The sequence below is a fragment of the Cryptomeria japonica genome, chromosome 4, assembly GCF_030272615.1.
Source record: "Cryptomeria japonica chromosome 4, Sugi_1.0, whole genome shotgun sequence".
Classification (NCBI taxonomy): Eukaryota; Viridiplantae; Streptophyta; class Pinopsida; order Cupressales; family Cupressaceae; genus Cryptomeria; species Cryptomeria japonica.
The window spans coordinates 176,264,763-176,336,851 of record NC_081408.1 but is presented as its reverse complement, the minus strand read 5'-3'; the positions used below and the strand labels follow the sequence as shown (position 1 = coordinate 176,336,851).

Below are 72,089 nucleotides of genomic sequence, written 5' to 3'. Positions count from 1 at the left end.
TCACTCATGGACAGTGATGCCCTCTCTACTGCTCTCACCGATGCCAGGACAAAGTATAAATCCATTTTTGACCAGCTGCCTCCACCGAATGGTAACTAAGTTTTGATGTTTGTCAAAAAGGGGGAGTATATAGTGTATATAAGATAATTTTGACAGGGTGAGCAGTGGCAACCAAGCAGTGAACCGAGTAGTGAATACAGAATATTGATCACATCGCATGCATAATAAGAGTTTTGTATAGTATTGTGTAAGGGAAAAAGCGAGACTAGTTCAATGTACCCTAATCCTACCTTTTGACACACATTGCGGAATACGAAAGAGCTTAGAGATATCGCACAATTGGATACTTCTTTTGGTGAAAGAGAGAGCCACGGGATATCTATTAGGATTTCTATTCCCTTGTTGAAATTGTAAGATTAAGTAATGTAAGTTCAAACCCTAATCCCAAAATGCAAGTATGAACTAATAACAAGATTGCAGAATTGAGACTAAGCAATCAATAGCTGTAAGTACGAGGATGAAATGAGAATGCAGATATGTACCCGGAGTCAAAATCGGACTGAAAATGTTCGGAATGGGGGCGCGGGCGCCACTGTCCTGAAAAATGCACCGGAAACCACTGTTCTGCACCCTGAAACACTGTCTGGAAACTGTCGGAAAGCTGTCTGTCCGGAGGACCAGGGCGCCTAGTGCCTCTGTCCCAGGGACCAGGGCGCCCAGCGCCCCTGTCCTGGCAGGACCAGGGCGCCCAGCGCCCCTGTCCCAGTCTTCTGATTTGCAACTTCACACAGGGTTCTGTCTCAGCCTTCTCTCTCCGGATCTGTATCCCGCGGCATCGTCCGAATCCCGAAACCTGCAATAATATCTGAAAAAGGGGGGAAGGGCGGCTATATAGGGTTTTGCCTTAGTCAAACCCCCGCTTCGGTGATTTCCACCTCCACGAATAGCCAAGTTGTTTTGTAAAATGTATTGTGTGTGCAGACCTAGTGTGTGTGCAAGGTCCAAAATGCAAGAAAGCAAACTAGAGCAACCTAGAAAGTAAACCCTAATTGCTTGTAAATGATAATGCAAATGCCCTAAATCAAGATGCAATGTGATCTAAAGCATGAATAAATGATGTATCAAAGCTTATGCAAAGACATGAAAACAATACGAAATCATACCCAACCCTCAAGGGAGGAGTACAAGCCAATCTTCAGTCGGTAATCTCCTATTGTTCTTCAATGTCTTCCAAGCCCTAAGTGGATGAATGAATTTGATAGATGCTTGATAGAATGATGTTGAATGTTGTTGAAGTCCTCAAAGATCTGCTCTTTCGCTGCCTATGAAGTTCCTGGAAACCAAAAATCGGATCCCTTCAAATGAGGAAAGAGAGCTTTTATGTATGAAACCCTAGGTCGTAAATTCGTATTTTGGCCGACCTAGAGATTGAATATCCTGCCAATTTCTTGGGGTTAAGCTTTATTTTATTATTGGATCGTGCTCCCAAAATTTCGGGAAAAATGTCCAGGACCATGTGCACGGGCGCCATGGTCTCGACAACTTTTCACCAAATTTTCAGGGCCGTCGAATATGATGATTTTAGAGAGAATCCCGAAGTTACAGCTGATTTAGAGATGTTTTGACCCCGAAACCAAGCCCCCAAGTTCGAAATAGGACTTAATTAGGGTTTTTGATTAAGTGGTGTATTGGAGAAATAAAATGCGAAGGGCGCGCTTTAGTGAAAGGGCCCAACTTTATGACGTAGAGAATGATGAAATAAGACCTTAGACCTAATTAATTTGATTAATTAAGTGCTTAAGGAGAAATGCAATGCAAAATGCAAAATGCACTAAGGCGGGTGCTAAACTAGGTGTGAAATTGTACCACCCTAGCGAGTGCGTACAATTTACGACGCTACATTTAGCCCCCACTTTAGCGGTTATATGAGTACTACGTGCATATGCAAGCTAAAGTACAGAAAAGTAAACATTATTTGAAAAAGGATATATCCATAAGTCGTCGGACGAAGCCCCCAGCGGTATCTACAGTACACAGTTAGGAACTGCACCCTACAAAACAAACGTTAGATCACAAAATCACCTAATGCTTACTAGGGAAAGTGATGAAATCTGTGAGTAGCTATATGCCCCCCCCTATTTCGACTTGCTTATTTAGGGAGGTGAAACAGGGTAGCATGTTTACTTGCGACAAATTGTGTAATAGAGTATTGATGAGGGGTGTTCACTAAATAGGCTTCATCAGAGCACTTTTTGGAACATCCCGAGAGTAGGAGAAGGAAAATACGATTCCAACGCAACAAACGGCTTGAAAATCGCATCTCCCAAACCCAAGTTATGATAAAATGAATGATAGGGGAAAAATTAGGGTTTCGAGAAGTAAGAATAAACAAACGAGAGTATATACCTCGAAAGTGACACTTGTATTCATCACTTTGTCGATTTCAGGATACTATTCAGTGCAGTGGAGCCCACCTAGCCATCACCATGCCTTCACGACGACCAGAGCGTCCCACGAGGATCGAGATCCTTCGCCAGGCCGTGATCGACGACGAGCCACTGGACGAGGTGAGTTGACTGAACGTTTGACTTTTAATTTTTCGCATGTTTGACTTTTCCGTGATCGAATGCAGACCTTGAACGCCGACTGGGGCCCACCTAGGGCGCCCTGGTCCCTAAGGGGCGCCCTGGTCCCCCTAGGGCGCCATGGTCCCTGACAGGGGCGCCATGGTCCCTGCAGGGTGCCATGGTCCCCATCAGGGCGCCATGGTCCCCATCAAGGCACCATGGTCCCCAATCAGGGCCTGGCAAGGGGTTACAAGGCGAGCATACAATGTACGACAGTTTGCATTTGCGATTTCGATGATTGAGTACTGATTATGGTCATGTTTTCGTGTTGCAGGGTCTCCCGTACATGAGAGAGCATACAGCGGGACATATTCTTCGCACTTTGCGAGATCAAATTCCACGGCTGACTTAGTCAGAGAGAGACACCTTATTGATAGTGGGATTGTGGTACATGATTCTTATGTCGGCCATTCGATTTCATCCTACGATGCTGATGGCACTGATGGAGAGATGGGATCCTGACACATGTACCTTTCACCTTCCGGTAGGAGAGCTGACGGTCACACTCGAGGATGTGTACCGTATACTACGTCTTCCTATCAGAGGAGCGACAGTTACATACGCGACCGATCGATGAGCGGAGGATCATCAGAGAGAGCAGATGTACTGCATAGGGAGAGTCATGCCGAGCGAGACTAGAGGTCGCATCATGGTCAGCTGGCTCTTACATCCTACAGGGGAGGTACCACTTCTGAGATGCCTTATGATAGCCATCATAGCACTAGTCGTCTGCCCTAATGGGCAAGGGACACACATGCATGGGGGCCTCACATGGTGTATCAGAGCGATGGAGAGACATAGGAGAGTGTATGCGTGGGGTCGGAGTATGCTTGCACATCTCTATCATGACCTTGAGGAGTATGTATTCGGACAGGGTTGTAGTTTGATGACATGCACACTTCTGCAGGTGTGGATCTTAGAGCACTTCACATGCACCAGGCCCGTCGGCTTTCCACTGAGTATAGCGAGCGAGTGACCTAGGGTGTTCGCTTATCCACTTACCAACGAGTGGAGATTTGGAGATTTGTTGTATTGGAGAGTGACTATTGATAGATTGACAGCCGAGGTGACAGTGTGGAAACCTTACCTACGGATGCACAGATGGGATAGTATGGAGAGACAGTTAGCATGTCTACAGAGGAACCGCCTACTGCGAGGACGATATGCACACATCATAGTCCCTTTCTACTTTGACTGAGTACGGAGGCAGTTCGGACTAGAGCAGTGTGTTCCAGCCGATGTGCCCATCTATACTCGACACTCACGGGTCCTTCCCAGACCTGGAGCAGTAGCGAGACCAACGGTGGATGATATCGAGACAACAGACTTAGAGGGATCAGATCAGAATGTAGTCACTGATTATTCTGCAGAGCCTGGAGCACAGCGTAGATATGTTTCATGGTTCATGAGATCATATCCGGGTCCTATCTTTCCACCAGATCATCCGACAGGCTATCCAGGCCCATGGAGACATGGAGACCGAGACGAGGACGAGGGATCCAGGTCAGAGGAGCCAGAGGAGGGAGAGGGTCATGAGGAGGCAGGAGATCCTGATCCACCTACAGGCGATCAGCCCAGTGACGAGGAGGAGGAGGAGGAGGAGGATGCAGATAGAGAGGAGGACGAGGAGGATGCAGGTGATGATGCGGATGAGGACGAGGAGGATGAGGAGGATGATAGAGATGATGAGGAGGAGTCAGATGCAGCTCCCCACCATTCAGGAGACGATACCATAGCTCTGGATCCACCTCTTATTCCCCAACAGGGGGAACAGGAGGCGATACGGAGACCTGTCACTAGTACCATCCAGCCTACACCCATCGTGGATAGAGTATGCGAGCGAGGGGAGCCTAGCGGTTCCCAATCACAGATGCTACCATATCATGATCCCTACTGGCATGAGGGAGATCCAGGTATAGTAGGTTTATATTGATTGATTAATGTTTTGGTGATATAGAATGGTACTAACAAAAATCTGTTCTACTACCATAGCTAATGTGCAGGAATGGCGTTCCTTGATTCAGCAGGCAATGACAGACATCTCCATGATAGCACAGATCCCTAGTTCCTCATAGATTGCCTACAGGCCTCAGGGGAACGCGGGTCGGCATGAGGATTTGTTTTTCCCATTCCGATTACAGGTAGATATATGGAGGGAGAGAGAGAGAGAGTCCTATCAGAGGACCTCCAGCAGGCGTGGCAGAGAGAGAGAGTCTTATCAGAGGATCTCCATCAGGCGCGATAGAGAGAGAGAGTCCTATCAGAGGACCTCCAGCAGGTGCGGCGAGATCTAGTAGCGGCCCAGACCGAGGCTACCACCTATCGTGCGATCCTTATGGATAGGGATCGTAGGAGTTCCTCTCGGAGTCACTCACGATCTGTATCGCGCTACACACCCATGGGTCCACCTTCACGACCAGATCAGGAGGGAGCATCCAGTCGACACTCTCCAGCCACTAGCCCTAGGGATAGGAGATGATTGTATGATGTAGGAGAGAGGTCACATTTTGGATATACAGTGACCTATGTTTGTATACGATTCACACATATATATATATACATGCTTCTCATTTGTCTCAAATGTGTTATCTTTAATGCCTAAAACAATGTATATTTTGTTTTGATTAAATCTAATACATTTGGTAAATGTACATGTATGTTCAGAATTTAATTTCCATGTGATTGATTTCTCAATGCTCCATGATTAAATTGATACATGCGTGACTTAATTAAAATATTTAATCAAGTGCTACATTGATGATGAGGAAGAAATATGCATTAAGTCTAAGAATCATATAACTAATGTGATTTAATCTTGAACTTAAACACAACATGATACAATTCTACTTAACACATAAAGACACTGTATAATATGCTAGCATAATGAAAATGTAAATCTTTTACAATTTACATAAATGAATTCAAGACAATCTATAAAGTAAGAAGAAATGCTTGTCAGGAACGAAGCAATATAGATTAAACATCATAACATTTAATTCTATTTTTCTTTAATTAAGAAACACTAACATATTATCCAATGTTGAAGAATTGAAAAGAAGATAGATAAGAAATAAAGAATTAAGCATAATATCTACGCAAGTGCATAGCATTGATAGGTTCTTTAAGAGGTGTACCGTCTATATCCGCTATTTTGTAAGCACCTGATCCATAATCCTCAATGACGATATATGGTCCAAGCCAATTAGGACTAAATTTTCCCTTTTCGGCCGGCAAGGCATTCACATTGCGCTGATTCTCATAAAGGACTAAATCACCTACTGAGAAGGAATGTTGAATGACCTTATCATTATAGCTTCGCTGTAGAGTTTTGTGATACGCTTGAATATGCTCAAGAGAATTTATACGCTGTTCATCAAGCATCTCAAGCTGTTGAAGTCGTTGTTCTCTATAAGAGTCATCATCTACTATACCTTTAAGAGAAACCCTAAGTGATGGAATTTCTAACTCTAAGGGCATAATAGCGTCAGCACCATAAACAAGATTATAAGGAGTAGTTCCCGTAGCAACTCGTACACTCATTCGGTAGGCCCAAAGAGCATAAATTAGCTGGTTACTCCAATCCTTACCATGCTTATTTACGATTTTACGAAGAATTTGCTCAATTATCTTATTGGATGATTCGGCTTGACCATTTGACTGAGGATAGTACGGTGTAGAAAATCGATGTTTGATATGATACTTCTCAAGGAATTTCTTCACGTCCTTGTTCTTAAACGATGTTCCATTATCTGAGATAATAGTGGAAGGTATCCCAAATCGAGAAATAATGTTTTCTAGAAGAAATTGACAAATCACTTCAGCAGTAGTAGAGCGAAGGGGAATAGCCTCTACCCACTTTGTAAAGTAATCTGTTGCGGTTATAATGAAGGTGTGTCCTTGAGATGAAGGAGGAGAGATTTTTCCAATAAGATCCAAACCCCATGCGGAGAAGGGCCAAGAAGCTACTTGAGAGCGGAGTTCTTGGGCAGGAGCATGAATCAGGTTATTGTGTTGTTGACATTGATGACATTTCTTAACAAATGAAAAGGAATCCTTCTGCATAGTTTGCCAATAGTATCCTATACGAAGCAACCTATGAACCAGGGATTTTCCCCCAAAGTGCCCCCCATAGGCACCTGAATGTGCCTCTTCAAGGGCAATAGGGATTTCCGACTTGTTAAGACAATGAAGGAGAAGACCATCATAACCCCTTCGATAAAGGACATTAGAAAGGATGATATATCTAGCAGACAGCTTGCGGATTCTAGCCCTAGTGTTCCTATTAGCAAAATCAGGGAACGTACCATCAATCAAATATCTTACAATATGCGAGAACCATTCATCTGAGTCTACAAAGTCACAACATGTTACCAAGCTAGAATCATCTTCAATAGCTGGAGAAATAAGATTGTGAATAATGAAGTTAAGATCGACCATAGGGTCCTCTAAAGATACTAAAGAAGCCACACATGCCATTGAATCCACATGTCGATTATCTTTTCGAGGAATAGGTTCCATGGTATAAGAATCGAAATTTTGTAATAAAGAGATAGCAAGGTCTTTATATTGTGATAATTTGTCTTGTTTTGCTTGATATATTCCTGTTACTTGTCTTATAATCAATTGCGAATCTCCATAGATATGTATATGTTTTATATTAAGAGCGAGGGCTGCTTTTATTCCCGCTATAAGAGCCTTATACTCAGCAATGTTATTAGTACACAGGAAATTTAGACGATATGATAAAGGAATAGGTTTCTTTGTAGGAGAAACTAGGACAACACCTGCCCCCGATCCCGTACGACACTTAGAGCCATCAAAGTATAATTCCCAAGTTTCATCTTTCTCTATGGAAAGAATGAAGTCATCAGGAAAGGATTCAGGGTTAGGGAATGAAAAAGATGAAGGGGCCTCAACTAAGTGATCGGTCAACGCTTGTCCTTTAATTGCTCTTTGTGAAAAACATTTAAGGTCAAATTCAGTTAACATCATAACCCACTTAGCGAGACGTCCTGATAAATCAGTTTTAGAGAAAAGATGCTTCAAAGGATCAAACTTAACCATGACGTGGACTTCTAAATTTAAAAGATAATGTCTCAATTTCTGAGTTGCAAACACCACGGCCAAATATTGTCTTTCTATCACAAAATATCAGGTCTCATAATCGAGTAAGGTACGACTTATGTAATAAACCGGACCTTCCTTGCCATCTTTATCATGTTGTGCTAACAATGCTGCGAGAGCATGAGAAGAAGCAGCTATATATAAAAGAAAGGGTTTAGAAGGTTCGGCAGGTTGAAGAATAGGAGGACTAGCCAAATACACTTTTAAATCTTCAAATGCTTGCTGACAATCTTCATTCCATTGAAAAGTGATATCCTTTTTAAGAAGTTGAGTAAAAGGAAAGGTGCGATCCGCAAGTTGAGACACAAACTGACGAATAGCTTGAATCTTTCCTTGTAAGCTTTTAAGTTGAGAGACATTTCGAGGAGGTGGCATGTTAACGATAGCATCTATTTTCTTAGTGTCCACCTCAATCCCACGATGCGAAACTATAAATCCTAATAGTTTTCCACTATCCACACCAAAAACACATTTTCGGGGATTCAAGCGCATGTGATATTTACGAATTCTTTCAAAGATTTGACGAAGGAATTTAATATGATCCGTGCGAAGAAAGGATTTAGCTAAGATATCATCAACGTAATCCTCTAAAATCTTATGCATATAATCATGAAAGATAAGGGTCATCGCTCGTTGATAAGTTGCACCGGCGTTTTTAAGTCCAAAAGGCATCATTATCCAACAAAACGTACCCCAAGGAGTGGTGAAAGCGGTTTTAAATTGATCTTGAGGGTTAATGAAAATTTGATTGTAGCCTGAAAAACCATCCATGAAGGATAACAAGGCATGTCCTGCCGTAGAGTCAACTATCATGTCAATGTTTGGAAGAGGGAAATCATCTTTTAAAGAAGCTTTATTTAAATCCCGAAAGTCAGTACACATTCTTATTTTGTTATCTGGTTTAGCCACAGCGACAATGTTTGAAATCCATGGGGAATAGTCAATAGGGCGGATAAATCCAGCCTCCAATAATTTTTCAATCTCAGCCTTAACAAGCAGAGCCACCTTAGGATTCATTTTTCGAATCTTTTGTTTCACGGGCTTAGCATCAGGAACTAAGACAATATTATGTGTAACAATCTTAGGATCTATACCGGGCATGTCAGAATATGTCCAAGCGAAGATCTCAGGGAATTCATGCAATAGTTCTTCATACTGTTTATGTTCCTCTTCATCCAAACATTTTCCAATTTTAATGACTTTTTCTTTGTTGCAAGGATCCATCTTAACATCAGTGGTGTCACTTATGAGAAGATTACTTTGTTGAGGAGTATCCTTTAACTGAGGGAATTCTTTCACAATCTTATCATTATCAATCTCTTTTCTGAAATAAGCTTCAGTGTTCAAACAATAAGGGAGTCCCCTATTGTGATGATAACGAGGAAGAGTGTCATAGGCTCCCAAGAACTCAGCTAAAGCATCGTCGGTAGGGAAGATATCCAGAGCACAATCACCCGAGGATTCCTCATCAATATACTCAGGGTGTTGTATTGATAAAGATGTAGAGATAGCATTAACACTAATGCATGGTCTTTTAGAGGCTTTAGTACGTCTGCAGGGATTATAGCCAAGTCCAAAGGCATAATGTTGAAAATTAGTCTCTAGAGGAACTCTAATCCCTTGTTCATTAGCACCACAACCTTTTCCATGATACCCATGTTTAGCAAAAATGCGAAAACCACGACCATAACGATCAGCCATTTCAGGAAGAGAAGGTGGTTTTTCATAAGACAAAGAATCAAACTCTTCATAGTTATAGATCTGAGAAGAGGAAGTTTGAGAAGCGGCCACAAAATTATTACTCATAGCTTCAGGCAAGGTTGATTGATTTTTAGCTTCTTCTTTCTTTTCAACTTTGTGATTTTCAGCTTCTTCCTTCTTTTCAACTTTGTGATTTTCAGCTTCTTCCTTCTTTTCAACTTTGTGATTTTCAGCTTCTTCCTTCTTTTTAACTTTAAGTTCTCTAGAAGGAATCTTATATTCACCCACAAAGGTAGGGTTAAAATCAAGAGATCCCCAATCATCTTCTGCGAGAACCTTCTCAGGATCAAAATCCTTTTTATGTGTAGTTTCAAGTCGAGAAGGATTTTCTTCAGGAGTTCCAGATTCATCCAAAGGATTTTGATCATCAGAAAGCGAAGACTCATCGATAGGTTTCTTGTTTAAAGAGTCATCACTAGATGAGGATGGCTTAGAAGAATCTCCTTTAGAATTAGATGTTTGTAGACAAGCTTGAAAATTAGTATCTCCTATCAAAGTATATGTCTTATTGTTATAAATGAATTTAACTTGTCTATGCAATGTAGAGGGGACAGCTTGCATGCTATGAATCCAAGGCCTCCCTAATAACAAGTTGTATGTTAAATTTCCTGGCATAACATGGATAGGAGTAGGCAAAGTAACAGGTCCCACTGTGAGAGGTAAGGTGATGATACCCAATCAAGTCTTAGCCACATTGTCAAAGCCACGAATAGAATGAGAGTCAGGCTCCATAAGAGATGTATCCACATTCATCTTATGCAATAGATTGATGCTACACACATTAAGGCCAGAGCCATTATCTACTAGTGTTTGTCTTATAGCAGTGTCTTTCATGACAACCACAATCATCAAGGGATCATATTGTTGTTGGACTTCACTAGTAGGCAACTCATCTTGCGTAAACACAATTTGAGGTTTAGGATTCATCACAAAGTTAACAAAAGATGCTATATTACTAGATGTATTCGGTGGAGGAACATTCAAATCTTTCAAGGCATCTTGTAACATTCCATGATGAGCGAAAGAAGTTTGAATCAAATCCCAAAGGGATATTTTGGCAGGGGTAGTTTTAAGTTGTTCTATGAGATCATATTCCTTACCCATAACTTGCGAAATACGGGGAGCTTGAGGAAGAATTGGTTGAGGATTAGGAAGGGACACTGGAATAACAGGAGGAGGATTAGGTTGCTTATTATTTCTGGTATGATAAGTATGGGCAACCGCATGATAACTCTCTCTAGTTATTTGTTTAGCATAATTGTAAGGACTTATAGGTTTTCTTCCTTGTACGGTGATGATTGGTTTATTCGGAGTACTAAAGGAATCATGATCATACCTCCCTTGGACAGTAAGGAGAGGAGTCTTAGGAATTTGAAAGGTGGGAGAAGGATAAGCACCTTGGACTTCAAAGAGAGGCTTGTTATATTCATTCAAATTTATCATGTTAACCAATTTAGAGGTCTTGTTTTTGTTTATAGGTTTTGACAAAGCCACAAAGTCATCAAGAGCATCATCCAACAAAGCATGATCATATCGGTTAAAAGGTTTGTCTTTTGGTTCAAAAGGAGACATCTCCTCATAGAGGGGATTATTGAAAACAACCATGTTACTAGATTCAGGGGAAGAGTGGATAGGAATGTATCCTTGAGAGGAATCATTCGACTTATCTTTCTCATCACACCTAAATGGCATAGTAACAAGGTTTATGAGTTTTTGGTAAAATGAAGGTTTGGCATTCTTAGGGTTTAAAAACTCATCTAAAGCTTCATCTAATTCATCTTGGCTATACTCATAATAATCATCAAAAGCATGAACATTTTGCAAATAAAAATCTGACATTTTGAAAAGATTGCATAAAATTTAAACACACAATGCAAAGAAACACAAATTTTTTTTTTCTTTTTCTCTTTTTAATGAAATGAAATGAAAACACACTAAATCTAGATCTAGATCTAACACATGCAATGCAAGAGGAAGCAATGATAGAGTTCACATCGGGTTCACCAAAATGTGTAAGGGAAAAAGCGAGACTAGGTCAATGTACCTTAATCCTACCTTTTGACACACATTGCGGAATACGAAAGAGCCTAGAGATATCGCACAATTGGCTACTTCTTTTGGTGAAAGAGAGAGCCACGGGATATCTATTAGGATTTCTATTCCCTTGTTGAAATTGTAAGATTAAGTAATGTAAGTTCAAACCCTGATCCCAAAATGCAAGTATGAACTAATAACAAGATTGCAGAATTGAGACTAAGCAATGAATAGCTGTAAGTATGAGGATGAAATGAGAATGCAAATATGTACCCAAAGTCAAATCGGACTGAAAATGTTCAGGACGGGGGCGCGGGCACCACTGTCCTGAAAACTGCACTGGAAACCACTGTTCTGCACCCTGAAACACTGTCTGGAAACTATCGGAAAGCTGTCTGTTCGGAGGACCAGGGCACCTAGCGCCTCTGTCCCAGGGACCAGGGTGCCCAGCGCCCCTGTCCTGGCAGGACCAGGGCGCCCAGCGCCCCTGTCCCAGTCTTCTGATCTGCAACTTCACACAGGGTTCTGTCTCAGCCTTCTCTCTCCGGATCTGTATCCCGCGGCGTCGTCTGAATCCCGAAACCTACAATAATATCTGAAAAAGGGGGGAAGGGCGGCTATATAGGGTTTTGCCTTAGTCAAACCCTTGCTTCAGTGATTTCCACCTCCACGAATAGCCAAGTTGTTTTGTAAAATGTATTGTGTGTGCAGACCTAGTGTGTGTGCAAGGTCCAAAATGCAAGAAAGCAAACTAGAGCAACCTAGAAAGTAAACCCTAATTGCTTGTAAATGATAATGAAAATGCCCTAAATCAAGATGCAATGTGATCTAAAGCATGAATAAATGATGTATCAAAGCTTATGCAAAGACATGAAAACAATACGAAATCATACCCAACCCTCAAGGGAGGAGTACAAGCCAATCTTCAGTCGGTAATCTCCTATTGTTCTTCAATGTCTTCCAAGCCCTAAGTGGATGAATGAATTTGATAGATGCTTGATAGAATGATGTTGAATGTTGTTGAAGTCCTCAAAGATCTGCTCTTTCGCTGCCTATGAAGTTCCTGGAAACCAAAAATCGGATCCCTTCAAATGAGGAAAGAGAGCTTTTATGTATGAAACCCTAGGTCGTAAATTCGTATTTTGGCCGACCTAGAGATTGAATATCCTGCCAATTTCTTGGGGTTAAGCTTTATTTTATGATTGGATCGTGCTCCCAAAATTTCGGGAAAAATGTCCGGGACCATGTGCACGGGCGCCATGGTCCCGACAACTTTTCACCAAATTTTCAGGGCCGTCGGATATGATGATTTTAGAGAGGATCCCGAAGTTACAGGTGATTTCGAGATGTTTAGACCCCGAAACCAAGCCCCCAAGTTCGAAATAGGACTTAATTAGGGTTTTTGATTAAGTGGTGTATTGGAGAAATAAAATGCGAAGGGCGCGCTTTAGTGAAAGGGCCCAACTTTATGACGTAGAGAATGATGAAATAAGACCTTAGACCTAATTAATTTGATTAATTAAGTGCTTAAGGAGAAATGCAATGCAAAATGCAAAATGCACTAAGGCGGGTGCTAAACTAGGTGTGAAATTGTACCACCCTAGCGAGTGCGTACAATTTACGACGCTACAAGTATATTGATAAGGGGAGTATATCTAAGTATACTATTTATTGACAAATGTATATACTGTCAGTTTAGTCAAATTTTGTAAGTATATAGATTTTTGAGTTATGACTTTGAAAGAAGTTTTGTCAAACATCTCAACTAATGTCAAAAGGGGAGATTGTTACTATTTACTAAGTTGCCATTAGTTTTAGGTTCAAAGTCATTCTATATACTCTAGTCAGTTGCTACTATCGAAATATTCAGTCGGTAAGCACAGAGCAGTCGGTTATAGAAGAAAGTAGTCACAGAGCTTAGTATACACCGAGCTATCTACCGAGTATCACTAATGTGTCTACCGAGCAGCAAAAATGATATACCAAGTGAACACACACCGAGTGAAATGTGTTACCAGATTCATTGAACCTAGACACATATGGTAAACGTGTTACAAGATCAAGGAACAGGGAATCATTATTACTTAGGAAATTGTACCTTAAAGATTTTGTATGATCTTGAGGTCATCTATCCAATGAAATATTTTGTATGGTTATTCATTCGATGAATCATGTTTGTAAGATTGAAGCATGAACAGATCACCGACATAAGAGATCTATTTATACAACATGAATTGAGGATCAGATATATAGGTGTATGAAGCAAGACATGTGAAATAGAAAAAGAAGCATTGAGTATTGTGACTATTAGAGACATAGAGGTCACCGAGAAGGATTTCAGAGAACAATCAAGGAACGAACTAAACAGAAGGGTTTACCGAGTTACTTTATGGATTACCGAGGTATGCTATAAGCAAGGTAATCACATTTTGAGCACATAGAATCTGCTATAACATTTCAGATGTGAAGTTGCAGATATTTGTAATATTGTGTTGTAATATTTTGAGTTGTAAGAGAAACCTTTAATAGGGTAAAAGACTCTAACAAAGTCTATAAATTGTAAATCCTTTAACCAGGTGTAACATTTAGAATAAGTGTTGTAAAATCCTTTAGCAAGGTAGATCTAAAGATCTTGATACTCCTAACAAGGTAAGCTATCAGAAATAGCTGAACATGTAGCTCTAACCGAGCAACCTTTATTATTGCAGTAGTGAAGTTGTGGGTGCCATCCCCACCGTAGTTTTTCTCTCTAACCAAGAGTTTCTGCGTAACCAAAATATATGTGTTATGGAGTGAATCATGTATGATTGTTATTTATTTGTTTTAGCAGTTTTTGGTTTATGCTTAACAATAAAGTTATTGTTGAAGAAAAGTTTTGAAGTACTGATTCACCCCTCCCCTCTCAGTACATTAGCTATCCATATTGGGCCTAACACATGTTATGGTGACTACAGTGATTATGAAAACATAATCAATGACATTTCAACACAAGGATCTCATAAATTGTTTAGTCTCAATAATCTTGCCTGTTGTCAACTATATCTTAGCATTGTTGCTTGATCAAGAGGCATTCTAACTACTTCTACACTTAAAATTAATTAATTTATATTGCTAACGAGTGTTTGTCCTACATGAACATAGCCTACAAATAATTATAATTAATTATTTTATGATTTATGTTCAAAATTTTAGATCATTTAGTGATTTATCCTCTTAGTATTTCCAAGTTTTAATTTGTTTGGATTCTAAAAAGTGTTTTTCACCTTCATGGAGGCATGTAGAAATGGTAGAAGTGATTCCAAGTCATAGTCCATATGTTTAGAAATGTGGTGGGTTTGGTTTTTCTAACTATTCTAGGGACTCTCAATTATGCTAAAGCAATGAAAGAGTTCAAATACTTTCTTCCTTACTTGGTTTTGAGCTCAAAATATGATCTCAAACTACAATGGTAGTTTTGCTTAGTTTTCAAAGTTAATTTATTTTTCTAGTTTTTTAAATTATTCACATTCATGATGTTTTTTAACAACAATAGTTTCAAGAATAACATTTCATTATAGCCATTTTGGCATGATTCAAGGCTCTATACACTGAATTTTTTCACACAACATTTGATGATGCTCTTGTATGCTCAATGCTTTCTTGAATCTACATTATCCCAAATTAATTCCAAGTCATTGATATTATATTTGCACTCCTTCTCTAGATGCCCCAAACACATGGAATGCAATAAGCAAGAAAGTGTTGGTGCAAGCCTACATATAAGCAAATGGTAAAACATGTCCATAATACTAAGAAAAGTTACACTTATGTAATCTTTCACTAAGTCTATTACTGGCAATTTTATTCTCCTTCTTCCCTCCCCCAATTCTTCACATTCTTGTTCACTTTCCTCTTCTTCCTCTTTCCTCATACTCTTGCTCCTTCCTCATGCAACCTCACTTCAGTGCCTCTAAATCCCAACACAATACTAGACCTTTGTAGGCAATGTGTTGGCTCTATCTTTGAAGGCAACATTCTTTCCATTTATGGACCTGCCAATTGCAACAATACACAAAACAAAATCGAGATATTGCATGTGGACCTCATAGACTGCAAAGGCCAAATGACGATCACAATGAATTTTAGAAATAACTTGGTAGACACCTTCTTGCCATGCCTCACCATTGGATCAAGCCTCTGCATAACAAATTTACAATTAAAAACAAACCACAGTACAAAAGGGGTGATGTGGATTGTTGCATTACTCTAAATACAAAGAGTACCTTTGAAACTATAACATCTATTTGCACTGAACACAAACTAACACTTTATTTCACCATCTCACAATGAATAAAAGTTGACTACAATTACTATGTTGGCTCATTCACTATGAAAATCTCACTGATTACAATATTTATGCCTCATTGACAAACATACTTCAATACCTCACTTGATTATACATAAAATCCTCTTCATATCAAATATTTAAATATAGAGTTCAATCTTTGTTTTCTATACAATTCATATATCTCCTCTCAAATGTGTAACTAGAATCAAATACATCAAAGCCTACATAAAAATTTACAATCACACTCAAATACCAACATAGCATCAACATTTTATGATCAAGATAGTAACAACATCAAAACCATTTCTAGTCACAACCTTCTTCAAAAATTGCTTCAAGACCTTAATCCCTGCATTAAAATTTGTTAAAAATATGCATCAAACCTTTCAATCACAATTTGAAATCAGGCTCAATATGCCAATGACTGCATTAAAGAGCAATGATATTGATCTACCATCTCTATGGAAGATTTTTTACAGTAAATCTTAATTCATTGTCATTGTTTTTATTTCAAATTGTTATATATCTTTTCTACACTGAAAAACTCGATCGTCAGCCATGAGAATGATTGTCAAAGCCTTCTATATCTTGTGATCATGACAAACTCCTCATGTGCTTGGTTCTTAGACTATTATAAATTGTTTTACCTATCAAAAACTACATGGATTGTTGTAAGACAACATATATGTTCATTGAACACAATGTGAAGACTTATTAACTCTGTTTTGAACAACAAAACTGATCATCAAAAACTCTTAACAACTTGTGTTTTATACCATTTTTAAACAACAAAAAATAGAGCTTCCACATGTCTAAAAATAATAACATGTTTTTTCCAAAAGAAATATCTAAAACCCTTGTCTAGGGTTTAAGGTATAATAGAGGAAACACGTTGTATTGAAATAATCCTAAAACCTTTGCATATGGTTTAAGACCTAGCACCAACAAAAGGATATATTGGATCACTTAGCATTCTTATTATGAGGAGAATCACTTTGATGATGGTGATCTAATTTTTTTATTCCTTGATACAAGACTTAGTCTTCAACTCAAGATTTATATTTTGAATGTATTAAAGGCATATTGACATACCAATATTGTCTTGATCATACAAATGCTAAGTCATAAAACTTTGTCATTGACAACCTATCACAAGAACAACCATTGCATTTGGGCCTTGGTGAAGGTAAGGTAACATAAGATTTTAAGTTTTAAGGATGTAAACCCATTGAGCTTTAAGAATGTACAACCAAAAAAATTTGAACCTCAAATCTTATCAAGTACCTATACAATGTCGTGAACATGCTATTATTCAAATGTCACTATCCTTTGTGAGAGCACTTGACTCCCAGTATCATTTTTCATACACTTAACCATCCATACTCATTATTCATATACATATGCTCTAACATTGTGAACAACCAAAATGCCAACTATGATTTATATGCTTTGGCATCATGTTTGTTACATTTGACATCATGTTTTTGACATCAAGGCCAATCAAGTGCCAACAATATCCCCTTGGTATTGATGGCAAAAACAATAAACTTGTCTCCCCCTTTTTGACAACAATGACATGATATGTATTGTCTCCATATATATGATTAGGAACTAATCAGAGACATACTACATCATCAAAATAATATACTCAATATCTAAGATTGAGCTAATGAGAAGAATGGGCATTTGAAATAAAGTTACTATCAAAGTTCATGAAATAATAATATCTGCACTATGATTGTAATAGAATATGCATTGTGATTTCCTAAAAATGAATGATCACAGTCCATGTTTACTAACTAAAATAATGCAAAAGATTGTGATTGTTGTTGACCATGGACATTTCTTAGATAATCTACATGTTGGTGATCAAAGAAAAAATTGGTATGATACTACCACCATAAAATATAAAACAATTAAATAATATCACTATGAAAGCAAAAAGGATAGAGCATTGGACAAGGCATCCATTATGAGAGAACACATTGATGACAAAAAAGAATATTATTGTCAAAAGAACTCATCACTAACAAAGATTATAACTATCAAAATAGGCAGGAGATGTAGAAAAGAAGCAGAACGCCAATCACTTTTAAGACTGCAACAACCATGAAAAGTATTAGAACGGGCTTGTAAAACTGAATGCTACTACTAATAGTTGCCTTCAACATCATAATAGTTTGAAAGGAAAGAAGGCCTATACTCCCCCTAAAATGAAGCCCTTTTTAAAAATTTTAAGGAAGGGAAGAGAATGAGATGACTCCCAATCTCTATCTTAGATCTTCAAAAATCTCTTTTGATAAAGGCTTCGTAAATATATCTACCACCTGTTCTTGTGTACTAACATAATTCAAAGCCACCTCATTATCTTGAACCTGTTGCCATTATAATAGACAAGGAGAGATTGTTGGCATTTCAATAAGGATATTGAAAAGGTTGTTGATGATTATGGATATAACTAATTAAGGATGTTTACTGTCTTGATATTATTATTTTGTCATTGATGTCAAGAAATTGATTTTCTAATTTAGTATGATGTTGCCATATCTTAAGAAGTATGATTTGATGAGTATAAAGATGTCGGTAAAAGACACAGAAAGAATGTGATGAGTAAGGGGAGGAATAAGTTATTCAATGGGGAACTATTACCAAGTTAGACAATGATGAGATCATGATGTTTAGATTGTTTTGATATCCTACATATGTTATTAATTGTAAGGTTAATACTATACTATGTTACCGAGCAAAGAACATAGTCAGTAAACCCTAAGGAACCTAGTCGGTAAACCCTAAGGTTATCGCTATCGGTTAATGAAGGCAGAATGTCTACCAAGTGAAGTTTAGTATTTACCGAGTTGCAATTGAGTAGTAACAGAATGCATTAAATGAATATAAGCATTATTTAATGAAGAAAGCTGATGAGCTGGTTATGATTAAATGATTGGTATATCGTGCATGAAGTTTGTTAAAGAGTCTATGGTAAAGGAAAATTGGCAGAAAGATCTACAGCTCAGATTGAACTGCAATACCCTAGCACAAGTTCCAAGAAATGTATGCAAGTTCCAAGGTGGGGTAAAACGTTTTCAGATCAAAAAATACATTGAACCTAGTCAAGATTTAAGATCTAATGGCTATGATTGATCATGGGAAATGTGATCAAGGAGATTAAGAAGTTGGCAAATTGTTTATAAATAAGGAACTGTTGATAAACAATGTATGCAGGCAAGTGTATGCACAGGGATGCTACATAGTGATTACCGAGCATTGAAGCTTGAAGACCTGTTTGAATAATAGAGTATAGAGCCCAGCAGATGGACAAGTCCTATTGTATTGAGCAAATAAGAATCTGCTTTAGCATTTTTATGTGAAGTTGCAGATAGATTTTTATTATTGTTATTTTGTAAAGTGACAGAAAATCTCTTAACCGAGTGGACTTAACAGTCTTATTTGTAAAACCCTCTAGCAAGGTGACATTCTAATTGAGTGTTTGAAATCCTTTAACAAGGTCACTTCTAACAAGGTGAAGATCCTAATAGATCTGAGGGAAATCCCTTAACCGGGTCACATCTAGCAATGTGTTTGTAATCTTTAACAGGATTTGCTTTTAACCGAGCATACTCTAGAAGAGTATATTTCTTAATGGGTCTGAAATCCCACAGTGGTTTTTCCCTATTTGGGTTTCCACGTTAAATCTGGTGTTATGAGTTTTATGATGTTTATATGCTTTTGAGTTTGCATGTTTAGCAGTTTTGTTTATATTACTGAAGTATATGTTACCGAGGTTGAATCTGTTATTTTTATGGAAGATTAAGGTTGTATGATTCACCCCCCCTCTCATCTTATTAGCTTGGCATCTGTGCTTAACATTATGTTATCAGAACTATCAATTGGTATCAGAGCTTTGGACTCCGGAAGAAAAGTTTAAAGGTACTTGAGGCAAAGATCCAAAGATGTATAAGAGGGATGCACCAAAGCTGAACAAGTCAATTTTCTCTACATGGCAGAAAAGGATGAAGCTGCACCTATCAGGAGTTGGAAAATATGTTGTATACTATCTAGAGAATGATTTCATTACACTGAGCACCTATCCATTGACAATGGAAGAGATAAAGGCAAAGCAAGAACATATCCAAGCAATGATTGAAATAACATTTGCATTGACCGACTCAGAGTTTAATGACCTAGAAGGTTGCAATGATGCAAAGGCAATGTGGGACAAGCTCATATCTATGTATGGTGATGATGAACATGTTCAAAGAGCAAAAGTGGATAGTCTAAGAGGACAACTTGAATCTATGAGGATGAATGAAGGTGAGAACATAACCCAGTACAGTACAAGACTAAAGGAGATTGTCAATCAAATCAAAGGAGCAGATGGAACTATTGAAGAAAAGGATATAACAAGTAAGTTGTTAAGAACCCTTCTACTAGCTTATGCAATCTGAGTCTCTGCAATCAATGAACTAAGGTTTGTACCCAATATGTTAGTTTCTTTAGATTCTACTATTGGTAAGCTACATGCATTTGAGTTAAGTAATTTTGATAACAGTGGGTCATCAGTAAATAAAGTTGAATCTGCATCTAATTCTTTTCATATTGGTGAATCTGATGAATACAATGATAGAATGAGTAAGTACACTAAAGGGGATCACAGTGGAGCAAGTGAAAGATTTCCCAAGAACATGGAAGTACACAAATTGTATGAGGAAATCAGAAAGCAAGAAGAGTTTGAAGCACTATTAGCTAGAAGGTTACCGAGAGGCAAAGGTAAGTATAAAGGAAAACTACCTTTGAAATGTTTCAATTGTGATAAGATAGGACATATGGCTTCTAACTGTCCTGACAAAGAATCTACTGAAAAGAGAGATTACCGAGATGACAGATAGAAAGATAATCATTACAGAGGACACCGAGACTTCAGAAGAAGAGATAGAAAGTCATGCTTAATAGTTAATGAGGAATCCAATGATGATAAATCAGATGAAACTGATACAGAGGAAGTAGTTTATGTGGCTATCAAAGATGGATCAGATGAAGAAAGGTATGAAGAAAAAGCCCTAATATCTCACATAAATACTAATGATTCTTGGATCATAGATAGTGGATGCTCACATCACATGACAGGTGATAAACACAAGTTTGTTATGTTAGAAGATTATGATGGAGGCTATGTAAGATTTGGTAATGATGCATCATGTCCAGTAAAAGGTAAAGGATCCATAACACTTCTTGAAAATGGTAAATGTAATGATGTTTATTGGGTTGAAGGTTTGAAATACAATTTGTTGAGTGTAGCACAGCTAAACAACACAGGTTACCGAATAGAATTTCATAAAGGAATTGTCAAAGTTCATGACAAGCATGGAAAGTTAGCTACTACCGGGACACAAACAAAAGGTAATACATTTCACCTTGACTCAACTCGGAATAAGTATCTGTATGCAAAGATAGATGATACCTGGTTATGGCATAAAAGGTTTTGTCATGTAAATTTTGATAATCTAATCAAAATAAGCAAGAAGCACCGAGTAAGAGGTCTACCGAGTCTTGAAAAACCTGAGAATGCTATATGTCGAGGATGCCAGATGGGTAAGATGACAAGATCAAGCTTTACAAGTAAGTCCTACACTTCTAAGGGAATTTTAGATCTTGTGCACACTGATCTTTGTGGTCCTATGAAAGTTCAAAGTTATTATGGTGATAAATATTTCATATTATTTGTGGATGATTATTCAAGGATGATGTCAGTTATGTTTTTAAAAGAAAAATCAGAAGCTTTTCAAGTGTTTAAATGGTACAAGGCAAGAGTTGAAAATGAAACAGGAAGACAACTGAAATATCTTAGATCAGATAGAGGAGGAGAGTTCACATCTAATGAGTTCAACTTATACTGCAATGATCATGGTATAAAAAGACAAGTCTCTGCACTGAGAACTCCGCAACAAAATGGAATAGCTGAGAGAAGAAATAGATCTATTGTGGATTGTGCCAGAACCCTGATGATTGAAAAGAAAGTGCCACAAACATTTTGGAGAGAAGTAATAAGCACAGCAGTTTACACCCTGAACCGAGTACAACTAAAGAAAGGAACTTTGAAGACACCATATGAAATCTGGTATGACAAGAAACCTAATGTAAGTTACTTCAAAATCTTTGGAAGGAGATGCTATGTACACAAAGATGAAAGAAATGGAAAGTTTGATCAGAAAAGGGAAGAAGGAACATTTCTTGGTTATTCTTCTAGAAGTAAAGCATTTAAATATCTGATCAAGTCATCTAACAAATTAGTAGAAAGTGCAAATGTGAAAATTCATGAATTTGCAGAAAGAAATGATGAAGGAAATTCCAAGGAACCAGAAGATTATGATGAATTTGTCTATGTTCAGCCAACAAGTCCTACCGAGAGAATTGTTGAAGGAAATGAAGATAATGTCCAGTTACCGAGTGATGAAGAAGATCATACAGAGCCTACCGAGCCTGTATTAGCCAAGTATGTCAGAAGACATCATGCATCAAGTCAGATTATAGGAGATAAGGATGATCCAGTGATGACAAGGAACAAACTGAGACAGAACACATGTCTAATATCTGAATTTGAACCGAGGACAGTCAAAGAGGCATTTAACAGTGAAGATTGGATAAATTCTATGACAAAAGAGATTGATCAAATCAAAAAGAATGACACATGGACACTGATCCCAAGACTGAAGGACAAAAATGTAATCGATACAAAGTGGATTTTTAGAAACAAGCTGAATGAAAAAGGTGAGGTCATTCGAAATAAAGCAAGACTAGTTTGCAAAGGTTATGCCCAAGAAGAAGGAATTGATTATGGTGAGACTTTTGCACCTGTGGCAAGACTTGAAGGAGTAAGAATATTGTTGGCATGTGCTACTTACAAGAATTTCAAGGTATATCAAATGGATGTCAAATCTACATTTCTGAATGGTATATTAGAAGAAGAAGTCTTTATTGAACAACCTGAAGGATTTGTTGAAGACAAGAATAAAGATCAGGTATGTAAATTGAACAAAGCTTTATATGGTTTGAAACAAGCACCTAGAGCATGGTATGAAAGACTGCACTCTTATTTAATCAAGGTTGGTTTTATAAGAACAAGTGAAAACAACAATATGTACATGAAGAATGATGAAAATAGAATACTAATCTCAACCATATTTGTTGATGATATTATCTTTTGTGGAAATGACTCTCTATGCAAGAACTTTGGAAATGAAATGAGCAAAGAATTTGAGATGTCATTAATCAGTCAAATAAAGTATTTTATAGGTTTACAAATACTGCAAATGAAAGATGAGATTTTCATTACTCAATCCAAGTACATAAAGGAAATCTTGAAGAAATTTGGAATGGAGGATTCAAAACCAGTAAGTACTCCTATGACTACCAATTGTAAATTATCAAAGAATGATGAATCTACATATGTTGATGAGAAACTTTACCTATCCATGATTGGAAAGCTACAATATGTTGTTCACAGCAGGCCAAATATAGCACATGTAGTAGGTATAGTTGCAAGATTCTCTGCAGATCCTAAGGAAACACACATGACAACAATCAAGATAATTTTTAGATACTTGAAAGGCACTGAGGATTATGGCTTAGTATATCAGAAAGGAAATGATTTTGATTTAAAAGTTTATACTGATGCGGACTGGGCGGGCAACATTGATGACAGAAAAAGAACAAGTGGAGGAGCTTTCTTTTTAGGAGAAAGACTAGTGAGTTGGCTTAGCAAGAAACAAGGATGTGTTTCACAATCAACAGCAGAAGCTGAATATGTTGCTGCAACATTGAATTGTACCAACATAGCATGGATCAAACAATTGTTGGAAGGTATAAATGAGAAAGTTACCAAGCCAGTAACTATATTTTGTGACAATACTAGTGCCATTAACATTTCAAAGAATCCTGTTATGCACTCTAAGACTAAGCACATCTCTATCAAATATCATTATCTTAGAGAAGAAGCTCAAGAGAAGAAAGTGGTGTTGGAGTATGTTAGCACAAAGGAACAAATAGCAAATATCTTCACCAAGCCACTGCCAAGGGACACTTTTCATTATCTTAGACAAGGAGAGATTGTTGGCATTTCAATAAGGATATTGAGAAGGTTGTTGATGATTATGGATATAACTGATTAAGGATGTTTACTGTCTTAATATTATTATTTTGTCATTGATGTCAAGAAATTGATTTTCTAATTTAGTATGATGTTGCCATATCTTAAGAAGTATGATTTGATGAGTATAAAGATGTCGGTAAAAGACACAGAAAGAATGTGATGAATAAGGGGAGGAATATGTTATTCAATGGGGAACTATTACCGAGTTAGACAATGATGAGATCATGATGTTTAGATTGTTTTTATATCCTACATATGTTATTGATTGTAAGGTTAATACTATACTATGTTATTGAGCAAAGAACCTAGTCGATAAACCCTAAGGAACCTAGTCGATAAACCCTAAGGTTATCGCTATCGGTTAATGAAGGCAGAATGTCTACCGAGTGAAGTTTAGTATTTACCGAGTTGCAACCGAGTAGTAACAGAATGCATTAAATGAATATAAGCATTATTTAATGAAGAAAGTTGATGAGTTGGCTATGATTAAATGATTGGTATGTCATGCATGAAGTTTGTTAAAGAATCTATGGTAAAGGAAATTCGGTAGGAAGATCTACAACTCAGATTGAACCGCAATACCCTAGCACAAGTTCCAAGAAATGTATGCAAGTTCCAAGGTGGGGTAAAATGTTTTCAGATCGAAGGATGCATTGAACCTAGTCAAGATTGAAGATCTAATGGCTATGATTGATCATGGGAAATGTGATCAAGGAGATTAAGCGGTTGGCAAATTGTTTATAAACAAGGAACTGTTGATAAACAATGTATGCGGGCAAGTGTATGCACAGGGATGCTACATAGTGATTACCAAGCACTGAAGCTTGAAGACCTGTTTGAATAACAGAGTATAGAGCCTAGCAGATGGACAAGATAAGTCCTATTGTATTGAGCAAATAAGAATCTGCTTTAGCATTTTTGATGTGAAGTTGCAAATAGATTTTTATTACTGTTATTTTGTAAAGTGACAGAAAATCTCTTAACCGAGTGGACTTAACAATCTTATTTCTAAAACCCTCTAGTAAGGTGACATTATGATTAAGTGTTTGAAATCCTTTAACAAGGTCACTTCTAACAAGGTGAAGATCCTAACAGATCTGAGGGAAATTCCTTAACTGGGTCACATCTAGCAATGTGTTTGTAATCTTTAACAGGATTTGCTTTTAACCGAGCATACTCTAGAAGAGTATATTTCTTAGTGGGTCTGAAATCCCACAGTGGTTTTTCCCTATTTGGGTTTCCACGTTAAATCTGGTGTTATGAGTTTTATGATGTATATATGCTTTTGAGTTTGCATGTTTAGCAGTTTTGGTTATATTACTGAAGTATATGTTACCGAGGTTGAATCTATTGTTTTTATGGAAGATTAAGGTTGTATGATTCACCCGCCCCCTCTTATCTTATTAGCTTGGCATCTGTACTTAACATTAAGTAGCAGAACTATCAAAACCTTCTCCCTCAAAAAATGGTATTCAATAGCAATATGCTTTGTCCTAGAATGCATGACTAGATTTTTGGAAATGTTAATGGCACTAGTGTTGTCATAGAGAATGGAAATAGGTTTGGAAACCTCTACCTTCATACCAGACAATGTTTGAATCATCCATAGGATTTGCATGTAACAAGAAGAAGTAACTATATACTCTGCCTTTGTTGTTAACAATGAGAAAGATTCTTTGTTTTTGCTATGCCAAGCCACAAGTCTTTCACCCAAGAAGAAGGTTGTTCCACTAGTGCTCCTCCTATCATCATGACATCTTGCTCAATCCACATTAGTATAAGTAGATATACTTGAGAATCCTTTCAATTGCATTTACATGTGATTGCTTTGGTGAAGCTTGAAACCTTGAAACAAAACACACTACATGCATAATATCAGGCCTAGATATTGTAAGATAAAGTAGGCTACCTATCATAGATCTATATTTTGTTTGATTAATGCTAGTTGAATCGGCATCCTTTCCTATATTGCAACCTATTACCATGGGTGTACTAACTAGACTAGATTCATCCATTTGAAACCTTTTAAGCATCTCCTTTGCATACTTGGTTTGCGAGAGCAAGATACCTTTACCAAGCTGAGTGACCTGTAACCCAAGAAAGAAAGAGAGTTCTCCCAACATAGACATCTCAAATTCTGATTGCACAAGGTTATAAAATATTGTGAACATGTTATCATCATTATTACAACCAAAAATGATATCATCTACATAAACCTCTACCAAAAGAACATCATCACCTTCGATCTTGACATAAAGATTGTTGTCCACGCCTCCTCTTATTAATCCTTTTTCCATGAGATGATTGTCCAGTCTGGAATAACATGCTCTAGGAGCATATTTCAAGCCATATAGAGCCTTTTTCAGCTTGTAAACATAATTTGTATCTCCTACACATTAAAAACCTTCAGGCTACTCCATGCAAACCTCTTCATCGAGATAACCATTTAAACATGCAGTCTTAACATCCATTTGATAAACTTTGAAATTCTTATAAAATTGAAAATACTAGAAAAATCCTTATTACTTCAATCCTAGCTACAGGTGCAAAAGTCTCACCAAAATCAATACCTTCTATTTGAGAATATCCTTTGCAGACAAGCATAGCTTTATTTCTTACCACTTTTCCATTATCATCAAATTTATTTCTAAACACCCATTTTGCTCCTATAACATTTTTATGTTCAGGTCTAGAGACTAGTTCCCAAGTCTTGTTCTTTTCAATCTGATTTAAATATTCCTCCATGGCCTTAACCCAACATTCATCCTTGCTAGCCTTAGCATAAGTCTTAGGTTATAACTCTGATAATAAACAAAAATCTACTTGCTCGCCTGATTGTGTTGCCCTTCTTCTTGTTTGCACACCTACATTTTTATCCCCAATAATTTTTTGTTGAGGATGATGCTTTAGGAGTGCCTTGGAAGGTGTCTTTGCCACTAAATCCAAAGGTTTGTTTGCTACTTCTTCTTCCTTTGGAACTATCTCAACTTTTGATTCAAATTCTTCTTCAATATTTTCCATGTTGTTCTTGTCAACCTGCAACTTCTCATCAACCTTAATGTTAGCACTTTCAATAATCTTTTTTAATCTCTTTTTAAAACATCTATATGCCTTACTATGAGTACGATAACCAAATAAAATTCCCTCATCACATCTTGACTCAAAACTAGCCAAACTTGCATCATCCTTTTTAATATTTAGCATTTGCTACAAAAGATTCTAAAGTACTTTACAAAAGCAGATTTACCATACAATAACTCATAGGGTGTATATTTTATTTTGACTCTTAATTGAACCCTATTTAGAATACATACAACCATATGAATAACTTCTTTCCAATAAGTATCAACCAGTTTTGCTTCATCAAGCATTGTCCTTGAAGAGGGGAGAATCTAAAGCCTAATGGTTAGTGTATAAAGATAAAACATAAATAAAAAACATTCAAATGCACAAATCAACCATTACGCCTTAGTTATTCACTTCTTCCTCCAATGGATCTTGATGAAGTAGAGGCACCCTCGTAGCTCTACTTGATTTGCTCCTTTGATGGTGGATTGTGGATTGCTCTCCACTACACAACAAGATTGTATTTGGATTGGACTTGAATGATAATGATGGATGAGAGGGATTTGGATTAGATGAGAGAATATTTGGGAATTATGATGGCATGATGGATGATTTTGGATCACAAATGGATAATATAAGATTAGATAAAAAGTGGATATGGGATCAAATGGACATCATGTGAATGTATAAAAAGTGGATATGGAGATGAGGGGAGGCGACCCCAATTTATAGATTGGAGGAGGCCAAAATGGAGGGCCAAGATTGATTTTAAAATGAAGGGTTGAGATTGATTTGAAGTGGAGGAGAGAATTGAGAGGACAAGATATGGGATTCAAGAGATATGCCATAAAGGCATTTCTTGTCTTCACACCTCTCAAGGTACATGGGGAAGAGCTCCCAAGTATATTGGGAAGAGAAAAGGAATATAAAATTCCTTGGGGGAAGGAAGAAGGAATTAAAAATTCCAAAATAAGAGAATGTGCAGGAAGACTAAATGAAAAAAGGAATTTAAAACTCCTTGGGAAGAGGATGCATGGGGAGATTCAAAGAATTTGAATTTCCTTGAAAGGATTAAAGTTGGCCCATCCCTAATCAAGGTGATTAGGGAAGTGCAAATGATTAAGGGGATTGATTGTGTGGGTTAATGAGTGATTAGATTGCAAGTGGGAAAGTTAAGAGGATGTGACATGAGGAGAGAGAATGAGTGGAGGAATTTAAAATTGAGAAATAATGATAATCATGCTTGAATGTAATTAATTAGGCTAGATGAGGATTAAGAAAAGTGATTTGTAGAAATAAGGAACTAGATTAGTTAATTGGAGTTAATTAACTAATAAATATTTGGAAGAAATAATGATTGAGATAACCTTAGAAGAATGGGAAAATAATTAATTTTTGATAAATTAATTATTGGACTATAGTGATAAAATCAATTAAATTTGATTTAATTAATTTTAAGAAGAAAGAGATCAACACAATTAAATTAATTAATTATGTTGGCAGGATTAAATTAATTAAATATTAATTTAATTAATTTTAGGTGTCTACATTTTGCCCCTCTTTGATATAGCATCATGAAGTGATGTTATATAAAAAAAGAATAAAACATAGTGTGTGGAAAGGATAGGGACTAGTAGCATGATGCCCTAGTCATAGGTGAGATGAGGAAGGATGACGAGGAGGTAGTGGTATGCCCCCTCGAGAGGACATGTGGGTTCTAAGAACATGGGTGTTCTCTCAAAATGGATTAGAGAACTAGAGGATTGAGGATGAAAGTATGCAAAGAGGGTAAGGATGATGAAGGGGGAATGAATGAATTGGAGTCTAAGATAAATGGATGAAAAAGATGAGATGAATGAAATGAAGTAAGTGGATGAGATTTCTTGTTCTGTAGAAGTGGAGAGAAAACCTAGTTTTGATTTTGCAACGAACTATCTACACCACTAACTATAGAAGTCAGGATGTTGTGAATTTCCGATGTGTGGACTAGACTCTTAGACAATAGGTATCTCCTGCACACAGCCTTGCCAACATCATCATGATGTAAATGCAAGACTATAGAATTATGCAAGGGAAACCCTCAAACATGCCATACCAGCAAAAACATGCCCCGGTATACACCAACCTGAGACATACCAAGATATAGAATGATCAAGGCGGCCCTGAATAGGTATAGTCCTGGGTCACAAGATAAAAATCAGAGTGAAAATCTTAATCATGCAAACAACACGCACATGACCAACTAATATCTCTTGCCAAGAATGGGACATGAATTTGGATAGACTGTCAGACATGGGAAGGATACATCCCGATGGGTAGGTGATGGATTTGGATAAACTGCCAGACATGGGAAGGATGTATCCGGATGGGCAGGAGGGTTGGATAGATTGATTAATGACAAAATACAAGCTGGTTGTGTGGAGCCTACAGATGAGAGGATTTTCGCTGAGATTTGATTAGTACAGTATGGATGGGTGTTTGGATTACAAGCAAGTCAATATAAGTTTAGATAGAGGGGAAAAGTTCAGTGTGATGGGGGTCATAAATGGATTGGATAAGATGGGAGAGGGATTAATGATTGAATAAGATTGGATGGGATGGGGAATATGATTGGATTGAACTGGATGCGATGAGGAATACGATAAGATTAGATTGTGGATATAAGATAAATGGATTAGAACCAATGACAAGGGAGAACCATGGCTTGGTAAGAGGATGGATGGATGGGGAGATTGCTTGGATAGGAGATGGAGGGATTAAGAAGATGGATAGTGATAGGATATAGAAGAGTAAAACATGAATGATAGGTGGAATGGGGATCCAAGAACTATTATGTAAAGGAGGGCAATGCCCCACATTAGAGGGAGTGGAATTAAGGATGGAGGGATTGTGGATAAAGGATGAATGGGATGGAAGGATTGTGTGTATGGGATATGGATGGAGGAGGAGTGAGGCTTGCATTTTTTAAAGCATATATATACATTATTTTGCTCTATCTTTATCAAGAGAAAAGGTAGGAATGGAGGATGCATTTAGATAGGATGAGGGATATGAGATGGAGGATATGGATAGGATAGTCAAGACCAAAGATAGGAAAGGAGGATGGACTTAGATAGGATGTGTATAGAGAATAAGGAATGTGGATAATGTAAATGGTAGGATAGCATGGATGAAACTTTCCCCCAAGTGTAGAGTGAAAAAGGATGGGGGGATTACACATGACACTTGTTTGCCAAGTTTTCATCATGGTACTTACCCAAGGCACCACTAGAAGTGGTTTTCACCATTGGATGGATTTTTTTTGTCTTTACTTTTTTTTTTTTTTTTAAATTGAATTTTTTGAATTTTTATTTTATTTTTATTTTTTTGGAATAGTTTGGATGGATAAGGATAAGGATAAGTGGATGTAGATAAGTGAATTTAGAAGACAGTGGATGTGTGATAAGATAGAGGAATGAATCAAGCATCTAGTTCCATGGATGGTATCCCTTGAAGCTATACTGAACCAAGATAACTGGAGGTATGCTCGTAGATGTTGGTAGAAATAGATGGGGAGATGGAAGAGGATGATGATTTATGCAAAGGACTGTATTAAGGGGATGTGATTATGAAAAATGGATGTTGTATAATGGATGGGGTGTTGGAAAACTTATGGAAAAATGGATGGGAATGTTGGGAAGATCAACATTGGGACACACCTTGCAGGGTGGTGGAGTTGTGGATGAGAGGATTTTCAATGAGATGGAGGATCAAATGTGGATTTTGGGACATGAGGACCCAAAATAGATGAAGGGGGTGAGAGACTTAATATAGTGGATTTTGAGATGTAAGGGCCCAAAATGGATTTTGAAGATGGAGGATTTTTAGATGGAGGACTAGAGGACTTATGAGTGGAAGAAGTTTTTGGATTAGCTAGTTTGGATGACAGTTTGGATTTTACTTTGAGATGCATTTCTTCTATGAGTAGCTAGGGAATCCACATAGTTTTTGATTTATTTTTTTTGGGCCTTTGTGGTCTTTTGGAATTTTCTTTCTTCTTTTGGATCATACTTTTCTTTTCTTGAGAATGTATTTTTGATGGAACATGTTGATCCTTGGATTCTTGTGGATTTTTGGATCTATGCATTTTTAGATTTGGCATACAAATTGCTTCCAATAGCAATGGTATGGGTGCATTAGGATGGATGACTTAGAGATTTTATAAATGAGATGATGGAGGGAGAATGTTGGAAGTAATTAAAGGTTGTGTGCCTTTGTTGATCTTTCTTATGGATCATTTGAGGTAATGGAGTGGTGGACGGAGGGATGTAAGGACCTAAGCTGGATGGAAGGGATGAAGGTTTTAGCGTTGGAACATAAAGACCCAAATTGGATGTGGATGAGGAAGGAATCGACTTTAGGACATAAGGACCCAAAAGGGTTTTGGAATATAGCTAATGGTGTGATTTTGATTTATATGAAGGGATTTTGGATTTAGGAGGGATGGAAGGTATACCAACATCTTGAGCATGAGTTTTCTATCCAAGGCCATATGAACTTTCATTTCCTTTGAATTGAAGGGGTTCCAAAATGCCTTGTTCATGGAGGCCTAACCCTTTGCCTTCATAATTCATTTTTTCACAAATTCTTTTTCCAATAGGATACTTATTAATTTGGAAACAAGATGCGAGTCCATTTTTGAGGGGGGTAGGAGGTGGAAGGAATTGTAAGCTCTTGGAGGAAACCAAAGAAGATGAAGATGGAAGAGCCAAGTTGATAGGTATGGGATCCATGGATGGATTGGATAGGTGTAATGGGATATTGTGGGGGATTAGAATCATGTGGAGGATGAGGATCATGTGTGGGATTAAGAGGATTGTTAGGATCATGAGGTGGATTGGGGTCATGATAGGAGATGGAGGAATATTATTATCTTAACTTGGGATGGGAACATGTGGTGGAGTGAAAGGGATGATTGGATCTTGAGATGGAGTGGAGAGGATGGGATCATGAGATGGAGTGGAGGGTAGACATAGATTTTGAGATGGAGTGACATCATGAGATGGAGGGATGATTTGATCTTGAAATGGTGGAGAGGAATCTATGCTTGCATGCTCTAGAACAAGCTCATGACACGTTGGGGGTTGGGCAGATAGTGTGATGGAGGAGGAGGTGAATTCTTCAACTTGGGTAGATGGAGGGATGGTAATATCATGAAGCTTAGGGATTGAAGATTGTCTTGATTTGGAGGGGATGGAGGTGGATGGAGCACTTGGGGAGATTGGGCAAAATTGTTTTGAGGTGGGGATTTTGTCTCCTTTGCTAGTATTTCTTGGATAAAATTACAAAGAAAGGACTTGGATGATGGTGATGGTGTGGATTTTGGAGGATGAGGAATATGTGAATGTTTAAGTTTAGATGCAAGATTGGATTGGGAAATGGATGGGGGAGAAGATGGAGGTATAGATGTTGGATAGGAGAGGTATGTGGATGAGGGATAATACAAAGACATGGATGGGGGATAAGATGGATTTCTCTTGTCAAAGGTAGGGGAAGGATAAGAGATGTGAGATGAATTAATGTGTTGAGGCGCAATGGATGAAGATATGATAGATGAATGGGAGGTTATGGAATTAACTTGGTAAGTGGATTGGGGTGAGAGATATAAATAGGTAAAAGTTGGATAACTTTGAGTCATGAATGAGCTGGATGGATATTGTTGATAGGGTGATCCTTGAACTTCCATAACCATTTCTTTAAACCAGCCCATGATGTTTGAATGTGGGTTTTGGGTAGCCAACTTTTATTTTTGTGAGTGTGTGTAGACCATGCAAGGGTAACCTCAAAAAGATGAGAATGGGGGGATAATTTGGAATTGGATGAATGGACTTGATCTAGAAAAGTGATAAGATGATGTTAGATGAAGAGGAGGACTAGGACTTAGCAAATTTGGATTGGATTAAGGATTGATTGGATTGGGTTAGATTTGATTGGATTGGATTGGTCCTTGAATTAGGACAAGATTGATTAGATTAAAATGACACCTTATCCCTTGGATTAGGACTTAGATGGGAATTGATGATGTTAACCACAAAGCAAGGTGACAAGCAAGCTAGGTAAAATTTATACCTTTGCAATTGATCAAGCCTTATTCTACTTAGGATAGCCTTACGTTCCTAAGAAAAAGAGGGTAAAAGGATTAGGTTTTTTATCAACCCTAAATGACTAAGCAAAGGTACTTGGGGGAGATTACTTCCCAAGCACAAAACCTAATTGATTAATTGATTAAAGATAAAGGTCTAAATCAAACTTTTGCAAAATGTCGATCTTAGGATGAGGTTGATTGATTGATTGATTGGATAATTTGATTGATTGGATTGATTAGATTGATTAAATTTTATGTGCTAACTCCTTGAGGATAGAATGAAAATGATTATAAGAGAATGAATTGATGATAGGCAAAAGAAGGGGAGGGTTACTCGAGACTGGATTGATGATTGGATAGAGATATTAGTTAGGGATTGATGATCATTTTGGATGGATGAAAACTAATTGGGGATTTGAATTAGGTGGAGATGTTGAAGTAGGACGGAGATATTGAAAAAATGAGGTGGAGACGCCGATTTGCAGGCAGAGACATTGAAGGGCAATTTGGCTGTGAAAAAAAAAAAAAAAATTATTGGAACATGGTCAAATTTGGTCAATTTGGAAAATGTTTGATTTGTCTACTCTTGGCAAGAAAATATCAGACACGTAAGACACAACAGCCAAGGTTTCAATGCTTATGAGAAGTGTGAATTTTATTGGGTCCCAGATTAGCCCAAGATGACCAAAATAAATGAAGACACACCAAACATACAACCTAGGCTCAACAAGGAAACCATCAAATGGGCCTCTCGCATAAGCGATACCTCAAACAAGCGGACAGATAGAGACTCTGGTAGCATTGACTCCCCCTTACAGTGCACTCACTTCTTAGGCATACCAGATTCTCTTACCCCAAAGATTTGGAGATCATATGAGGGATTTCTATCTCATTTTGAGTGGGTATATGAGAGGTAACTTTGGGGAAAGATATACATCCCCTGCACCATGAATGTAGGATTTTGGTCACACTACAACAAGGCTCTTAGTAAGGGACTCTCTTTTGAGCATCCATGTACGATCTCTCCCTCAGGAGGCCTCCTTCCTATAGAACACAAGTATTGGGGAGGTCGATGTAGGTAGGCGATTAGCACCCGTCATGAGGACTTTCGTCCCACATGTTTTATATAGAAGCTGAGAGGTGAGCTGGCTAAAGGCCCATTATTGCTTGGGTCATTCTCCCCATACTGGTCTTATGGGATTCTTGTGGGGGACAGGCTCTCTACCTATGAAAAAGAAAATCAAACGTTGCTAACACTTTTCTCGTGCACCCAAGATTTTGAAAATCAGGGAGAGAGGATAGTGTGTGTTAGCGATTTGAGTCCACTCTATATAATGTGCAAGTGTACCAAACACAAAATACACATGTTCATTTTAATCCCACATGTTCATGATTTTCTAACTAGAATGCAAAAAACAATCTAATTTTAGTGAAAAACAAGTGTCTTGGACAAATGAACTGCAAGAAAATAGTTAGTAGTCTGATTTTAGTCTTGGACAAGTGAAATTTTCCTACAAAACTCAAAATATGATCAATACTAAAAAATCCCTAAGGATACAGTGCAGACATTGATCCACAGGCGCATACATTGCAGTGCCTGCGTAGACGTTGAAGTGTCTACATAGACGTTGAAGGAAGCCTGCGCGCCTAATGAACAGAAGAGCGAGAATTTTTTTTATTTTTTTTAATTTTCAAAATTTAAATTTGAAGTATACTTGTTGCGCATACATGGATTGAAGATGCAAACATTGATGTGTATACACAGACGTCAAAGGACAAAAAATTAAATGTTGGCGGAGAGATAGATAACAATTAAAATTTGAAATTTGAATTTAAAAGTGGGTAGGCTTTCTGGTCCAGTGGAGGCATCGGATTAGAATGTAGATGTTGCAACGTTTGTGCAAACACTGATCTACTTGTGAGCCCAAAAAACTTAACTAAATGCTTAAAAATTGATGCCAAATAGAGAATAAAAACTATCCTATTTTTTTTTGTTCTTTTTAATTCCTTTTTTAGTGTTTTTGTAGTTTTTTATTTTAAAGAAAGCAATAAAAATCAAACTTAAGCTCAAATAACTAAGTGTCAATAGACACTAGGCAGAAACATCACGGGATGGTGGAGGCGTTAAGTGACAACTACCTGCAAAAGGGTGGGTTAAAACTTTAAAAATTCAAATGCATGAGTTGTTCCTTGGTGGAGATGTCAAAATTGCTAGGCGAAAACATTGAATAGTAGGCAAAAATGTGAAGCGTCAACCTGCGTGCTAAAATCACAAAAACTCAAATTTTTAAATTAGTAACCAGGGACGTGGGTCCCACCGGGCATGCCAAAATGAAGAGGGGGGAATCTAAAGCCTAATGGTTAGTGCATAAACTAAGATAAAACATAAATAAAAATATTTAAATACACAAATCAACCATTATACCTTAGTTCTTCACTTATTTCTCCAATTTTGCTTGATGAAGTAGAGGCGCCCTTGTTGCTCTACTTGATTTGCTCCTTTGATGGTGGATTGTGGATTGCTCTCCACTACACAACAAGATTAGATTTGGATTAGACTTGAATGATGATGATGATGGATGAGAGGGATTTGTCTTAGATGAGGGAATATTTGAGCATTATGATGGCATGATGGATGATTTTGGATCTCAAATGGACAACATAAGATTAGATGAAAAGTGGATATGGGATCAAATGAACAATGTAATACCTATGAAAAGTGGATATGGAGATGAGGGGAGGAGACCCCAATTTATAGATTGGAGGAGGTCAAAATGGAGGGCCAAGATTGATTTCAAAATGAAGGGTTGAGATTGATTTGAAGTGGAGGAGAGAATTGAGAGGACAAGGTGTGTGATTCAAGAGATATGCCATAAAGGCATTTCTTGTCTCCATGCCTCTCAAGGTACATGGGGAAGATCTCCCAAGTACATTGTGAAGAGAAACGGAATATAAAATTCCTTCGGGGAAGGAATAATTAAAAATTCCAAAACAAGAGAATATGTGGGAAGACTAAATGAAAAAAGGAATTAAAATTTTTTTGGTAAGAGGGTGCATGGGGAGATTCAAAGAATTTGAATTTACTTGAAAGGATCAAAGTTGACCCATCCCTAATTAAGGTGATTAGGGATGTACAAATGATTAAGGGGATTGATTAGGTGGGTTAATGAGTGATTAGAGTGCAAGTGGGAAAGTTAGGAGGATGTGACATGAGGAGAGAGAATGAGTGGAAGAATTTAAAATTGAGGAATAATGATAATCATGCTTAAAGGTAATTAATTAGGCTAGATGAGGATTAAGAAAACTGATTTGTAGGAATCAAGAATTAGCTTAGTTAATTGGATTTAATTAACTAATAAAGATTTGGAAGAAATAATGATTGAGATAACCTTAGAAGAATGGGGAAATAATTAATTTTTAATAAATTAATTATTGGACTATAATGATAAAATCAATTAAATTTGTCTTTGGGCATGTAGTATCATGGTTAAAACACTTCTTTGGTGAAGTGGCCACCAAGGTTCAAACCCCTGCCAGCCATTGTGCTCGTAGGCTTTGTGTCTTCGCTAGGTCATTGTGCTCGCAGGTTTGAACAAGTGAAGTGTGGGGATGAGGTCCCCTGATTGTAGCCTCACCAATTTATAGCTCCAGGTCAAAAGTGTTTCATGTGGAGCCAGAGGGCGTGCCATGCCAGCATCGTCGATCACGTTAAAATTTTTACCAGGCATTATCTAAAAAAAAATTTTAAAAATTAATTAAATTTGATTATATTTATTTATTTATTTATTTTTGTTGTCGTCGGGGTATCCCCGTGGCCCCAGCCTAGTGCCCTGACCTTGCCCTGGTTCAGGCAAGGGGCGAGACTAATCCCTGCGGCCACGATGCCATCAACACCGCCCCCAAGTGCCTGTGGCAAAATAACTCCAGGAGAGAGAGTCAAACCCAAGACCCCGGGGAGCAAACCTAAGACTTAAGACCAACTAGTCTCACCCATGGGGGCTTGATTTAATTAATTTTAAGAAGAAAGGGACCAACACAATTAAATTAATTAATTATGTTGACAGGCTTAAATTTATTAAATATTAATTTAATTAATTTTAGGTGTCTACAGTCCTTACCATCTCTTTCACTATCTTGTTCTTTCTTGTTGCCACCCCATTTTGCTGAGGTGTCCTAAAGGCTGCATATTATCTTTTAATACAATGTTGCTCACTCTATTCTTCAAATTCACTTGAAGTATATTCTCCTCCTTTGTCAAATCTTAAACATTTGATCTTTAATTCTAACTCTTTCTCCACCATCTTTCTAAACACCTTGAACCTGTTAAAAGCTTCATATTCATGTTTTAAAAATGTTACCAAGACATTCTTGTATAATCATCTATGAAAAGCATAAAATAATTTTCTCCATTCATATATTTTGTCCTTGTAGGACCACACAAATCAGTATGAACAAGTAACAAAGGTTTTGTAGTTGAATGTTCTTTAGTTTTATGACTGATTTTGGTTTGTTTACCATGTTGGCCTTCTTTTCAAGTGTTGTTTGAAGCTTTTTTACTCACTTTGACAAGGTTCTCAAAGTTTTAAGTGTCAAAATCTCTTATACCATAACTAGCTTTCTTCAATCTAACTCATAAGACAAACATTATCATTGCAACCATTTTGTGGCATCTTGCAAATTATAAACATTTTGTCTTTGTCCTTATACCTACTGCAATAAGCTTACCCAATTTCTTATTTATTTCACAACCCTGAGCATTGAAAGAAACTACATATCCATTATCACTGATGCATTGAAAATGGGTATTAGTGGAAAACCAATATGATATTATCTAAATTACATGCTCAACCATAAAAATAATGAATTCAATTCCTTCCAAAACATATCAAGAAAGATTAGTAAATAAGAAGGTAATTAGGAAATAAACAAAACGAAACATGAATATTACTCCCCATGATGCTCCCTATGCCATGTCTCTTCCTTGTCTTCCTCCTCTCCAAGATCCTACTGCTACGTGGAGAATTCCCTTAGTTTGAGCACTAGCATAATGGATGTCAAATAGAGGATGGGAGATAGTTGATTATGTCAAATGCAGATGAGGATGTTGTTCGTTCTCAAATCAACAGATTGGAAAATTCTATCAGTATGCCTTGCTCAATGATCAAATCTTCCAATTGATTTGGCCAACTAACAGAGTGAACCTTTTAAAGTTACTAACTCCCTCACTTCAGGCTCTGCAGAACCTAGGCGGGTGTACCTACTCACCAACTGATCTTCTTACTTGGTGCTTTAATAACAGATCTGTATATTGTATTTTCTACCTTTGTTGTTTATCTCAAAGTGGCATATGTCGTTGGGATAAACTATCTTTCAATTATCTAATTTCTCCTACTCTCTTAGTGATCTTCTTTAACTTATTATATTTTCTCTAATCTAGTTCCTACTATCTAATTTCTAAACTATCCTTCCTTCTAACTTCTACTTATATCTCCTACTAACACAAAAATGAAATTGAAAAAGTATGGATAAGTGATTTAAATTGAAACTTGTATCTAATGAGACCAGTGCCTTATTTATTTTGGGCAATAGAGTCATTCGCTCGCAAACCCTTTGTATAGCTCTGAAAGATAATTTTTAAATCCTCCCTTGGATGGATATGTCAATTACTTAACCCTCAACGTTACAATTAGATGTCTTCAATTACTGTTAGTTTGATTGAATTTAACTCTCATAGAAAGTCCAATCAGAATCAAATGCAAATAGTCACCTTTTGTCTTAGATGCACTCTATATTTTTCTAACTTTCAATTACAACATAAAATATTCACAAAATGATTTAAGATAACAACCACTTTCTTCAAATGGTTATAACAGAGAACTGATTTGAAGAGAAATTCACTATAGCACAATAGAGAATAAGGAACACTGATTGTATTTTATTTATTCATGTCTGATGATATTTTTACAAATCTGTTTTTATATATATTACAACCGATTCTCTCTATTCCTCCCTAAATCTCATTTTGTTTTACATATAAATATCACATATTAGGGTTACATCTTTTCACTTCATCTATCACATCTCTTAGTTTGGCGCCTTTCTGCTTTATCGCAGCTGAAAATTGTCTATCTTTTTTCGTTATTTTAGCATAGGTTATACTGATGAGTTGTTACTAGTGTGATTTTGGTCTTCGAGTTTCCTATGTCAAATGCCTCTTAGGTGGTTCTCATCAGGATTTTTTTAACTATCGCATACCAAAAAACTGTATGCTCGACTTCACAAGTTATGTCGATGAATATCTTTACCTTTGATTCTGCCTTTCTCTATAAGTTATTCTGATATAGGTATTTGGTCGAGAGTGCACTATCAGAGTAACTGTTTTGATGTCACTTCATGTACTTGTTTTTAGAATAGGTTGGACTATCAGATCATAGATGATTCATTATCTTGATCTCACTAGTTATACCAATAGAGTGTTTCAACCAAAAGCACGTCATCAGAGTAACTATTCTAATGACCATCCATATGCCTATTTTCAGAATAAGTTATACTATCGGATCATGGGTGATTCATTATCATGATCTCATTAGTTATACCAATAGGTTATCACCTTCATTTTCCTTTATTGCCATAGGTTTTACCAATATCAATTCATCAGTCATAAGTGCATAATCGAGATAGTTCCCCCAATGCCATTCTATTTATTCACCATCGGGATAGCTTTAGTAATCGGAACCCTTTTGATGTGCTATTCTGACTTCATAAGTTATTTTGATATACTTTCATAACGCTCTTTTTGTATTTTCTTTCATCCGGATGACATATCCCAAAATATGTGTGTGTCAGGATAACTTACTCTGTCGATATTGCAAAATATTGCTTCTTCACCTTTGGTGGTTATTCTAATAGGTGCCTCAAATGTCTTGTTCAGTATAACTATACTGATGTAATGCTTATCAGAATAGTTTGTTCTATTAAAATCATATAGAATTGTTATTCCACTTTTGTTAGTCATTCTGATGGGTAATCAAGACTTCATGTTCGACATTGCTATCCTGATGTCTATGTTCAACACTGATTTATTGGATCGGGTTATCTATCCCAATATCGATATTCAAAATTAATTTATCAGATTGTAATAGCTATTCCAATATAGTCATGAAATGTTTGCTTACTGAGGTTATCTTACTAATATTCCTTGGATTTACCAGGAATTTTTCACATATCATGAGGGCATAATGGAGACAATATGTGGGATTCTATGTTAGGTAAAAGAAAACTTTTGTAGCTTCAATATTTCACCATTTTAAACACAAAAGCTTGGTGATCATGCCAAGGGCATTGTTATGAAATTTAGGGTTCCAACAAATGCAAATGAAGTGCTAATGTAAACTAGCAAGTCCAACTAGTGGAAGAGATAAAACTTCCTACAAATCATTAAAAATCTAAGAAAAATAAAAAAGCATGGATAACTCTTCCATGTGTGTGTGTGACTCTCAATAATGAAGGAATGAACCTTATTTATAGAGAAAATGGGCAAATGAAGGGTTGATATTGAGTTGATTAAGGAAGGGTTGGGATTGCCTAAGCAAGTGGTGATCCTCAATCCATGTGCCCCCCTTCAAGGCAACCACATGATGACAAGTGTCAACAAGGAAAGGCTTGAGAGGGGAGGGAAAAAGCATTAAATGCTTGAAGAGATATGATGGTTACCATGGGTGGTTAGGTTAAGGTTAGGTTAATGGATAAAGCTTTTATCTAAGGGGTAAAGGAATGTGCAACTGTTAAAGGGTTGGATTGGTCAAAGCCTTTAAGGCTTGAGGATACTTGAGGGTCACCAGGAATGGTTGGGTTAAGGAATAAGCCTTTAACAAAGGGTTGGGGGAATGTGCAATGGTTAAAGGAGGGTTAGATTAGGCAAAGACCCATGTGGTTAGCCTATGGAAGGGAAAGGCTTTTAATGCTTTGTAAGAGCCTTAGATATTTTGAGAAGTGACTATTCACTAATCCCTTAGTTTAGGAATGTGCAAACACTTAGAGAGTGATTAGGCTAATAATAGGGGTTTAGACATGATTAGGAGAAGGGTTAGTATGCAACTCGCATTTTCTAGAAAGTGCAAGTGGGTGAGAGATTTAAATAAATATTTATTTATTTAAATGTCAGAGATGGGATTTAAATAAATGTTCATTTATTTAAATGCAAGAGGGGGGTTGATTAATATGCTTTATTTATTTAATCAATAGTCAGAATATGATTTAATGATTAAATCAAATAAATTAAATACTTTATTTAATTAATAAGAGAAGATGGTTAAGATGAAATAATTAAATCTTAATTTAATTAATAATTGGAAAAAGGAGAAAATGATTAATTAAATTCACATTTGATTAATAGTTGGATGAATGATAATTAAATAAATATAAAATTCATTTAATTGGGTGGACAAAAATAGGTGTCTACAATCACAAATTTGGCTAACACTTAGAAAGTTGTGTTTTAGTCCTTCTACATAATAGACATCATGAATAGGTATTTTGTTAGTAACCGGAGAAAGGGGGCACATAACTTACATATTTGTTTTGCCATGCTTGAGGAGATCTTACTGGTTTAGTATCTCCATTTCTGCTTCTCTGGGGATGAAACTTGGAGTGTCCATGTTCTGCAACTCTTCCATCCGTTCTCTTCTTTTCCCACACTTGCTTTGTCTTGTGGGCAATAGCATTTTGTTGTCTTCTACCGGTAGGAGATCTTCTATGTTGACTCCTTCTATTCTTGCTTCTGGTGAAGTTGCCTTCTCCCATCTTCCCTTTTCCTTTGGGATCTGTATTATTGCTCTTTCTTGCAACACCAATCTTCATCCTTAGCTTCATGTCTTCACCTGTCGTGGTTAGATCAATCTTCTTTCAGGAGAATCTCTAACTGTGAAGGTCTGGCCCTTGCCATTTCCATTTGAGGAGACAAATTCAATATATTTGTGGGAGGTCTCCTTGCTTGTAGAGCACTCACCAGTACCACATCCTAATCCACCAATATCCTTAGAATGCTTTTGCTTCTTCAACATTTTTTCTAGGGTATCACTGTTGCCATCAAACCAGATTCTCACCTCGAGCTCATCTTGACACTTCTCAAGGTCTTTTCGAAGACTCTCCATATCTCCTACTAGTTGCTGATATTCTTTATCCTTGGACTCTAGCTCAAATGCTAGATCATTACACTGACACTCCTTGGTGTCTTCTTGTTGAGTCTTTAACTCTGAGATACATCTCTCAGATTCTCCAAGGCATCTGATCAACCAGTTTTGTTCCACAACTGCAACATTCTTGAACAACTTGTATTCATTCCTCACTCTACTAAGTTCTTCAAGTGCACTTACAAGTTATCCTTCAAGATCTACTTCGGCTTCATCTTCTTCTTCACCTTCACTATCACTACCAAACACATCTTGCCGGTATGAATGATCTGCATGATCATTCTCAGGTGTGTGCCTTTCATCCTCTGATTCTTTAGCCATGAAGAGGTGGTTTCCTTCTTCATCATTGCTACGGCTGCTGATAGATCTGCCTTCATCATCTGTAGATACATGAGTTGCATTTCTCATCTTGTCTTCACAAACCGATTTTGCAGTGGTAGGCTCATTTCCATAGAGCTCCCTCAATCTGTCCCATAGGCTTTTTGTCGATTTGCATCTATCCACCTGTGAGGAGACATCATCTGATAACCCACATAATATAGCCTTCATTTCTATATCATTACACCAGTTTCTTTTTTTTGCATTTAAATCGGTGGAAGGATTAACTTTACTAGGGCAGCCATTTACAACTGACATCCACACATCAAACCTTAAAGAGGATAGGTAGACTTCCATCCTACAACTCCAAACAAGAAAATTTGAACCATCAAATACAGGAGTAGGGATTAACACAAAACAAACCATTGTGTTCAAATACCAAAATCTACCCAAGCTAGAGAAAGCTTAGCATCAAAGAACCCAAGCTCCAATACCAATTGTTGAACACAAAATGTCACTAAGAGGGGGGTGAATCAGTGATTTCCAAACTTAACCCTTTTCTATCCTATGTGTGTAAACCGGTTAATAGATCTAACATAAAGCAGACATACTGGTTAGAAGGGAGGATGACACAAATGCAACCACACATAAAAAGGGACACCACATAACACCATATGTACGAGGAAAACCCAAGATGGGAAAAACCTCGGTGAGAAATGTTGTTGGAGTCTACTGCTCCAATCCAGCTTCATAATGAAAACCTCGGTTACAACATTTAGGGCACCAACCCAAGGAGTGCCACTCCTACTTTAAGGCACCAACCCCTGATTTTAGGGCACTGAGCTCCAACTCAGTGATTACAAAATTATATTTTGAATACAAAAGTTATCTTCTTGTTACAAAAGAACTTTGTAACTCTCATGTATGTCTCTCCACCAGTTTTCCTCTTCTACAGATCTTTGTCGGTTCTCTATTTACCTTTTCTCTGTAGCAACCTTATCTTCTGTTGCAACCCACTCTCTATTACACCTTTGTTGGTTTAGCCTCTTCTTCTTCTCTGTCAGTTCTTCAACCTCTCTGTCACACTACTGTTGGCCACCATCGGTCTTCTTCACACAGTCAAATATCTATTATCTGATACCTGTTGGTTCTCAACTTGCCTTCTCTACAATCTTCTATGACTCTTCTCTGTCAGTTTAGTCACCACCAGTATACTCCTCTCTCAAACTCAATGTCAGGCTATCGGTTTCCTCACTATCATTGGTGGAACTCTTCTACCCAATTCTCTCTCATATTCAGTCTCTTCTCTAATTGTCTTTGAGCACTTAACTGATTTCCTTCCTCATGCAACAATACCAACAATATCTTTGGCTCGCATACTTATAACCATATTTTCCCACCTAAACGTGAGTTTGAAAATTGGCATACTAGGGTTTTTGCCATGCACTGAATCTGCATTCGATTTGATCTCTAATGATCGTTACATATCATATCCAATCTGATAGCATGTCCTTGATCAATGTTCAACACTCGATCAATGAGCATCACCCATTTGTTTACCTTGTGAACCACGTCTTCTCTCTTTTGCCGTCTATAGCATGATTTTTGACCTTTTGTCTGATCGATCACGTGCGTGATGCAGTTTTCTTCATCCTCTTTGATCTGCAAGATCAGTCTTTTTTGGATCTTTGTTGTTTCATTGATCTTGAGCCGCAATCCTCTACCATGCTTCCTCGAGCTTCACAGTCACCATAAATGTTGGACCAGTCCCCAACAACTTCACCAACTCATCACACCGACCTGTGCATGCATGCCACTTCACCTCTGCATGGCCCCTTTTTTGGCATCCACCTCTTCTAGGTCGATTATGTCAGTTTGGATAGGATCATCGACCAACCACACAACTGGGTTCATCTACCAGTTCACAAACCCTATCAGTTATACCCTAACCGGTTTGCCTTCAACCTTGCACTTTGCTTCTCTTCCGGTGGAGCACCTAAACTAGTCAGCACACATGCCAACTTGCCTCATGCACATCTTCATCAGATGGGAGCCTTCTGCATCTGTACTTTGTCAGCATTACCGGTGGACATACATACCGGTAAACACCTTGATGACATCATGTCATCGACCTTCACCAATATCCATTTGTCTACTTCTACTCAAACTTGCCTTCTTCATCTATAGACCGGTTCTCCTATCAATAAGTTTGTCAAAGTGACAAATATATCCTTCTATCTCTATACTAGCAACTTATCATTGTCTACTCAGTTGATCCGATGCATATCCTTGATCTCATGCACCTAAGGCAACTTAGTATTTCACCAATTGATCTGGTGTGAGCCTTCAAATACTTGCCTTTAACTCTTTTAACTTATCTCTGAGAACTATGATGCAGTCCATGCATAATAGGAGATAAGCTCCACTTATCGGTGGGAGTGGATCCTTGTCATCTGCATCCTGCATTGCACCAATGTGGCTTCCCTATTTGAGCATGCATATCTGCAAACATGCACATATGAGCAAACATGCACATATGAGCAAACATGCACATATGATCTGGTTGGGCACATTCACTGTCAGTCATCTCTTCATATGGTGACTGCATCTTTATTCGGTGGGAATCCTACCATTTCACATCCACACAACATACCGGTGGCCTGCACATACTTCACCTTCGATGTTGATGTGATTTTGGTAATATTCCCCCTCTTCATCACAATCAACAACCCAACATCTTGCTCTCTTGTTGGTTGGCAACTATGCATTGCCAACATGTCACTTACTAGTCTGCAGTCCTTATGTCTTTAACACAGGTCAACACTAACTTTTGTACCAATGACTCCAATGGTGATTGTGTTGAATGACATTCTCTCCCTTACCGGTGACCTGCTAAGCTAGGTGACATCAAGGACATCATATCCGGTATGTATCAATGATAATGTTACACATACATCTCTTGTATCGGTTGTCATCCCATACTGGTTGACATCAATGACAACACAATGCCGACAACAGATTGATCAAGAGGCAGAACTCGAGTGAGCTCACATGCTGATTGATAGTTGAATTGTTGTTTTAGAGGTGGAATATAATAGATTGAATAGATAAATGAGTTAACTGATTGAGAAAAAAGCTGATTGAAAGATGAAAAAGAATGATTGGAGGATAAATGAACAATGACAAGGAAAACTTTATTAGAAAAAACTAACTAGAGGATAGAAAATAAATGATTGAAATAATTTAAAAAATGATGCAATTAATCAATTAATTGAAATCATCAATTAAAATAGATTGAATAGTTAACTGATTGAAAGCTTTCTGGAAAAAAGCAAAATGGAAGATAGAAATAAAGATTGAAAAGATAATTGAATTAATTAATTAATTTAGCATGTGCTTGCACTTTGACTTTGATTTTCAATTAATCTTTGCATGAGATTTAAATATTGAATTTATTTTAAATTCAATTTGTTATTTGAATATATTTATAAGTTGACTTTGATTTTCAATTTGATTTTTGAAATCATGCACATGTATTGAATTAGAAGAAATTGGAAGAAATTAGAAGAATATGAATTTGGAGAATTAACGAAACTAAACGAAATTAGACGAAATTAGAATTTGGGGATTTGGATTTGGAATTTGAATTAGCCAATTAAATAATTTAAAGAAACTATTTAATTGTTAGAAATTGAATTTTAAATAATAAATATTATTTAAATTAAAGAATTAAAATCACAATTAACTAAATAATAAATATTTAATTAATATTTAGAAGAGGGTTAATGATTAATTATTAGAAATAGAAATTGAGAATGAATTTATTTAAATAATAAAGATTATTTAAATTGAAAGATTAAAATCATAATTAATTAAATAATAAATATTTAATTAATCATTAGAAAATGGTTTAAATGATTAAACGATGATAGAATTGAAAATAAAATAATTAGTAAGATGATGAAGAAATATGAAATTAGAAGAATAAGATTAATTAACTTAATTAAAAAATTCTTATAGAATGGTTGATGAGAGATCTGACTAGGGCCTCACAGTCTGTTTTGTAGGTTTCTAGAGAAGTTTAGGCTTTTTAGATTTTTTTCTTTTAAATTGTCTATTTATCTGTCATGCATTCGCTTTGTCAATTTCACGCATTTGCTTTGTCATTTTTACGCATTCGCTCAATCATCATAGCGCAATTGCCTAGACAGTATTATGCATTCGCTTTGTTAGAATCACACATTCGTTCAATAGGTAGTTTAGCTTTCTATTTTCTTGTTACTGATTCCCTGTTTGTAGCGTGGGGTGAAATTACAAAGAAGGCTTGATCATCCCAGATTATTTTGGAAACCACTGACAATTTGATTGCAAGATCCTTTAAGGTTAAATCACTTTTAGATTTTGGGTTTAAAATTGACATGCATGCTTTCACACTTTAGCTTGGTGTTTAAAACAAATCTAGTTAAAATTGACATGCATGTTTTCACACTTCAGCTTGGTGCTTAAAACAAATTTGGTTAAAATTGACATGCATGCTTTCATACTTCAGCTTTGTGCATAATGTCATATGTTGGAGGTGTAATGGCTTTAGCCATAAAAGTCATAACTGCATAAGGATGAACTTGCAGTCACATGACAACTAGTGTAGCAACTATGCTCAACATGGAAATGGATATAGAGCATATGAGAGACAAAATGCTACATGAAACAAAAGTAGAAGAGGTTTTGTTCCTACAAGATCAAGTGGTCCATCGGTTTCGGTAGTAGGTTACAAATGCATGACCAAAAGAAGATGGTCAAACCGGTTTGACAAAAGGTCCTCCAATCATGCATTTGGCATGAACATTGTTTGCTTCTACAACAACATCTCTGGTCATGTGGTAGGATCCAGTAAAGAAAGTACCATTCAACAAAAGAAAGTAAGACCTGCTCCCAAGATTAAAAATGGGAAGAAGAATGAGACCAAGCAGGTATGGAAGAAGAGGAAGAAAGTAGGACCATGGACCAACACTGTGCATTCAATGCACATGTGATATCTTCTAAGGCTTAAAGGAGATGCAGGACCTCAGGGGGAGTAACATATTGATCATATTATTCACCCCCTTAATGAAAGAGGATAAATGGAAGAACAAGATGTTGTCAGTATGAAGGAAGGAAATAAGATGGTAAGTGTATGTAGTGGTTGCCTTGGCTACACACCTACAGATCAGAGATGGATCACTACTACATGTGTCAAAGGATGGATAATTTGCAATTGGGATCAAAAGAAAATTGACATAAGAATACATGAGTTAGAGGAAGATACTCTGATAGTGTTGATGGACCGGTATGGATGACCAATTTGTGTAGTGGGTCACCGGTATGTATGCTAACCGGTGTTGTAGGTTATGTAAGTCAAAACATCAAATATCACTTACCAGTAAAGCTAACTAGTACCAGGAAATACCAACCGGGAACATAAGTGATAGTTATCAGAGCACCAAAACATGAACTGATAGAATATGACAAGCATATAACCATCCAAAATAAGCATCCAAAACTGCATCCAAGGATATGATCATATCGGATCAAAATTGAAGCCAAAACCAAGATAAACACCAAGACAAATCGAAATAGGTCTAACCAGAATAGAAAAACCATATCCAACTGGGATACAGTGTTGACATCAATGAGAACACTTAACCAAATCCAACATATTGCCAACACACCTTGAATCGTCGCACTAAGTTGGAATTGACTTTGTAATCACAATATCATGCATCTCTAAAAATTTGAGAAAAAAAAGTCATTCAGACCAGTGCGCGACACACTGGTCCCAACTTTTTCTCCCCAAATTTTAGGATCATGATTTGGTGCTATTATAATGTTCAAATCTAAATGTGTGTGAAAATATATCAATTCTAGGTCGACCTTTGATCAAAAATAAAAGTTAGGGTTTCATATATATAACCTTTCCTTTCCTCATTTGAAGGACCCAACAAATTTAGCAATTGAAGGAGCCTCTTGTGAAGTGAAAAGTGCAGGTTATGTGAAGTCTTCAATCAACAAATCAAACATTCATCAAGTCTTCATAAACCATTTTCATCATCAAATGAAGCTTTGAAGATAATGAAGAATAACAAGAGATCACCAACCGTTGATTGATTTGTACCTCTCCCTTAGGGTTTGGTATGGTTTCATGTTATTTTCATATCTTTATATGGGCTTCATAAAACTTGTTTTTTAGATCTACATGTTTTCTTTAGATCCATTATTACATCTTTTATTTGAAGCATTCACATTTATATTTAGGATTTGTACTCAACATAGGGTAGAACTCTAAATTTTGTCTTCTATCTCATTAAGATCTTGTAAACACATGATATTCTTAAACACATGAGATTCTAGGACACACACACATTTCAAGATTTCATTGGCTATTTGTGGGGGTGGAAATTGATGAGGGCACAATGCAAGAAACAAAAAAGCACACCCAAGAAACATAAAAACACAACCAAGAGACACTGAAATTCTATATTTTATTATTATCAGAAACTATTTTCAATACATGCATATACAAATAAGAGGATAAAACCTCACAACTTGCAACACACAGCTTACAGAGTTTTTTGGAAACCCTTTACAATGCAAATTCACAACTCTCAAATCTCAACTCCCAAAAACTCATGTACAACCACTCTAACAACTAACTCCCCAAGTTTCTACATATGAGTCTTAAATGGACTTTCTTCCATTTTGGAGCTGAAATTACAATTTGAAAATTACCAATTGGAAGACGAATGCCAAACATGAAATTAAAATTATGAAAATACAACCAGATTCAGAAATTGAAACTTTTCGAAAATTGTCCACCTTTCGGCAACCATAACTTTTGATTAGGGAATCAAATTTACGAACTGTTTAAAGCGTCAGAAAGATCAAAGTGTAGAATATGCTAAAAGTTATCTCTACTAATTCCCACCATTTTTGGGCCCGTTAGAAACTGTTTAATGCCTCAAATCTGACTCGAAAGAATTTTTTTTCGGTTTTTCAGGAAACTGAAACTTTAATAACTTTCAAACTGTTAATTCTTTTGACCTGATTATTTCGCCAATGTGCTTATTTTTCCTTCATTGATCTTCTTACAAATTTTGGGCTCCATCTACCTTCAAATAAAAACTTCCTATTTTGGGCAGTTGGTAAGAAAAAGTTATTCATCCAAATGGGCATCCAGAACCACAAAAACATTAAAATAAAACTAACTAAAAATAAATTTTTTTTGGGTTTTGCAGGATTGACCTTACACCAGCAGATGCTCCTACATCACCAAAACAAGGGGTTTGACTAAGGCAAAACCCTATATAGACACCCAAACACCATTTTTCAAGTTGCAGGTGCAGGTACAAATATTCAATAGAGCTGTGATCTTCCAAACATCCAGAATTCACAAGCACGGGTTTAGATCCAGAAGGAGGTCCTAGAACCTTGGGACTAGAGTGCCCAGTGTTTTGGTCCAAGACTAGAGCACCCACTACCTTGGTCCTCTTCATTTTTGTGCTTTTTGTGGCAGTTTAGTGTCTCGGGGCTTCAAGTTGCAGATTCCAAAAGATCAGCTAACTACAACAACAAAGACCAAAGCACCCAACACACTCATCCAACTCAATCAGGTCTAGATCTTGATATCAGGTGCATACCAGAATTTCCCCTTCAACTCTATATTTTGTGTCTTAGTTTCAGTTTTGTATTTCTCTGTTATTGCAATTTACCTAGTCATTTCCTTCATCTTTCTAGCTTAGTTTTTCATCATTGCATATTTGGCACATTCCTCTTTCATATCAGTAAAGGAATAGAAACCCTGAGAGTATTCATTGACTCTCTTTTACGAGAGATATTCAAAGTGAATCACTTCTTTAGGCACTTTCACATTCCAATGTATGGAGGAAAGTGGGGTTAGGTCCTAAACTACCCAATCCTATTTTTCATCATCACACTTAGGTATCATTCATGCATAAGTAAGTTTATAACTAAGGTGTTATATATTTCAAGGTTAGATCTTTATCATGTGGCCTTGATGATAGGATGATGTCTTATAGTAGTGTAATACTTTGTATCATATTGTAGTGGAACCTCATTGGGAGCCTTGTAAAGGATTTTCTATTATTTTGTTGCATTGTAACATTAAATGAATGCTTCTTTATAAGAATTTATATACTTAGTTAATGTCTTATTCTTCGGTGTAATCAAGAATTCCTAACAACCTCATACCTAGGTATCCTAAATTAGATTAGAAAGGGAACCTGACCTTACAATGTTGTGCTCAAGGGTGTTTCTCATTCTTATGACTAGCCAAATAAAACCAACATGGTCTTGCTTTAGATTATAAATTTTGGGATGCGGTAATTAAGATTACAATAATGTTACTTCATGTTTATGTATCCATTGTGGCATAATGTGTTGGCCCAGTGATAAGTATGGTTGTGTAATTAACCTAACCTCTATGCTAGGGAGATAACCAATAAGATATTTTGGGATGATCGTGTTGCTCTAGGAACAATAAGATGGCGAGTTATGATTGAGATATAAACATCCTTAGATGAAAGTGTCATGGTATAGATTTTCTAAATTGAAAATGGGGTTGGTTTTCCCTATGTATCATTTAAAGTATTGCTAATCATTGGGAATTAATAAAAAGATCTCTATTGGGTATGAAATAGTAACCCAAGAAATTGGGGTTTTTAATTAAAATGTAAAGTTGACAAATTATAGTTTGTTAAGGAATATATATTGGAAATAGTGAAGTGTTACATTGCTTCTTCTTAAACCATTGTAATGTTTCTTTCTATAGTATTTACTATACTTCACCCCATGGAGTAAAGATATTTGATTGATTATGAAATATTGGGTATGAGAACCTAGGGGTATGATCATAGAGAGAGAGAGAGAGAGAGAGAGAGAGAGAGAGAGAGAGAGAGAGAGAGAGAGAGAGAGAGAGAGAGAGAGAGAGATCATGTGAAGAGAAGTATATGTGATCATGAATCATTTGGAAGTGGGAACATAGGTTGTCTTGGGTGAAGGATGCCCCTATGACCTCAAGTCCATAGGGGGAGGGTCTAAGGAGGATAACTCCCTAGTTATGGGTTTGTTCCTAATTGGTTTGACCTTCTCTCTTCACTAGGATTCAAATGAGGTTGAAGTGGGATTAGATGGTTATGAAATAGATGTGAAAACCAGATAACTAGTATTTAATACATAATGTGTTTTGAATAATGAGTTGAATGAAGTGAAGGGGTCGACTACCTTATAGTCAATTTGTTTATCTATTGAGTAGAGGCCATCTTATGTTGGATCCAGGTGACATTGTGCACTTGTGAAATTTAATTTCAAAACTTTAATGTTGTGTATATACTCCTAGATTAGTTAATTATGAGCTACTTATTCCAAATTAGAAACCTATCTTATAGTTATAGAGATGAGCAGGGTACAAGCACTGAATTTTATCACAACAAATAAAATTAGGGTCCTATGAGGGCACAGGTAGAGGATTTCATTCCTCTAACATGTAGACTAGACCTCTCTATTTTAGGTAATTGACAATGGATAAATCTTATGACTTGCTTGAGATAAGCGTATCCGCTCGAGATTGATTGTAGTCAAGGAGCGTAAAATGCCAGTAGATTGTCATATGTTCCACCTAGTTAGCAGATGGATATCGTCAGTTGCATGTAGGTGGGAGATACTCAATATTGATCTAGTGTATTGGATGATTTTTTCAAGGAGCATATGGGCCCGGGTCAATTAATGTAGTATGGGATACATTGAATCTTGTTCCCACTTGCTTGTTGGTGCATAAGACTGGGGATGGGAATGTGACCCATGGTGTACACTTGCATAATGCATCAACATTTCTTTTAACTGGGATGTACTATGAGCAAGTGATAGTTAGCCACTATGGATGTGTTAGTCTCTCACTATGTAAATGCTATTAACTATGTGTATGACACACAATAGACCTAGGCATTAAGTATGTGTGACATGTGTTGGAGATAATCACTATGTATATGTGATATACATGGGCTAGTCATCTTATGATATGTGCTTGAGTCACTCTATGGAATTGAGGAATTATGAAAGGAGACAACCCTTGAGTAATCGTGTATGTTTGTATGTTACTTGATGATAATTATTTATTACTACATTATAATTGGACTAATTTTGATAAGTAGTCCTTGTTTAAAGAGAGATCAAAGATCTCACATGAGAGGAGAGAATGAAATCCCTCTAACCTTCAAGGAAAAACTATGAATCCTACGTAGACAAGGTCATAAAGAATGAACCCTTGAGGCATAGGTATAGGTCTAATGGGGATCCTAACCTTAAGAGTTTACCACCTTTGAGTGCAAGAATAAGTGGTGGTGTAGAGTTGTCACCACTATGGTGATTGAAGAAACTACGAAGTTGACACTTTTAATATAGAAAAAGAAGCTTGGTCGATTAAGTTGGTACTTGTGAAAATCAAAAAATAAATTAGTAGCAACTAAGGGTAGTTATTACGGGCATATCAAAGCAACTGGGTTCAAACACTAGAGACCTATGAAACCCACTTTACTTTGGCTTAAGGGATATAGTCTTGCAACCCAAAAAACAAAAAAATATACCATGAGAGTTTATCATCAATTATAAGTATTCTAATAACACAAAACTCAAAAAACTATACTAACTAAACCATCATTACTATAGCACACAATCTTAGTAATAAAAAAAAATAGTGAATAATTGATTTTTTTTTCCTTTTATCAACTTTATTTTTCTTTTTTGCCTTAAGGAGCTTTAAATTAAATCGTATTACATTAGAATTGCCATATCTTAGAATGTGAATGCAAAAGTTTGATAATTAGACATAATCTTCACATTGCTTTTCAATGTCTACATCACTCGAATTTTTTTTTAATATTCCTTGATCTTTTATCCACTACCATCTAAAATCTCCACTTAATGAAGCTCATTCCCCTACTTGATTGAATAGAAGATAACCAAATCCCTTTTCCTATTAAGTCACTTAAAAAAACCACTTTAAATTGTACACATCTCCTTGATCTTTGACACGCCTTCTATTTATTTACCAATTTAATCAAATTCGAAAAGAAACTTAAACACGATTTATTTTTGGGTTAAACCACTCCCTAATAATACAAATGCCACTTTAAAAATATTTCCAAGCTTACTATACATGAAATTAGAAACTCTTCATTATCTCATTCAAAAGCTTCTTAAACTAGGAAAATTGCACCTTCCAAAGGTCCTCACATTGTCTTGTGAGTTGGGGCCATTGCCCACCTGAACAACCATAATGAGTCAACTCATTTAAATTCATTTTGTATTCTAATAACACAAAAATCTATCATGAGAGTTTATCATCAATTATAAGTATTCTAATAACATAAAACTTAAAAAAAGCTATATCAATCAAACCATTATTATTATAAACACAATCTTAGTAATAAAAAAGGAATTAGTGAGTAGTCGTTTTTTCTTTTATTGTCTTAAAGAGCTATGAATTACATTACAATAATCATATCTTAGAATGTAAAAGTTTGACAATCAACACAATCATCACAATTCTTTGCATTCTCTCTATCTCACTGGAATTTTCTCTAATACTCCTTGATCTTTTATCCACTACCATCTTAAATATCTGCTTGAACTCACCCCTTTACTTGATTGAACTTGAACAAGTGACAATCAAATCCCTTTTCCTATCAAATAACTCAAAAAACACCACTCTAGAATTACATCCCCTTAATCCTTGACATGTTTTCCACTCTTTAGTTACCAATTTCATCAAATTTGAAATAAAAACCTAGGTCGAGGTTTCATGAGGGTGGCTTCAAGATCTATTTTTAAGGAGTACGAGGTCCCATGATAGTAGCCCCCATTTTTTTTATCAATTGATTTTTTTTTTTATTTACTCAGTTGAATTGAATATGTTGAATAACAAGATTCACAAGACCACTAGTTTCCATTAATTTTGGAGCTTAAAATTTTAAACCTAAATTACACTACAAAATTCATAAGATTATCCATTGTAAAATAATCCTAAAAACTCTAACGACCTATTAATTTTTTTAGAAAACCCCCCACCATTAAACTCAATCTTAAATGCATTTTTTCCAAAAATACAAATACTAGTTTAAACACATTTCCAAGCTTACTTTACATGATATTAACATCATGTTCCCATGCGGTTCCTTAACTCCATTTTTTGCTTTATTTTTTATTTATTTATTTACTTAGTTGAATTGAATACGCTAAATAACAAGATTCATGAGACCACTAGTTTCCATTAATTTTGGAGCTTAAAATTTTAAACCTAAATTACACTACAAAATTCATAAGATTATCCATTGTAAAATAATCCTAAAAACTCTAACCACCTATTGAATATTTTTTAGAAAATCCCCCACCATTAAACTCAATCTTAAACACATTTTTTTCAAAAATACAAATGCTAGTTTAAACACATTTCCAAGCTTACTTTACATGATATTAACATCATGTTCCCATGCCATCGGCTCCACAGATATTTCCTAAAAAAGTTTAGCAGCCCTACTAAACAGCCGCATGGGAACATGCCTAAGTCTCTTCATTGTCCCATTCAAAAGTTTCTTAAAATTAAGAAAATTACACCTTACAAAGGTCCTCACATTGTCTTTTGAGTGGGGCCCATTGCCCACCTAAACAACATAACCGGTCAACTTATTTAAATTCAATTCCAAATTTTTTCTTAAACCAAAAAAAAAATATTAAATTTTATATCCCCATGAAATTAAATTGAGATATTCTCCAACATGTGTGTTTGGTTTCACACTCATAATCCTTCCTTAAAATAAAAGACTTTTGAACCAAATAAAAATAATAAAAATTGAATACCAAAAAATTATTATTCATACTATTTTATTTAGCATTAAAAAACAATTAAAACTATTTATCTTAAAAAAGAAAAAAACATTTATGTGGACACCGAAACGCCCTAAGCGCCAAATACAAAGCGCAGTGCCGGCGGCTGACGGAATACAACTTACACCTGCCATTGAAATTTTCCTGTTTACCGTTTATTAACGGGAAAATCTGGGTCCATTTCAACCGTTCATTTTTCATAGAGCAATCGACGGTTGAGTAGTCTTCCGAGGTGCTATTTATTCATTCTCTCACAGATCCAGCACAGCACAAAAAAGCACAGCACAGCAAATTATATTACATCAAAGCCATTAGGCCATCTCACAAACAATCAGTATCATCTGGACCATCTCCGAGCTCCGTTGAGACTCGATCTCAGCTCCTAGATCTTGCATTTTGAATTTTCCTGGTTTTCGGCGACTTAGTTTGGGGTTTTTTAATTGAAAACCCAGGTACGCGTGATTTGATTTTAGATTTTTTGTCCGTTTAAAGTTCTGGGTATCTTTTGTTTTACAATTTTTGATGTGGGTTTTGCTTTTTGGCGGGTTTTGAGCTGCAGGGTTTCGATTTTTTGAACTGAAAAATGGCTGAGCAGTTGACCGAGGATCAGATTGCAGAGTTCAAGGAGGCTTTCAGCCTGTTCGACAAGGATGGTGATGGTAAGTGAATGATAACTTAAATACCCATTAAGTTTTGTTGCTGAAAATCTCGATGGATTTGTCTGAGTTATTAGCAAGCTATTTGTTCTGTCGTGGTCGTATAATTAATGGCTATTAAAGATCTGTTTTCTTTCTTTTTTTTGGGTAAATATATTTTTGTGGGACCGAGGGCTGCGCTTGAATGTTTGAGATAAAATACTTCTTAGATGTTTTCTAGGCAAATATTTTGAATAGCTGTGTTAGGGGGAAGATGGGTATGCTTGTTCCTACATAAATCTGAGTTGTCAATGTGATCGCCATCAAATGTTAAAGCGTTAAACTATCTTAGGAGTGATCCAGATACAGTCCGGTCTGTTGACATGTTATTTGGGTTCTCCAAGCTAAGGATTCCATGCTATCTAGACTAAAATCTTTTGACATGGCTGCTGGGTCATGGGCTGCACTACTGGGGCAAGGGGAATGGAACCTGTAATACGCACTTGTCATTTCAAAAGCTTTAATATCTGAGGCACATTGGAGTTGTTCATTGTTGTTATAAATTTACACTGATAATCTTTCAATGCTTTTGCTGGGGTGATTGGGGCGAGGGGAATTGACTTGGATCATACCATTGCCACTGTCATCCAGTATGGTATTACTGCAATTTGGTGGATTTAAAAGAAAAAATTCACTGTATATGCCTGTAGATAGGCTTGTGGTTCTTTTCCCTATTAGGTTCATTGATTTACTTATTGTGGTGAGGAATTTTTTTTTTTTGCCTGAATCGTTCCCATATGAGAGTCTGCCGTGGTATTGTCACTGTGTCAGTCAGTTGGAAAAAGTGAACTTTTTCCAGATGATGAGAGTCTGCCATTATGCTTATTGTCTCACTCACTGGTAGAAGATGTATTCTATGTTACTGCAATTCGCCTTACATTTCATTGCCTAAGGTAGAATTTGCTTATTTTTATTGATTTGGGGCGAATCTAACCTTGAAAATGCTTTTAATTGCGTTCCCCGTTGCTATTACTTTATAAATCCGTGGATTTACAAGAAGAATACACTATTTTACCTACACATGTCTAGAATTATTTCTTATTATCTAAGATTTATGTAGCCTTTGATTTGGGGCAATGGGCTTCACCTAGAGGATATGGATAATCGAATTTTTCTCACGCTATTGGTGGTCTTTGTTACCAACTTATTGGGCTAGAAAAATCTATTATGCTTGTCTGAGGAAGAAAAAATCTATTTTATGTGGCTGCACACAACCTTAATCTGAGTTATGTCTTTTCCAGTAAAGATCTGTTTAGCACTTTCATCTAGGGTTACGGACAGCCTTATTTTGGTGAAGAGAATTGAAACTGAAGCATGCTTTTATAATTAATTGTTCTTCATTATAATTGATTGTATTTTCTTCAGTTGAAATTTAAGTGGCATCTTGGGCTGTGGTAATTGACTTTTATTGAGTTGAGGTCAATTGATCATGATCGTTATCTTAGACATTGTGCTGAAGTTACGGATCACACTATTAAGAGTGTATCCCTTATCAACAATATGCCACGTCTTCATCCATGAGAGAAATGTTTTCTATAAGCATGTGCATGTATATGGCCTTGGAATTTTTAACTTAATTTTGTTATTGCACATGGTTGTCTTCTTCTTGAGTCGTATAGGATTTGTTATGCACTTTGAGAGGTGTTGCCTCGTTGAGGTGATGTGATGTGAGTTGAACATGGTTAATGCTTCTATTGGTTTCCACACTCTCCGAATTTCTTGAATTTTGGAAAAAATGTTGTTTTTACTTGCAGATTTTCTGATTTATTTTTTCTAAGATCCTGGGTTTGTTCTTTATTTTTCAGAAAACAGTGACGTCAGGGTCCTTTGACAGTTGTGGGCATGCTCAGATGTCCCTGACTCTCTGTTACAGATCTTTTAGAAAGCTTTTAAAAAATCTTATTTATGTGGTTTCGAGTTGTCCTAATGCTTGTAGTCAATGGTATAGATCTATGGTTGATATATGTCAGATCTTTTTGTGTGGTTTTCTTTTCTCTTTGCATGTTATAATGGTGCGATGGTTATAATGCGTGTTCTTACAGCCCCTTAGGCCTATGTTGGTTTTAGCATGGTTGGCAGCTGCCCAATGTATCTTTGATAATGTAAAGACTTAATGTTCCCGGTCCATGTTGTGCGTTTGTTTTCTCTAGTAAAATAATTATTGCTTTTATCATAGGAAAATTAACTGGATGAAGTTCCGAAATCAAGATAAATCATATTATCTTTTCTGATGAGACAATGGTTGCTGATGAAGTGACTCTTCCTATGTAGGCTGCATTACCACCAAGGAACTGGGAACTGTCATGCGTTCCCTTGGGCAGAATCCAACCGAAGCTGAGCTTCAGGATATGATCAATGAAGTCGATGCTGATGGGAATGGGACTATCGACTTTCCAGAGTTCCTCAATCTTATGGCTAGGAAAATGAAGGTAGGGTTCAATTGCATTTCCTTCCCACTTCTTGCTAGGGTTTAGGATTTCAAATAGCTTTCTCCCTGCTTTTGGTGCTTGTTTAAATATATCTGTTAATGGAAATGGTCTCCACATAATAATGTTAAATAGATGGTGATAGCTAGCCAGTTAGAATTCCAACCTTCATTGAATCAGACATTTGCACTTATGCTATAATACTAGTTGTACATAGCAAGCCAGTGACTCTGTTCTCTTGGTAGAGATGGAGCTTAAATAGGTTTTGTTATCATTGTAGGATACCGATTCAGAGGAAGAACTGAAGGAGGCCTTCAAGGTTTTTGACAAGGATCAGAATGGCTTCATCTCTGCCGCTGAGGTGAAATTTTACTTGTTTGTTGCATTATTGTTTGATAATTTGTAATAACTACACATATTATATTGTTTCATAGAAAGTACTGAATTTGACGATTGAAGTTTTGATTTGGTTGTATGCATTCAGCTGCGACATGTTATGACCAATCTGGGGGAGAAGCTAACTGACGAAGAAGTGGATGAGATGATTCGTGAAGCTGATGTTGACGGAGATGGTCAAGTAAACTATGAGGAATTCGTTAGGATGATGTTGGCTAAATGAGTTGTATTATAGGTCTTGTCTATGAAGGCTTGACATTCTATGTTTAATGCACACTGTGGTACCATCATATAGCTACTTTTTGTTTGTCTAAGATTTGTCCTTGGAGGGAAAGTAACAATAAAAAGTATTGAGACATTGTCTTTTATTTTGGTGGCATTCTGGCAATTATATTTTCTTATGCTAGAAGTTTCTGAATGTGGTAGTATGATAACCTGAAATTTTACTCAGGCCAACAATTGCTGTAGTCAGTTTCATGCTAAAGTACATATTACATGCAATGTTTACTTTCTATTTTGATTCATGAATCTACAGCCTATTTGGTGTCGGGGTTCTCTTTTTTACGTGTACCGGTTTCTAGGTTCCAACAAAATAATTTCATTTGAGATTTTGATTTGGAACACATAATAGAGTTTTATGCCTTTGATTTTCGGTAATATGTATCCAAAAACATGAATTGCACTACACAAAGTTATATCTGAATTACGTTAATATCGAAAACTTTATTATTGCTGATAAATATACAAGAGTTGAGGTTCCTTTTAGGTACAATTTATTATTGATACTGCAAAAAGATAAAGCTGTATTCTGTCGGTAAAGTCGGCAATAGAGTCCTTTTTCGCCTGTTGGAATGTTAAACTCAGATTCAAATTTTGTAGAATGGCCACCAGAGTATATATTCTATTTTAGACAATTTTTAGCATAAATTGTATTACATGGCATATCTGACTTTTGACGATGTCAAAAGCTTTTTAATGCTCGAAACGGTTCGGAATTGGGATTCTCTTTTGGTGCAGTTATGGCCTTGAATTTTGCAAAAAGTAGTTTCTTCTTCCCTTTAGGAAAGTCTTATTTTGTCTGGTTGAAGTTGAAATAGCAAGTGAAAAGAACTTTCCAAAAAGATTTTGGATTGCTAAAATGATTTATGTAGGATTTCGGTTGATTATTCCAATTATTGGCAATGGAAATAGCAGCTAGTTCTTGCTAGAACACCTTCAAGTTTCCCAATAGACCTTCAAGTTTCCCCATAGAATATATTTACCACGCAAACTGCACCCACGTAGCACATCTTGTATTCCAAGCATAGGGAGCGCATTTTATACTTTGTACAAGTGTTCTGGGATAGACAAGGTTATGGCCTAGCTGGAACTGCAGTTGGGTATAACCCTACAAGTATTTAGAACTACGTGCCACTCGTTTTTTACTAAATCTAACCGCCTTATACAAAGTCAAACCTTGCCTAGCTACCACCTATTCAACAACGGAATGTGACAGTCTGCATTTCAAGAATCATTCACAGTTTGTTGGTTGCATTTTGTTCATTTCATCATTGGATTCTAACTTAAAGGAATGCAAGCTTTAAACTGTGAATGTTCAGTGATCCATTTGTCAAGCTTTTGGATTATGTTGTCTGAATATCACCAACTCTTGTGAGTCACCTACACAATCTTGTGAGTGCAGTTTGTATTTCTCAAATGTATTTGAGCCCAACTATGACAACCTATTTATTTAACTACGGATGTGGCGTGGTTTGCATTACAGTAATGCAAGCTTTTGGATTGAACTGTGAAATGTTCAGTGATCCATTTGTCAAGCTTTCGGATTAAGTTGTCTGAATAACACCAACCCTTGTGAGTCCACCTAGCATTCCAGTAATGCAAGCTTTTGGATTAAGCTTGCATTAAACTGTGAATTGTTCAGTGATCCATCCACCTAGCATTCCAGTAATGCAAGCTTTTGGATTAAACTGTGAATTGTTCAGTGATCCATTTGTCAAGCTTTTGGATTAAGTTGTCTGAATACCACCAACCCTTTTGGATTAAACTGTGAATTGGTCGGCGATCCATTTGTCAAGCTTTTGGATTAAACTAAGCTTTTGGATTAAACTAAACTGTGAATTGTTCAGCGATCCAATTCTCAAGCATTTGGATTAAACTGTCAAGCTTTTGGATTAAACTGTGAATCTGAATACCCCGAACCCTTGTGTAGGTGTTGTGAGTCCACGTACACAACTTTGTGAATAGTGTTGTGAGTCCACCTACACAACTTTGTGAATACAGTTTGTACTTCAAGAGTACAATTTGTACTTCAAGAACCAAAAACCAAAATCTGTTCGTCATATGTCAACATATGACAACCTGTCTACTTCTGTAACTACGGATGTAGTGTGGTTTGCATTCATGCAAGCTTTTTTGGATTTAACTGTGAAATGTTCAGTGTTCCATTCGTCAAGCATTTGGATTAAGTTGTCTGAATACCCACCTATATAGCTTTGTGAGTGCAGTTTGTACTTCAAGAACCAAGAACCAAAATCTGGTTCTCATATGTTGAGCTCAACTATGACAACCTACTTATGTTGAGCTCAACTATGACAACCTACTTATGTAACTACGGATGTAGTGTGGTGTAGTGTAGCTTGCTTTCCAGTAATGCAAGCTTTTAGATTAAACTGTTAATTGTTCAGTGATCCATTTGTCAAGCTGGATTAAGTTGTCTGAATACTCTATCAACCCTTGTGAGTCCACCTACGCAACTCAACTTTGTGAGTGCAGTTTGTACTTCAAGAACCAAGAACCAAAATCTGTTTACTGGAATGCTAGGTGGATGGATCACTGATAACCTACTTAGCTAACTACGGATGTACGGATGTATTGTGGTTTGCATTCCAGTGGTGAACACGGACGATTATTTAGTTGGGTATGTTGCTGTATAGTGGATCTGGGCCCTTGTTCAGCTCAATGTTGACAAGGGCGGTGATCACATCTATAGCTTTTTTATAATCCGTACTCGCCGTACTCGTGTGGATAAATGTTTAGCCTAGCTTCTGTTCGAAAATGTTTGACGTGTTTTCCTATGATGAATGCTATTTATGTTAACCCAGCAGGATTTTATTTGAAGTGTGGTATTTAGAAAAAGCTACATGGCAATTGAAAATTTGTGTTTATGATTCATGGAGCGATGACAGTAAATGTCTAGTTCTTATTTGTTTTAATCCAAGCAGGAAAGATAGATCATTTTTTATTTTTAGGTATGGCATGTTATCCATATTTTTGTACACTTCATCTGAATTACTTCTATGCTTGATACTGTAAATGTATAAATGATGCTAGTAGGTAGACATGGTCTTGATTCGTTGGACTATCATCCTCGCTTATTTCCAGGTTATCCATATTAATGGACACTCCTTGTTCATCTGATTTACTTCTATGCTTTATACTGTAAATGTATAAATGATGCTAGTAGGTAGACATGATCTTGATTTGTTGGGCTATATCATTCTCTTTTTATTAAAGATAGAACAGTTAATTCAGTGCTTGTTTTGTGGAGTGCTAATGTAAATGTATAAATGATGCTAGTTGTAAACTTAAAATTTGATCAGCATTGTATTCCAGTAAAGTGCACGCAGTAAGTTACATGTATGTTTCCACAAACATCTCCAAGGGAAATTGAAGCGTGTTAAAAAAAAAAATTCAATACGGATCTAACCATTGGAAGCGTTTTTAAAGAAAATTCAATATGATTTAAAAAATTCAATATGATCCAGGATGGGGTTTCATGGATCGTGTCTCTTAAAAAAAGAGAACTGGAGTTGCTGAGATTTTTTGAGGAATATTTTAAAACTGCTGGTTCCATGAATTTGTAGTACAATTTAGCTTAAGTTTAAACTCTTAAATTTAAGGAAGCTAGCTAGACCTTCTAGCTTTGTCTTCTACGCTAATAAAAATAAGTTCAAAAATTTATTTTCTTTCTGATGTTATTTTTTAATGGCAAGATTTTTGACAAGTGGCAAAATTCCTATCCCAATTTCACAAAATATGCTGTCTTGATATTTTTTGTTTTATGAGAATGTGAAAGATTTTAAGTAATTTTGAAGGGGCTGCTATTTGCAGAATTTTTTTTTTTTCATGAGAATAGAAGTTTAAACCCCATAGGACTCCTTAAGAGAAGAAGTTAAGCCTTATAGCTCCATAAATTGGCAAAAATATAAAATTACAGCTAGATTGTAATGGATCAAAGAGTAATGGAGAGTTTGTGTGCTGTAATTAATGAGTTTTGTACTATAAGGATCTTTTTGAAATCTTAAGGATGTTCAACAAGCTCTTAGTGAGATTGTTTTTGATTAAAAAAGCAACAATAATTAGGTTGCTAACCTTTTACATAGTCTGAGACTATCAATAATACATTTGCAACAACAAATACAATCAACAACCACCCAGACCCACCTCAAGGTGGGGTTTGAGGGAAGGGGGGTTGGGCGAGGAAAATTTCCCCCGTCGACTGTGATTAAAAACACTGCAAACAATACTGTCATTGGGACCATCAAGAGAGTGATCAAGCGGCAAGGTCTTTGGTTGGATACCATCATAAGTTCAAGGGAGTGAAACAGTGAGGCAACAACGGATTGCTACAAAACAACAGTAGGTTGCTGTAGAGGAGTGGCTTTAGGAGTTGGGACGTCACGAACATTAGCAACAATGTCCACTTGAGAGAATTCAACTGAAATAGAGTCAGAAGCATTGATTGTCAGATGATCTTCAGTATTGTCCTTCCATCAAGGAGCAACACCTCTACGACAAGAGAGAATAGTTCGAAGCTAAGTGACCCGTTGAGAAGCATTTTCAACAACAAAAGGGGAGGCTCTCATAATCTAGTGGTTGAGTCCAAGACCTATCCCCAACCATAAGAACCACATACCTGGGAAGGGGCAGAGATATGCCATCAATTAATAGATGGGCAATGGTAGAATGACCCATGGAATACGCGGTGTCATCAACCTTCAAGAAGTTGCGAATGGAGTTACTGATGGTCTCGAAACAAGAAGGCTCCCAAAAAGGGAGGGGAAGATTGGGCAGGTGGACCCAAACCGGATGATTAGTCAAAGATTCAGTAAGGGGGTTGAAGGAAGGAGTCCATGGCGTAATAGAGAGAGAGTGATCCCCTCAAAACCACAACTTTCCCAGAACCAAATGTCGATCACGAGTAAAGGTAAAATAAGCAATGAAAAAGCCTTTAGCACAAGGAAAAAGCTCAATACCATGAGCAACTAAAGGCTTCCAAGAATCACACATCCAATGATGCAAGTCTGGAAGAGAATGCCAAAACCTAGTAAATTTGTAGACCAAAGCACTGCATTGATAGAAGTCAACATTTTTCACAACCTCCTTGCCACAAACCACAATAGGGGAGATCTTGGCACAAGGAAAAGGACAAATATCTTTGTGAGAAGCATCAACGGATCTAGCCACACGAGCAAAGCTTCGTCCAACAACAGGGGGAGGAGGTTTGGGAACCACACCGTCATCAGTGTTCACAACAGCAGAAGTGCCAGCACCAACGTTCAAAGAAGTTGAGCCAGCATCAAAACCCTTAGCAGACGAAACACAGGGCCTGGTAGAAGCCCCAGGAAGCACAACCCCATCCAGAGTAGGAACCCCAACACCCACGTCGCCAATGACACCCGCAATAGTGCATCCATCAGTGCAGGAAACAAAACCAGGGGGTGGGTGCAGAAGAGTTTGCACCCACACCAGTAAACACCACCGACGCAAGGAGGAAGTGGGGGGAAATCAACAAAAGAGGCCACGCCAAGCGGGAAGGACCCACCAATGCCAACAACACTCACGTCCGCCCCAAACACTGCCGCACAACCCATAGAAACAATAGAAGGCACAATGGACGGGATGCAGGCATGAGCAAAGGCAAAGTTGCAGGCAGGAGTCGCCAAAGTAACAATCGCCTTGCGAGCGGGAGAGCCCATTTCAAATATTGATTTTTAGAGTGTTAGAGTGTACTGTTAACAAAATTGATTTTAGTTATAGCTGGTTCTTGAACCATTTTTTTTTATTTGGGAAAAATGAACTTGTTCAGGTGGCAATGGATTTCAAGTGAGAAATTGTATTGATCTTTAATCATTATATAAAAAATGTTTTTCTTCTTCTCTATTAAGAGGCATTTAGAAAAGGATCATGTCTAAGTATAAATAAAGGTTTAATCAAATGTATGCTTGAAGGGAAAGTGGAGATATTATTTTTGATCGGTGGTCTATTACTTTAGTTACTTAGAGGAGAAAAACAAGCTCTTGATGAGATAGTTAAAAGTGTATTTCAAACAAAATTGATTTTAGTTATAGTTGGTTTTTGAACAATTTTCTTTCATCAAATGATTTTCATATATATATATGTGTGTGTGTGTGTGTGTGTGTGTGAGATCAAAATTAAGTGTATATTGAAGGTTTAATTTATTTATCATTGATGGTCTACTGTAAATATTTTAAACAAAATAACTGCAAAGGGGCTAGCTATGTGGGATTAAACTTGTGGTGTAAAGTAGTGTGAGAACAACACGAACAAGTTTTCTTGTAGCTAGACATATCTCTGATGATTTGATTTTGGCATGGAAAGTGAACAGTGGGCTCAATAGTCTAGTGAAGCCAAAACACATTTTTGGTCGAAGAAGACTTGATAGATATAGACCCTCTACTATAGAGTTGAGCACTCAAATATTGACGTTTAGTGTTGTACTATACTATATTGATAAGAGTGGGACTCTTGAGTTTGGTGCTCTTCTATCTAGTTAAGAGAGTGGGTGAAAGAACACTTGGCATTTCATTCTTAATATGTTACATTCACTAAGTTATGGTCTTAAAATTTGTGCACTTGTTCAAGTGTCGATTAGAGATATCGATGCCTAACTAGTTATTAATAATTTTACATTATATTCATTTCCTTTTCAACACTCCATCATATAGGGATGCCTTTTATCTCCAATTTTATATGTTATGAAATATACCATGGATTGCTTTTGCAAAAGGTCAATTAGATCAAACTCCTATTCAACATATCAATCCCTCAAAATGTGGATATTAACTCACACTTTGTTTCTTATTTGGATAACAATTAGCTGACTATGCCACTAATTTTTTGATGTTCCAAATGGTCCCATTCCTTAGTGGATTCTTGAGAAACAAAAACAATTCAAACATGAGAGAATTAGGTATCTTGTCAATCAATTTTATCTTAGAGTTACTTATTCTAAGATGTGGAGTTGGTTCAACATTAGACTAAAAACCAAATTGTTTAATTGCAGTAACAAGTGCTCCCGTGGCAAGAAAAATCCATGTTGATAGAATCTTTCTATCCATTTGTGCATTACTTATTTTGTTGGATGTCTTCTAATAAATGCCACAAACAATTAAATAAATTAACTTGAAAACTTCTTTGGATCAAATGGTATGGTAATATTGGTTTCATAGCTACATCTTAGTCTTATTGAATTAAATTGAGAATCAAAGGAGGATTGAAAATTGTAAGCCTCAAGCTGCAAGGATTATGCTTAGTTACTAATTTTTATGATGTGACACATAACTGTAGACACCTAAAATTGTCATGTCTAATTAAATAAATATTTTTATTTATTTAATTATTTTAAGCCTAATTCTTCTATTAATTAAATAAATCTTTATTTATTTAATTAATCCATTTATCCTCTTTTAGCCTTATTTCTCATTTAAATAAATACATTTATTTATTTAAATGATCATTTTCTTAAATTAAATAAATATCTTATTTATTTAATTGACCCCACTTCCTCTATTAATTAAATAAATCTTTATTTATTTAATTAATTCATTAGCCTTTTCTATCCATGACACATGTCATTCATCTCTTAATTCCTACACTACCTACCCTCTCATTATTTTCTTATTTCCTCTACCTACCCTTTAATCACAACCGACCATTTATCTTTTACACCTCTTAATCTTATCCCTTCATTTCTTATAGTGTCTTCTATATAAGGAGATGCTTTCTTCATTATCAACCCTCGACTACTCTACACTTTCGAACTTTCATATGCGATCAAACCTACTTGCAACCACATTTCCGTTCTTTGTTGAGCTCTTGTGCACACATAAAATCTAAGATCAAATATATCAAGCAAGATCAATGGAGATATGAAGAATGGAGATCCAAACCATATTGGACATGTGATGGTATAATCTTTGTGATTTCATTTGATTTGCATTGTCTTAGGTAATCTTCATATGTTATGGTGGATCTTTGTTGATTGTTAGGCTAGGGTTTTGTGGTTGAATTCATTTAGTCTTTCAATATTGTTGTTTCCACTTTCACCATAAACAATAACTAACACAAGTTTAGGTAAAGGAAAATAGTAGCTTCTGAATTGAATGTGCAAGATTCTTTTTGTTCCTCCTTTTTAAAATTATACCCTCTTTTTCCTTACAATCCATTTCAAAGGCAAGGAAACATGTTTATGTTAATTCTTAAAGTGCAAAGAGTCTTCTTTACAACATGACTTGCATTTGGTGGATCATAGAACCTAAGAACTTGGCATAGCAATTTACAACATAACTGCAGATTAACCAAAAAAATCTAAGGGCTTTCTATGACAACAAGCTATCCACATCCTCAAAAATTAAGAAAGTAACCATTCTCTACAGATAAAACAAAAAATTGTGAAAGAATTGTCACTATTTATAGAAGATAGAATCCAAGAGTTCCTCATAATGTCAACATCTATCTTAGAAGAAAACCCATCACAAAGTAATAGATCTATGCAATTGCCAAAATTCCCACTAAAAATGACCTAAATCTACACATGACACTGCAATAGCACCTCCTAATTGAAGATTACTCATGGCCTCACATAATCAAAGTAGAACCATGATTTCCAATGAAGAACAAAAACTTGACTATGTAACTACACAAAGTTCTCACTAAATAGTCAATTTTTACAGGTTCCATAATGCAACTATCTTGAATACTCCAAAAATCATCTCTTTGTCTCATTGCAACAAATATACCAATGCACCATGACGACTCAAAGTGCCAACCAAATAGAATCTACAATTCTATGACATGGAAATAGTCTACATCATATTATACATAAACACATTATCAACACTAAGTTATGGTTTATGGGTGTAGACATTCCATGTCTAACTTCTCTATGAAATATATGGGTTTAAAAAACACACAAATAAGCAATGACACAACATACAAAGATAATAGGAAACATGTCCTTTACTCCACTAAAAAATAAGGAAGACACGAAACAAATTGATCTTTAAAAATGTAAACACATTTTTAACACCATAGTAGTAACATGGAAAATAGACATAACCAAAGATAAAATGTAGAGATCCTCCATGACTCAAAAAAGATAATCAAATATGCATCTAATTTGCCAAATATCTATGACAATGTAAAAATAGCTTAAGAACGCAACAAAAAAATCTACACATATGATACATGTACCACTTCTACACTAAGAAGGCTACAACCAACCTCCTCAAACCATGCAAGAAACATGCATATAAATATACAATTGTCTCCATTTAAAAAATATTGAACAATTGTCTCTTCACAAATCTATAAAACCATAGATCTTGGTGAACATGTGAAACTTGTAAATACATCCATGTAAATCTCAATTAATTTAGACATTTAGAAACCCACAATTTTGTAACACCAAATATGTAAACCAAAACAATGAAATGTTAGATAGATTTTAAACAACTTTTAAAATAAAACCACAGAGTTGAGCACATGAATATGCACAATGCATGTACAAATAGCCAAAAGGATTAGAAGGTTGTCCAGTAAAGTTAGGCCACTAATAGATTGATTCCAAGACCACCACCAAGTACAAAAAATAGAGAACTGTGTGTTTGCTTCAATCAACTTTTCCCCCTACATTTGTAGTTACTGAACTTTCTTCCATAATCTTGGTGCAACAATAGGCCAATATATCATAGGAGAGGCATGGGAAAATTTAACACCATGAGGAGGTTCTATAATTTGTTCAATGATCTTTTCAAATTCCTTTGGTATCCATTTCTGCCAATTGGTCTAAGTTAGTATCCTCTTGTTCAATCGCATCTTGAACTTCAACCTCCTTCATTTCTACACCTTGAATTTGTATTATATTAGCTAAGGTCTCTAAGATTCCATATCAATATTAGAAGAAGCTTCATCCCCTCCTATGTCAAGTGGTCTCTTCCTAAACAAGTCCTCACATTCACTGCTAGTTTCATAAGTAATGTTCAACATTGACTCAGTTTTAGTTTGACCCCTTTTAGTACCCACTTTTGACTTCGGTCTATCAGGTTTCCTCAGAGCTTTGCTAGTGGATTTTTGTTGTTTACCTTTCTTCTCTATTTTAGTTGTAACAATTTTTTTGTTTTCAATGAATCTAATGAAAATGGATGAAGATTTATCCACAATAGGAGCACTTGTAGTTGCCTTTTCCTTTTGTAATTTTGCTTTTTTTACACTAAAAAATGAGTTGCCTTCTTCAGTATATTAGATGCAAGGGGAGAATCAACTTTCCTCTTTCTCCCTACAGTAGTAGATGATTCATTTGTTGCTTTTGTTTGGTTGTAGGCTCTTCAATTGTTTTACTCCTTTCACTCGGTGAGGATTTTGTTTTATTCTAAGGAGGAGACAATTTTTCTTTTGGTTATATCCTCTTTTCAAAGGAAACTCTACTTTTCTCTTTGGTAGGTGTAGCAATGAGGGTTTTATCCACATGTTTCTGTTGTTTTTCTTTTACATTAATTTTCTCCTTCCCCTTGCTCTATTTATCTTTTGAATGCTTCTCATTTTTCTTGGTTTGAGATGGAGTTACAATTTTTTGGGCCAACTTTTGACCATGGGTCTTAGCTATAGGAGGTGTCCTTACAAGCTCCTCTTCCTCACTCTTGGAGGATTTTGACTTAGGAGTTTTTGAACACTCAGAGGTATCTTCATGCCCAAGGGATCTTCAGTTTTCTTGTTTAATATCACTTAGTTGTCTACTACTTTCCACTTTCTCCCTACTCATTCCTTTAATCCTGAGTTTCTAACCCACAAGTCCTAGGTTTAAATGCTTAACCCTTTTTACTTTCAACAAATCTCCCCAACTCATGTTTGGGAAATAAATACTCAAACCTCTTTTAACAAGTAGTGTGATTAAACATTCATAGGTTAGTGATATATTCTTACCTTTCTAGACTTCAATTGCCATCTTAGATAGGAAATGAGCAAGGTAATTTGGCACATTCACCAACCTTCCATGGGGTGGACGACTGGGAAGATTGAAATAGAGAGAATGTAATAGTGATAACCTTCTCTCATAAGTGAAATATCTCACAATATGCATGGCTACACCTACCCTCTTGGTACCCTGATTAGGGGTTTCTAGTGGGTCATCCTCATGTCTGGTAAACTAAGCTCAGTTGACATAGCATCACGATGATAGTGACCTCTATTATGGCCACCATTGTGGCATTGACCCTTAACCCCTTTTTTGTAGTTACATTGTCTTCAAGGTTTATGAAAAATTGTAATGCCACTTCTTCATTATACTCTGTCAATTTGATAAATAGGCCAACAAATCTGCATTTTCCTATTCTTACTTACATTCTTGTTCATAATATACTATGTTGTATCTGTGGGTTGATCCCCTCCCATTATTATCAATACTATCTCTAATTCCTTCTAACTCCGTCTCTCTAGATTCTTACATACATTTTTTCCTTTATCCCCGCTTATAATAACCCCAAATTTATCTATTTTATCTACTCAAACCTCTGGTTTTCAAAAGACCGCTAAGTTACAATGACTAGTTTCCCGTGTTATTCAAAATAGGTTTGAAAACTTTTGAGGGTATGACAAGAGGTAGATGACGAAAAACTAGATGACACTATGTAACAATTGCTATCGTATTTGGAGAAGTACTTTGTGCGTGGCTAAAATGTGGGGGATGCCTTGCAAGAAAACACAAATCACACACTCACACATGAGACATTATGTTAGTGAAATCAAGAGATTGAAAATGCAAACTAATCTAGTCCAAGAAATCTCAAGATTGCTAAGCCCATCCCATGCTCCTCTATCCCTAAAGATCTCTAAGATTCAAGGTGGCCCTCACTTGGAAGAGCACTTGATCCTCAAGATGACAACCTAGAGAACGATTTATGAATGATGATTCTAGGATCAAAATGCATACAACTAAGATCCTAGCTAAGATGAGATGATGAATGGAGATGCAAGATGTAAGATAAAGATATAAGATGAGTTCTAAATTGAAAGATTAAGTGAACTAATTAGGCTAATATGAGGATGAGATGTGAGAATGCTATGAAAATGATATGAATTAAGCTAGCAAGATATTCTAACATGTATTAAAAACCTAAGCTATAATGCAATTAAAATGGCCTAAATGCTTGGTGATGGGGATTGAGCTCCTTGATAACTTGCACACCACAATTAGACTATAGATTGGATGCAATAGAAGTGGATGGATCCTTAGAATGAAGAAATGGGCTCTATTTATAGAGAAAATAGAGAAATGGATGGTTGAGATTGAACAATCTCAATGAGGGATATGATTGAAAGTTACCAATCCATGTGAAGGATTCAATCCAATCCCAAGTTGACAAATGTCACCTTGAGAGGGCTTGAGAGATGCTAATCAAACATTAGATTCTAATTGAGCATTAGGGAAGGCTTCAAGGGGTGACATCATTGGATATTGCTTTTATCTAAGGAAGCAGGCTATTGTCCAAGAGGTAAACTCTTGTGCAAGGATAAAAGATGGTCAAGTGGACAACCATCATGGGTTAGGGGTGTGGGCTTGTAAGAGGCATTAAATGCCTTTTGAAGACTTTGGAGGCTAGCTTGCTTCAAGAGGAAACCACT

General features: G+C 36.5%; 1 protein-coding gene across 1 annotated transcript; it reads left to right on the top strand.

Annotated features, from left to right (window-relative positions):
• Positions 1 to 55,866: 55,866 nt before the first annotated feature.
• On the top strand, positions 55,867 to 59,536 carry LOC131032036 (calmodulin). Its single transcript, XM_057962940.2, has 5 exons — positions 55,867 to 56,103; positions 56,211 to 56,310; positions 58,618 to 58,775; positions 59,053 to 59,133; positions 59,257 to 59,536. The coding sequence occupies exons 2-5, from the start codon at positions 56,235 to 56,237 to the stop codon at positions 59,389 to 59,391; spliced, it is 450 nt and encodes a 149-aa protein (XP_057818923.1). The 5' UTR covers positions 55,867 to 56,103; positions 56,211 to 56,234; the 3' UTR covers positions 59,392 to 59,536.
• The last annotated feature ends 12,553 nt before the right edge of the window (positions 59,537 to 72,089 follow it).

Excerpts from the sequence above, each read along its gene's own strand:
- LOC131032036 (XM_057962940.2), top strand. The coding sequence starts at position 56,235 with ATGGCTGAGCAGTTGACCGAGGATCAGATTGCAGAGTTCAAGGAGGCT. Across the intron at positions 58,776-59,052 it reads TTATGGCTAGGAAAATGAAG|GATACCGATTCAGAGGAAGA; the intron begins GTAGGGTTCAAT and ends TTATCATTGTAG. Across the intron at positions 59,134-59,256 it reads GCTTCATCTCTGCCGCTGAG|CTGCGACATGTTATGACCAA; the intron begins GTGAAATTTTAC and ends GTATGCATTCAG.